This window comes from Myodes glareolus, chromosome 17 (assembly GCF_982192425.1).
Source record: "Myodes glareolus chromosome 17, mMyoGla1.1, whole genome shotgun sequence".
NCBI lineage: Eukaryota > Metazoa > Chordata > Mammalia > Rodentia > Cricetidae > Myodes > Myodes glareolus.
The window spans coordinates 15342515-15414603 of NC_142042.1; the positions used below are offsets into that span (position 1 = coordinate 15342515).

At 40.7% G+C, this 72089-nt stretch overlaps 1 long non-coding RNA gene across 1 annotated transcript; it reads right to left on the reverse strand.

Annotated features, from left to right (window-relative positions):
- Positions 1 to 26230: 26230 nt before the first annotated feature.
- Positions 26231 to 60598, reverse strand: LOC146891173 (uncharacterized). The gene is made up of 3 exons (XR_015735242.1): positions 60331 to 60598; positions 49434 to 50264; positions 26231 to 26508 (listed from the first exon to the last, which is right to left on the reverse strand). It is a non-coding gene; the product is annotated as an uncharacterized LOC146891173 (long non-coding RNA).
- Between the last annotated feature and the right edge of the window lie 11491 nt (positions 60599 to 72089).

A 72089-nucleotide genomic window follows, 5' to 3' on the forward strand; every position in this document is an offset into this window, starting at 1 on the left:
TTGGAGCCTAGTGAAATTTCACAGCAGTCTAAAATCTTTTCTTACTATTACAGCAGATCTTTATCCCTACTGGTGTCCTCCTGTATTTTCTACAGTAATGGGAAGCAAGCACATAGCTACAGTAAACCACGTTTGTGGTTCAAATCTGGACTACAACTTCCAGGAAAAGCAGTCACAAAAGAAATACTGGAGGGGATCAAATATATATATATATATATATATATATATATATATATATATATATATATATATAAATTACATTAGGTTCCCCTGTTGAATTGAAATTAAAATTTCCCTGAAAGTTAGAAATCTATGGCTCTGGTCCCTTTGGTTTGGTTTTGTTGATTTGATTTGAGTGTGAGGTAGTAAAAGGTTGTCATGGATTTGGTACAGACTACAAAACCGTTTCATTTTTAGATGGATTAGGTTTATATATCAATATTTATTTACATATAGATATGTTAAAGAAACTTTAGTTTGGCCCCTGAGCACCAACTGCATGTCACATGCTAGTCCGGAAGTGCCTCTGCCCATGTTAAATGAGGGGGAAAGGGCACATTCATAAACGGAAAGGAGATGCAGTTTATAATTAAGCAGAAGCGAAGGCTCTGACAGACGAGATGCAAAGAATAAGAATGAAAGCCATTCCAGTCTTCCACTTGCTTTCTGGATCCATCTCTTTGCTCCCTGATGAGCTGGTCTAACCACAGCTGGGCCTTCCATGCCTGTAATTAGCCCAGCAAAAAATCTCACACAAGGGCTCAGCTTTTCTCCTCTATTGTTTGCATGTTGGGCGGCCAGATTCTAAATGTCAGATTCAGAATGCAGCTTCTGTCTCAGAGTGACCCAGGACTTCCTTAGATTGGGAACCTTTCGAAATTCCTTGAACCCCACCACAGTAGACAGAGTCTCTATCCAAAGGCTTTTTCAGTTTTCTTACTTGGAAGAAATGAGAAGGAAAGCCAGTGCGGTGTTTGTTTGCTTGTTTGCTTGCTTGTTTTGAGGTAGCCTTATGGAAAGTGCTGGTATAAAACTATTCACACAGGACACTCCTCTGTGGTCTCATTTCACCGAAAGAGGGACCCAGCCTTAAAAACCAGAAAGAATGTTGGGAGACAGTGGAGCCAAAATATGACTTTGGGGAATTTTTCTCATGCCTTGATGTTAATTATCTTGCCAATTTACAGATAGCCAGACCTCCTGAGTCAGACCTCCTGAGAAGAGAGAATTCAGATTCCCATCTGGGTGACAGTTACGTTGTTTGTACACCCGTGAAAATACTAGATACTGTTTTCATGGCCCCAAAAATCTTCTGGATGTTCTGACACCTTAAAGGCCTATATAGTCCTGCATTCCAGTGCAGGGCATCAGTGTACAAACTGAACTTCTCCATATTTACCTCTCCAGCGAGTGTCCCAGAGCCCAGTGCAAATATGAAGATGAACTTAAATGGGAGAGAGGACCAACATTGCTTCCATTGCCTGAAAGCTGATGGAATCTGTACACTGCATGCTTTCACCACCTCTCTTGTTCATAGGTCAATGCCAAAACGCGTAGAATAGCATTCTTTGGGATATAATAACAGTCAGTGTCTGTGTGTGTAGCAATAATAAAATCCCAGAAGCTAAGTGGCTTACTCTGAAGTCTTGAGAAGGCGAAGATCAAGGTCCAAAAAGATTCAAAGTCTGAGGTGGACTCGGCCATGATGCCTTCTGACTGTGAGCTCACGTATTTAGAGAACTGAAATGCTTCCTAGGGCCTATTTCCTGGGGGCATTAATCCCATTGCTGAGCACTTGACCCTTCATGACCCAATCACTTCTCCACAGCTCCATGCTCTGTCATGACCAGTGGGGAGGCATGTCAGCATGAATTTTGAAGTGCTACAGACATTTCCGACTATAGCATTCTGTCCCCGGCCACCTAAAATTCACATCCTTCTCACATACTAAATGTTCTTATCCTATCCTGATATCCATAAAAGTCTAACTCATTCTGACATCCACTCAAAAGTTTAAATCCAGACTCTCATCTTAATAGCATATAAATCAGATATGGGTAAGATTCAAGGTGCTATCCATTTTCAGTCGAATTTTTCTCTAGCTATGAAACCAGTGATACTCAAAATCTTCCCAGAAGAATACCATGGTAATTGTCATTTAATGTATATAACTATATACTTTTCAGGCTCTTGAGAAAGATTATTCTAGGGACACAACCTTATTTATAAAAGGCAGATACATCAGAACAGCAAAATATCTTAGACTTCATCTATTTGGTTGTCAAACAATGTAGTGTTTCTCTGAATCCCCATGAAGATAGAACCACTTACAAACACTTGATTCCCAACCAACATCATACAAAATTTTAATAACACATGTAATGTATGCTATATCTACTTTTGTCCTAAATATACATATGTATGTATTCAGACATTAATAGTGTAAGACACCTTTCTCCTCTCACCCCAAGAATGAATCTTCAACACCTTGGGGACACTCTCACAATAATATAAGGGATCTGAGTTTAGAAAAGTTGTTCTTTATCCAAGATCACAAAATGAATGGGCAACTACAGGTTTACCTCAGTAACTATAATATTACCTCGCTAAACGCTGTGCACAGTAGCATCTTAGCTCTTCACAACTAGAAAGGAGAAAAAGAACACAGTGTTTATAATATTTATAATGTTTAATACAGCTGTTGGTTGGTTATATGTGCCAGGCTTGCTTGGTTTGGGGGGTTGTCATTGTGGGTTTGCTTTACTTTCCTCTTAGGTTTCTTCCATCCATGTAGGAAATAGACCAAGGTTTTCAAGATTATTTCTAAAACTGCTGAAGACGAGCAAGTGGGAATCAAGTGTTAGCGAACCTCATTCCCATACCATCTCTCTAAGGACTTAACAGAAGGTTCAGGCACAACACTGCCCTCTGCATATGTCTCTCGGTAAGAAAGAATGTTGTCTTCTCAAAACTCACCCAAGATATATTTTTATCGTTGTGTGTGTGCCTGTGCACATATATTCACTGTGTGCCAAGATGCACATGTGGAGGTCACAGAACATCCTTTAGGAGTCAGTGCTCACTGTCCGCTTGGTTTCAAAGAAGAGTCTCTTGGCCTTTGTCCTTTTACATGGATTCAGGTTTTCATGGGGGAGGGCTTTAACATACCTCACTACCCCCTATGATAGAGTGTTTTACAAGTCTCTCTGGAAAACTGGCAACACTGTTACTCAGAACAAAAAGTAACAATTATTTGACAAAATAATGCAGATGTTCCTCATGTCACCTCGAGTCTATAAATACAGTGTTTATTGGATAATAAAAATATATTGTAAGTGAAATGGACAAGCTGCAGAATTGTGTTGAAGTCTTTCATGCTTCCTCAAGAAGAAAACACAGGCCAAGTGTTTTTTGCTTGACTCGGTATTGTCTGGCAAGCAAAGCTCTGTTCTTCCCTTCAGCAAGTCAGGTTGGATCGCCATTTGAAACGCAAGCCATTAAATTTATTTGTTAATGGGATCCTCTCTTAAACTCCATAACATTGACTCTAGACGATTTCTGACCACCTCTACAGTGAAGAAAATATTGAGGGAGCATGCACTATACGATCTTTGCATTTATATTCCTTGCCCCTTGCCTGCCAAGCTAATAGTCGGGGGAACAGCAAGGGCTCATCTGGAAATGATAGAGTTTCTACCTTTGTCTCTCTTCCCTGGACACTAATGGCTTTTTGTCAGTCCCCTTCCCTCGGTGTGTCACACATGAAGCCGTTTCATTTGAGTTGTCCATTAGCTCCAAGCATTATGTCAAGAACAAAGCAAACCCCCTAAAGAAACTGAGCTCAAACACTCATATTAAATTTCTCCAACTCCTCAGCTTATAAGGTGCTGTTTTCAATTGTCAATAATGCTCATAAGAGTAAGTGATACCCATTACTAATTAAAACAAGCTGTTTAAACAAACACAAAAGGTCACCAAGCCTGTAGATCAACATATTCATGTTATTGTTTGGTTTCCTGGTGTATTTCCATCTGATGATTTATTTCTACCTAGTGCCTGTTTTCCTACGTAACAAATCAAAAGAACAAACAGAAGACGCAATCTTCTACAGCAGGTTCCTGGCGGCCGCAGGCCCTGATATAGGGAAGGGCTATTGCCTCCCCATAGTCCACACTGTCTGTTGTAAACTGTGTTGCTGCCAACAAAAGTAAAGACATTCTCATTGACACTCTGCAATTGATAGAGGTCAGAGGCATAAACTGTGGAGAAAATGCAGCTTTTATTAGGAAAAGCGACACCTGCAATTAGCTGCAAGAGTTTTAAACAAACTTTTATTTATATGGATTTGCTATTAAGGCAGAAATAAAACATAATACCAAGATGCCATGATGAACAAGAGCTTACTCTGGAAGTTTCTTATTTTCATTCCGCCATGTCTCTTATAAAATATTTTTAAGCTCGCTATTTGTTCAGTCTTCACTTGAGCTCTGACATTTGAAACTGACTTTTCTTTTTAAATTGTAATCCCTGACAGTACGTTAATTACATAGAGGATATAATCTCTGAATTAATATCAAACCAATTGAGTAAGCCAGTCTAAAAGTCAGATAGACTTTTTAAGCAACTTAATATTAAGTTGTGTGATTCAGTTATTATAATCAATCACCAGAAGAATTGTCAACAGCAGTGGAAGGTAGGAATGATTTAAATTAACGAAAGCCCATCCCAATTCCCCAACCTTCCTGTAGTCAACACACTCAGCATTCTCTGAAGCGTTGATCTGAAAAATGTTCACCCACAGCAGATTTTTTTTTTTAAACTCACTTAATTTCTTTCTGACCCAAACTCTAGCAATTACATGAGTTTTGGAGGAAGAATAGAAAATCATCTGTAAAACTCATCTGTCTGCCTCGCCGGATCATCACATACATCATCTCATTTAATTCGCATGCCGGTTCTACAAGGCTGGCAATACGATCCGCAGTTCTCAGACAAGGTTACTAATGCTCAAAGAGTTTACGTAACTTATCCAAAGTCATTCAAGTAGTGAGGGGTGGACTCCAGGCCAACACTCCATTTATATAATCAAGTCCAGCAGCCCTAGCAGTTGACTCTAAATTCAATGTGATGCTTTTATTTGAGACAAGCATACAGCACAGTGCGTTTGGAAGTTTTAGATGGTGTTTAGTTGCAGTACATAATGGAGTTGCCTTACTCCATTTTGACCCCTGTGATTATACACATTGTAACTTCTTCTCACTTGACAACCCTGAAATCCTCCAAGGCCTGGAAGCTCCTCATCAGTCCCCATACAGTAAACACAATACAACTGAATAATGATGTTGACTCTGCTGTCCGGTGCAATAATGATTTTTTTTCCTGATGTTTGTATCTCCAGAGCTATAAAATTCAGACGTTGGAAATTTGCAATTCTTTGTCATGGTCTGACATTCTGCAAACTTGTCACCATCCCTTAAATTCCATTCAGATGTAATTTTCATGTCTCTGTCTACAAAATTGAAAGCAGGCTTTTGTTTCCTTTTCACTTATTACGCTGGGGAGAGAAGCGGCCTCAAAGGAGGCAGAAGTCGCAGGCCAGAGTGCTGGAAGTTAACTTCAACACTTGTGTTCACCTAAGTAGCTTCTAGGTAAAAAGCTACTGTGCCAACTGGGTCAAGGTGAACATGTTTTGCCAGCTTTCAGCCCACTTTTAAGTTAGCCTTTTGTTTTGCTAAGGTGAGTTTAAAACATCATGAGCCAGCAAACAGACAAGAGGGTAAGTGCTTCGATGCTTCTGAAAATACTTTTTAGTTTCATATCAGAGTAATATAGATAGAATGTGGGATTTAAATATGTGTAAACAATTATTGGTCTAAGTCAGGGGGTGGTGGCACACACCTTTAAATCCCAGTACTCGGGAGGCAGAGGCAGGCGGCTCTCTGTGAGTTGGAGGCCAGCCTATGAGAGCTAGTTCCAGGACAGGCTCCAAAGATACAGAGAAAAACCCTGTCTCAAAAACAAAACAAAATTACTGATCTATATTCCATCAAATATCTTAATTTCTAAAGTATGGTGACAAAGGCATTTCAATGTCTTTTTAATTTTCTAAAACAGAAGACACCAATCACAGTAACTTAGGATATATTCAATAATAAGAAAGCAAACAAAAGTTCTACATGTTGCAACTATGAACTATTTGTTATCTCCATCTCTCTTCTCCCCTCCCTTCTAACTGTAAATGAGCACCTTTACTGGGGGCAAAGTCAGAAGGAGTGAAACTCAGACCCACTAATTTCTGCTACAGTACCCCGGAAAAACATCTGGGGAGGGCAGGAACTTTTAACTACAAAATGAAGTTCACCATCTGGTGATGTGTAAGAAGGGTTTCCTCGGGTCATTGACAGCTTTACTTAGACAGTTATTAGGGAGAAAGAACTCCACTGTGACATCAAATATGTTTTATGAATTGCACAGTCCTTCACTAAACTCTACAAAAGCAAGAAATTTCATTTAAATAGGCATCTCTGAATGTCATTCTTTTTTAAAAAAAAAATCACGTTTAAGAACATAGGAGCTAAAAGAAAGGTTAGATTAAAACCCCCGCCCTTTTATTTACTGCATGACCTCCGACCTCAGAATAGTTGTCTAACATTTCCAGAACTCAGGTTCTTTAGCCATAAAGTTGAGATAATAATACATGAATCTAGTACAAGAACAGAGCGAGATGACCCTTAAAGAACCGTATCTTGCCAAAAAGAAGAAAAGAAAAGAAAAAAGAAAAGGTGTTGAACAAATGCCATGGAGAGTTCTGATGATATAATACTTCCAATAACACACAAAAGTGGGAGAACATGGCTCAGAGACCCCATTCTTATTCATTTTTCCTTCCCAATGAAAATGACTAAAACCCAAATCCCAATGGATGCTAAACACAGCAAGACAGACTAAGTGAGAACCAGGATTCTGGGCTGAGGCGACAGCTCAGTCAGTGACATGCTTACCTCAGAAGCCTGAGCACCTGAGCGTCGGTACCAGAACAGACAAAGCATCAGAGTCAGGCACGGGGTGGTGAGTGCATAGAGGGCAGAGAAGGGTGGGTGTTTGAAGATGACAGACCAGGCAAGATCTAGCCCACTCAGTGAGCTCCAGACCATTGCAGAACTCCTGTCCCAAGTGGCAAGTGGACATTGAGCCTGAGGAATGATACCCAAGGTTGTCCTCTGGCCTCCACAGACATCAACGTACGTGTGTACTTTTACCCACACACCTGAGCACCTGAGTAAACAGGAAAATCACACACACACACACAAACACCACACAGACACACACACACATATATACACATACATATGTGTACATATATATGTACATGTATGTGTATGCATACACCCAAATAATTAAAATAAGAAGCATAAGTTAGAGACACACTACAGTGAAACTTTCCCTCCTACAAAATCATATGCATAGCATTCATGGCTGAATGGACAAGGCAAGGTAGAACTAGGGGTAGGAGTATTTGATTGACTCCATGATTCTTCTGTCTCTCTGAAAACTTAGTTGGGTACTTTATCCTCCAACTCTTTAGTGCAAGGAATACAAATGCTGGTGGTCAGTTATTAATTTAATAGCACATCATAGGAACCAGTGTAACTGTGTGAGAATCCCCCCTCCCCCAAGTCACAGCATTGCCACATGCTGTACATGTTATGAGAAAAGTGATAAAAAGCTATAGATTATCGTGATTTGGAGAATGAAAACACGGAGTTTCTTACATACAGAATGTAAGTAATTTTAATGGCGTTCAGGAGGGAAAAGTTCAAATATAACAATGGACATTTTATAGCAGAGGAGGGTGCAGCGGGAAAGGAAAAATAAAAGGACTTTATGAGTGGCAATTTCAGGATAGTAAAAAATTATAAGTGTGCTCTGCAATGCCATTTTATTTCCATAGCAATATCTAATATGGGACTTTAATAAGATATTGCACTTGAGATCAACAAAAAGTAGAGCTAATTACTCTATACTAGACATTAGCTGGTGCAATGAATGTGGAATTTTCCAGCGCACAGCCTAGATAGTGTATCACTTATATTTATAAAGGGCCCTCCATTATCCTTGGGGTAACGTTTTGTTGCCCTCCCTCTTTTCCATTATAGTCAAAGAGTCCAAAATCTTCTTGTCATTTTGAGCTGTCCCTGTCCCTTTCCATTTGAGCTGGCAGTGGTCCCATCAACACAATACTCTTGAGAACTTTGGGGCTAGTCTATAATTCTTATTATGGTTCACACTGTGAGATCAAAGCCACAAGCGCCAGCCTTGTTGAGACAAGTCCTGCTCCTCCACTTGCAGCTTCCTACGGTGCAGTGGAAGAAGGAGACAGAGCTCGGCTGCTGAAGGGATGGGTCAGCAGAGAATGCCCTCAAAATCTTGACAAGGACGCTTTCTATTAAAGGTAATACCCTAAATGTTCCTGGGGCATTTGCAAAGGGTTTTAATCAAACACTCTTGGCTTTATTGGTAGATGATCATTGTCACTTTCCTTATGATTCCCACATATGACATGTTCCTAGAGGTCTTTCTTTTTTGGAACACCGCCACTTTGGGAGCACAGAGTGAGAAATCGTCCATTTGTCTGTGTGTTTGTGTGTATTAACCTATGTGTAATGTGCATACTTGTGCTTATTTGAGTGTTGGGACTGGAGGAAGATGTCAGGTGTCCTCTTCCATTGGTCTGCCCCTTAAAAGTTAGTCTCTTCCCTGAACCTTGAGCCTGCCATTTATTTTGGCTAATCTGGCATGTGAGCAAACCCCTGCAATTCTCTGTCTCCACCTAAACTAGAATCACAGGTGCTGTATGACCGTCCCAGAGTTCTCCTGGGTATTGAATTCAGTCTCTTAAGCTTGTCCAGAAAGCACACTCCACAACTGAGGCATCTCCATGCTCTGATCTTATTATTTGAACCCAGCTATTCACTTCTTAAAAGAATTTATTTGACTTTATTCTGACTGCTCCTGCACTGGATTAAGTATAAGAAATTAGTGAGGTAACACTGGTCACTCTCAGTCTGGAAATCTAAAAGCTTCACCACCTTGTGTATTTGGTGGCGTTTCTACTTTCAGTGTCGCTTGCTCTTAAGGGGCAGTGTTGCCAAGCTTCACACCACATGGTAGCAACAAGCAACCCTTCCCCTAGTTTCACACTATAGATAAGCTTCCTAAACTGTGGGTCACCATCCTATGTGGGTGACATCATGGAATGTGGGGGTCATGAAAGATTTGTCAATAGAAAAAAACAATTTTGAGTAGATGAAGGCTAAAGTTTAACTCAAAATCTAATGCATAATGAATTAGAGGTTCAATTCACCGTGTTCAAAACTGCTGCATCCTGTGATATCACTGAAGACTCCGCTCTGGACACACAGCATGTCCCTTGTCCCTGGGTGTGTTGTCAAGCTCATGGTACCTCCCCATAATGTCCTACTCACCACACAAATATTTTTTTGCTTGTATAGTTGCATAAAAATTTAAATATTGGAAACAATGACAGTATCCTCCTACTGTTGGCAACTATCAAATCAATATATCTTTAGGTTATATTCGTTTCAATGTTTAATTTTTAAAATTGTTATTTCAGTTGCTGACTTGAGTTCCACAAAAAAAAAAATGTTCCAGGGGAATTGGTGAGATGGGGCCAAACTCATGACCTGAGTTAGGTCCCCAGGACACACACAGCAGAAGGAGAAATCAGCTCCCTCAAGTTGTCTTCTAGCCTCCACACAGATGTTACACCTACTTATCCACCTGGCACAAAAGTGGAATAAAATAAAATGGTTCAAAGAATTTTGTCTTTGGATTAGGACAGAACTTCCAACAAGTTTTGAAACAGTTCCGAACATGAATCTACTTGTTTTATCCTACGTATTTATGTGCAGTCGTCTTCTCAGCGTTCACAATTATAAGATCAAAATGCCCGTCATCTCTGAAGAATTCTGATGGTGTTCTGCATCCTGTATTATTAGATATTCAGCCAAAATTTAATTCTTTATTTGTAGCACAAATCATAAAAGCCCAGAGTCAGAAATTATTTATAAGCACACCCGGCTCATTAGTGTGTTAATTTTCTTTCCTCTTTAATAAATGATAAAATTATATGCTTACCAAAAAATTTGTAAAAATTAAATTTTATCATTTATCAATAAATGTTTGCTTTGTATATTCTTATGTATATGTGTTTATACACATACAAGGATTTATATATCCAGACCTGCATAACATTTTTCTTGTTGAAAAAGGCAGGAAAAAATTTTTTTTTAGTTGTTAAATTAGAAAGCATGATCCAATTTGTATACTTTTAACAGATGTTAGCCTAGAAAATTTAGAAGTCAACAGTAACAACAATGTATCAAGAACAGAGAAATGGTAAAAACTTGGTAAAATAATAACATTAGACAAAGCACCTCGAAAATAAAACGTGACTTTATTGTTTTACTAAAATAGAGTTTGACTTACAATTCAGATATAGTGGTTTGTTTATTCTGGGAATTTCCAGGAAATGATAAAGAAGCCCTGCTTCACATCACACCAAAGACTCTTCAAAAACGGTCACTCACAGTCTCTTCAAGGCTCTTCCAGCAACCCTCTCATTCCCAAGCAACTGAGAGAGAGCTAACTATTCCAGCTACCAATGTGTACTGAAGACCAGAAGCACTCCAGAAATTCTGCAGGTGCCAGACTCACTGCTGAGAGACACCCAGACTTGTGGACTGATCAACTCGGGGGTTCTCTGTAAAACAGACACTGTTGGATAACTCTGAGCACACTGTGAAGTCAATGCTATATCAGACATGACTTTGCAAGACGCTGGGAGGTTGTGTACATTATTAGAGGACAGAGAGAAGATCATGCATTACCCTTCCAGGATCAGAGGTTGCCCAGATAACCAACAGAATCTGACAGAATTGAGGGTATGTGCTTTCCAAAACTAGGTTATAAAAGGGAATTCAGCCTCTTCCTTGGACTCTTGAAGTGAGTCACCTCTGCATAAGGCCATCCAAGAAGCCCTGAGGAAGGTCACATGCAGAAAAATTGAGGCTTATGAACAACTGCCAGCCCAGGAAGCAAGATTCTCTGAAAATGGGACCCCTGGCTCCATTCAGGTCATCAGATGATTACACTACCAAACATCTTCCTATAGCTGCTGAAGCAATCCCAAGTGAGAATTACCTATCTGAGCTATCCCCAGACTTCTAACTCCCACAACTTGAGCAACAATTAGTGACCATTACTGTTAACAACTAAGTTGTGAACCCATTTGTCACACAGGTCTACTAACTAATGCAGAAATAAATACAAATAAAATGAAAAGTGAAAATGCTCAAAAGTGAAAATGCAGTAAAAGGAAGTGTCTTCCTTGGGTTTCTATCGACTCTCATAAAGGAAAACATTTAACTGAGGTAATGGCTTGGTTCAGTTCATTATCATAATGGTGGGAAGCAGGGTAGTGTGCAGGCGGACATGGTGCTGGCTACATCTTGATCAGAAAGCAACAAGAAGTAGACTGTGACAAATGGGTGCAGCTTGAGCATAGGAGAATTCAAAGTCCACCCCCACAGTGACATACTGCCTCTGATAAGGCCACACCCACTCCAAAAAGACCACACCTCCTAATAATGCACTCTCTTTGGGGGCCATTTTCTTTCAAGCCACCACAGAAAGCGTGCACAAACATGCGTGTGTGTGTGTGTGTGTGTGTGTGTGTGTGTGTGCATGCGTGGGGGGGGGGTTGTACAAAGCACAGAGGACAAATTCATGGAGTCTGTTTTCTACTTCACCTTTGTGGGCTGTGGGGATATGGAGACTGAACTCAGCTGTCAGACTCGGTGGCAAGTTCCTTGGCAAGCTAGGTCATCTCGTTGGCTCCCACATAGGTTATATTTATTTTGCTAGAGAAAGTACACTGAGTAAACAAAATTTAAAAAAAAAACAGAAATAAGATATTGTGACATGAGAGGAAAATTTATGTTCACCTTGCAATGCATTTGATTTTGATAACAAGCTATCAATGTGTCATTCATAAAACTTGATTCATGAGCTCACTCATAAAATGTATGATAATAGCTATATCAGACATTAGCAGGTCCAGTTAACCCAGAGTTTTGTGGTATAAACATGTAAATATTTTAATATCATACCAATAGGCAAAATAAATTTGTCAAAAAAAAATTATACAACTTTAGAGATTACTCAGCAGTAAGAGCACTTGTTTTGCTTCCAGTGTAGTTTCTAGCACCTACACCCAGAAGTTCACAACTACCTGTCATTCCAGCCCCAGGAAGCCTCTTCTGGCCACCATGGGTCCCTGAATGTGTGTGCAAACACAAACACACACACACACACACACACACACACACACACACCTTTAAGAAAAACTACAACTATCTAAAAATACGTACTTAATAAATAGAAACCACATTGTATAGTAGAAGAATGTAAATGAAGTTAATCTTATCATTATAATGGGAGCTTAAGACATTGCCAGAGTTTCTCCAAACCAACTGGTGTTTGCTATGAAGCATGGCACTCAAAGTTTGTTTAGCCTCATTTTGCCTGAAACAGGCAATATATATTAACCTATCCAACTTTACATGTAAACTAATTGTAATTATTACAACTCATATAATTTAGGAGACTTTTTTATAAAAATTATATGCAAGCAACACCTTTCCATATGGCCAATTAGCAGAGTCGTAAAATGCAGCAAATATATGATGTTGTATTGAACATCTGTGTTGTTTATCCTATGGGAATTTTTAATAAAGGACCAAACAGCATATTGATGCTAATTCTACGTTACCAGGACTTTAAATAAAAAACTAAAATAAATAGCATCCATTAAACTGATCATACTGTTGTAACTCAAATTGTGTTTATTATGCTAATGGAACATGAAATTAAGAAAAAGACCTTTATGCCAGTGGAATTAATTAATGAGCTTTATGAAGGCATTGGGATGTAATTTATTTCTAGATAAGTAAGTCTAATTTGCAGTTCCATGGGTCTCGGCAATGCTGATTGTAATAGTTATTCCTGCAGATGTGCTGCTCACAGCACGTCTTTCCATTAGAACTGAACACCTCATTATATAAACTGTACCTAATTAAACATAATACAGTGGTGACTTGTTAAAGTGGCCTTTTTAAGTCAGCAGCTGCCTAAGCTAATAATACCGTACACAAGATTTATACCATCTTCCCCAGAATACTGATATTAAAATATACTGCCCAAGGGATTGATAACTAATTCACCACTATGTAACAGGTACATTTCTGATTCTGTGATAAGAGATTAAAGCCTATCAGTCCATAAAAATAAAATGAATTCAGGACTATTTGGAACTGGAAAGTACTTGGAAAACTTCACCAAAATGACTTCTTGTTTTAAAGAAAATCAGTAAAATAGTCATAAAAGGAGAACACTTAAAGAGAAAAAACCCACAAATAAATAAATGTGAAAGATCTAAAAAAAAAAATCTAGAGGTTCTTCATGTGCTTTCCCAAGTATAAACAGAAGGGTTTCAGGGTTGACAAGCTTCAGATAGATCTGTACTTACTGCAACTTCTGGATATAATATGTGACATTTCCAACTATGGAGAAGGAACATATTTACACAGTCAGACCATGCTCTGCTTAATCAGGTTTCCAAACCAGCATCCTTAATAGGATGAACTCTAACACTCATTCCTTTTGGAACTGTTTGCTTAAGTTGGGAATGGAGTCATGAAGCTGGAGTTTAGCCATGTAACTACAGCTGATGAGAAACACCCGTGCTAAGTGATGTTCTCCAGCACCCAGTTGTTCTGCTTCTATCCTTCCACCCCTCAACACTCAAAACAAGCCTTGTAGACTTTGTAAAGCTGCCCTAGATTTAAGCAGATGATCTTAGGTAACTTGACTCATCTCCTAGCACCCAGGGTACCTCCCTTTGACTATTAAACATACAGTGTTCTAAAGTAGGCACCAGAGAGTCTCTATCTAAGCATGGATACTCACCAATAAATTATAAGACAAGGCCTATCCGTACTTTATAGCTGCAACCCAATTTGTAAGTGAAACACCATACTTCATGTTAGTTGATCCATGATTTGAAGGGTCTCCAGCCTGTCCCTTTATTATTAGCCTTCTCGGTGTGTGAGTTTCTAGGCCTCTAATAGGCCATTCGGTAAATATTTGTCAGTTGAATCCACTGAGGTGCACTTTATTTGTATCCATATAGGCAAAGTCTATTTAACTTGTGAATTTAACATTAAAGATAGATTTCACCCAACTTGATAACTCTGGGGTCTCTCTCTGGTCTGCAAAAGACTTCTCCACTTAAAATGCAAACTCAAGAGGTTGAGAAACTCAAGAGGTTCTCACTCTCACAGGCTAAAATATTCCTACTTGAAGTTTAGCTAAGGCCACTTTGAAACATTTAAAACATAGGTATAGTAGCTTATAGTTATCAATCAAAATTAGTCGTCGTACATAGGAAAACTACCATCATCATACTGTTAGTTCCTCCTACAAAGCTTGCAAGCCTTAACAGACTCTTTAAAGGTTACAATAGGATATCAGAGTAACACACCCATATACACATGCACACCTGTAGGCCCACATGCTAGCTGTGGCCTTACAGGCCGACCATTTGAACTGGCAAAATATCATCTAAATAAATCAAAACATATTTTACATAATATTGGTCTGGTAAAAACATGACCAGCTGATTTAAAATATAACTTAAATGCATAAAAATGACAGGGACTACTATTTTTATTTAATTAAGAGGGAGTCTAGATGCAAGAAGGGAGCTAGAGTTTTCCTATTAGGATTTCAATCTACACAAGAGTCCTTTTCTCCCCCCTTGAGTCAATATAAATAGATGTTAGTTTACAGCAAGAGAACCGGGTCCCTGTGCGTTAGTAAGGGGAAGAGAACATAACCTACCTGCTATGAAATAATCCATGGCCAAACTTCAACTCCAATAAACGACAACCTCATAGTCCATAAAGTGCCGCTGCACAGGCATGAGGAGCCGAGTGTGAGCACCTAAACCCATGTAAAGTTACTAAACACAGTGGCATGAATTTGTGATTCTAGCACTGGGAAGGAAAAGACCAAAGCATCTTAGGACTTTTGGCCTAAGTTGAGACTTTTAGGATAGTTGAGCCAAATCATTAAGCCCCAGGGCAATGAGAGATCCTGTCTCAGGAAACTAGAGCATTTGACTAAGCTCAGCAGCTTTCATTATTAAAAAAGTTCAATAAGCTAGAAATTCTATCAACATAATAAAATTTACATATAAAAACCTACTCTGAACATAATACTCAATAGAACATAGCTATAAACTTTTTATCTCACATCAGAAATGATGGATGGATACCTACTTTTACCACTTCAATTCAACATAGTACTGAAGACCATAGCCAGAGACAGTAGGCAATGAGAAGTATAAAGGCCATGATTCCGATAATTTTAAAAGCAGAAAATCCTAAATATTTTACAATTGAGCCATTTAAAATGGTAAATGAATTAATAGAAATGGTAGAATGGGGTCAGAAAGATGGTTCAGCAGCTAAAAGTGTATATCGCTCTTCCAGAGGAATAGAGTTCTCTTCCAAGCACTCTGTCACTTCAGTTCTAGGGGATCTGAAGCCTCTGGCTTCCACAGGCACCTGTACTTGCATACACATACCAACGCACAGACACACATATGTAGACTTAACTAAAAATAATAAAAATAAATATTTAAAAGTAACAGGATGCAGAAACAACACCCAACAATCAGTTGGCCCCATATCCTAACAAAGAACACTCTGAAAAGGAAATTAAACAATTATTCCGTTTACATTAGAACCAAAGAAAATAAAATACTCAAAGAAAGTAAAATACTCACATAATAAAGGTGACAAAACGTGGCTGAAGGAACTAAAATCATGGAAACATTCATGCTCAAGGATTAGAAAACAGTATCATTAAGATGTCAATACCACATAAGGTCATCTACAAATTGCTATATCATTTCTCTCAAAATACCAACGGCGGTCTTTGTAGAAATACGATTGCTGTCCTAAAACTCATTTGTTATCTCAAAGGATCCTGGTTGAAAATAAAATTTGGAAAAGATGAGCAAAGTTGGAAGATACCTATTTTCTGATATTGAAACTTAGGAAATTACAGTAAGCAAATGTGATGCCCTCCCCGCAAAAAAACATACAAACAAACAGACAAAAAAAAAAACAACAACTATGAGATACCTCAAAAATTTAATTACTCAAAAACAACTATGTGATACTTCAATAAAACCATGTGATAACTCATAAAAGACATAATCAAAAATCAGTACAATAGAACAGAAGCTGTAAGCAACCCCTTATAAACATTGGCTTGTTATTTTTTCTTTGACAGGCCAGGATAACTCAAGAAAGAAATTATACTCATTTTAATGAACAATGCTAGAAAAATTTAAAATTCAAGTTCAAAACAGTGAAATTGTGCTCTTATAAGTACAGTACTTATAACTGTACTCTTATAACCAAAACTAATTGAAAATGTTTACAACCCCAAAGTATTAAACTTCCAGGTGTAAGTATGCGGCAAAGCTTCATGTCTCTGGGATCGACAACGACTTCTTGAATAGAACAAAAAGCCCCTGAGCAGCAAATCAAAATAGATTAAAAATTTGGACTTCATGAAAATCAAATGGTTTTATATACACAAAGATAGAAGTGATAAGGAAGCAACCCAATAAATGTGGGAGCATAATCGCAAATAATGTATTTGTATAAGAGTATTTCCAGAGTAGAGAGAGAATTCCTAAAACCACACAAAAAGTAAAACTGAGTCCAAATTGGGCTTGAGGACTTCAAGAGGCATTTGTCCAGAAAAGACACCTGTACGGCCTCGAATCACATGAAAACCTGTTCAATGTCGCTAAGCACTAGGGACATGGGAGTCACAGCCACGGTGAAACAATAGCCCAAACTCTGTGAGGAGCCTCTTCGATGCCCATCTTCCTCTTGAAGTAATTGACACAACTATGGTAATAATTCCCATTTCAGTGTTTGAAAGTGAATGATGTCTGCCCTGAGTCCTCCATTCCTTTCAGATTCCAATTCTGTCCCAGGCAGACTCAAGTCCCTCTGAACTATTTCAACAGCTGCGGTGTCCCACCCCCTCCCCTGTGTTTCTGTACCCTGATTCTAGTCTCCACTTAGCTAACCACCATGTGGGTTTTTATACTTCCCTGAAAAATAAAAACCCAAACCCTCCTTGACCACTCAAGTCCCAGAAAAAGGATGATGCATGTGGTAAGTAAAATTAGGATCCCCGCTCCAAGATGCCCCAGTTACTAGAAACGGCACGGCAGAGGAAGGAAGGTCTGGTGCAATCCTCAGTATTATCCACAAAGGCTGAATCAAAAGGCTTTTTAGCTATGAATTAGAGGAAAAATCAGAGTAACAGAGAGAGGACTCAATACAATGTGGCTAATTTTTAAGATGAGTAGAGGGAGCCAAGAGTCAAGGAACAGACAAGACCTCTAGAAAATAGACAAGAAAAGAAATAATCCTCACAGAACCCTGGTAGCCTGATTTTGGCCCACTAAGACCCATTTTGTCTTTCTGATATTGAGGACATTGAGATAATGAAGATACATTCAACTAAAGCTTGAAGTTCGTGGCAATTTGTAATTGAAAATTTACAAATTGTTCTAGCTGTAATTGAAAATTTCTATAATATATCCACTTAGTATAAACCCTCGTGGGATGTTTGGATAAAATTGTCAAAATGTAATTAAATTAACAATTTGGTTAACACCTGTCTCCTTCCATATCTGTCACGCTCATTCCTGGCTTAACATCTTGCCTAGAATGCAATCGACTTTCTATAGATGGTTGGCTGATGGATTGTTTCGTGGTGAAATATTCTGATTTTTTGATAACAAGTCAAATACAACCTCGTGCTGATATTTCTAATACTTGGGAGGCTTTGTGAATTTTTCGTTATAATTATTAATCATTTCAGAAGGAGAAAAGCCTTTGCTCTACAGATGTCAAAAAGATACAAGAAATATTTAGGATGGGCAAGAAACATTTAATATAAATGTAATAAAAGTCTCTAAAGAAAAAAAGTAAAACAATGAAAAAAGCGAACACTAATAACTGTAGTGGAAAATTATGAGATAAAATGGGTACCATATAGTGTATGAGTATACTGTGAATATTTAGATATAGATAGTACGGATATAGATCTATAGATATGCACATAGATATAGAAAATATAGGTATATCAACTTTAACCAAACTGGTATGTTTCAGTAATTATGAATTTTCTAATCCTGTGTACTTTATAACCAGGATTCTTGGTGGAGAAGAAAAACATTTTCATCCAGAATATGAACTGGGAGTATGCAAACAAACTTAGGAGGTATTAAAGCCTTAAAGGAACACATACATTTCTTGTTCTGACCACTATCCAGGTCTCAAAACTGTGATCTATTCAGAACCTGTGAGCCCCAGCCGAGCCTAGAGATCATCTGAGTGTACCATTTCCCTCTCAAACCAACCGTGACTGTGTGCAGAAACTGGCTAACTCCAGATCGTGACAACAAGCGTGATACCTGGCCTTGAATACCTTCACACACTATTAGTGTCAATTTATTAACAATCCTATTTAATTTTTAGACAGTGTGTTTTAAAAGCCCAATTTTACCTTGTTGTAAAGATCTTTTTATAAGATCTTTGAGAGATGGGTCATCTCCACCCTCCGATAACTCTAAGCATAATTATGGGATTGGCAATAATACTCAGATATTGATTGACAGAGTCACAAGTGGTCACAAATTTTCATTGACATTTGAAAGTACACCAAAGGAGATATAGGAATCGAGGACGAGATTTTGTTTTATTTTGGTTTGGTTTGGTTTGGTTTGTTTGTTTGTTTTTCCACCTCAACTTTCTCATGTCCCAGGTTCAGGTGAAACTAGGGAAAGCAATAAGCGGGGTGCTTGAAGTGACCTTTTATTAACTACATACAGCAGCAGCAAGTTTCTCTCTTCTCAGTGCGCCTATTAATGAATAGTTTTGTAGGCCATCGGAAGGTTGGGTTTCTACTCAGAACTAAATTGCCAAGGCACATTACTAATATAATCAATCGTTGAGCACAAAGCATAAACAATTTAGATACAAGGGTTATGAAATGAACTAAAATTAAATATTGCCCGGAAAGTGTATTAGAATTAATAAAGACAGAAAGCAAATTAGGTGCTGCCGGGAACTGATCTGGAAGAAGGGTGAGAGAGAGTGACAGTCTGTGATGAAAACGCTCTAAAATTTCGTAGTGGTGACGGTGGTAGAACTCGGTGGGTATACGTGAAGCCTTTGGATTGTGTGCTTTAAAGGGGTGAGTTGAATTTCAATGGGCTTTTGCACATACACACAAGAATCCGGGTGAGAATCCCTATCCCCCTTCTCTTCCTCCCTCCTTCCCACCCTTGCTCCTCTTGCTTTTAACTTCTCTCTTCCTCGTTTCTCTTCCTGTCTTTCGGCCTATAAGGTAGCCCAGTTAGTTCTTCAAAAAGTCTGGTTTGTGTGTTCTCTCTAACTATCAGAGCGTTCATAAAGCTAGAGGAAATTGCATCCTTTTTTATTTTACTAACTTCAAATTAGAGCGTTGGGAATTTGTCATGCAAATTTATGCAAAATAAGAACATGGAGATGTTACTATTTCAATTCAGAGGGAAGAAAGCAGTTGGTTTTTTTAAAAAAAATTTAACAAATCTACCTCACTGTTACTCTGAATTTTCTGATCTCAAAAAATAGCAATTACTTCTGATTGAAGCACATTTTCACTATTATATGCATTTCTAATCGACATTAATAGCACATTACATATATTAGATCCATTAAGGGAAACACACATCAGCAAATTTTGTGTGCCGCGTGCATCAGCTGGAGAAAACATGATAGCAAACTTGATTAAAATACCAGGAAAAAAGCACTTCTATCCAAAACGTCTCTAACAGAGCTACCATCTAGTTTATGAATACATAAATTATATGAACTACCTTGGTTTCTAAGGGTTTAAATGTAACACTGCACTGATATTCAACCTCATGAACCTCTGAATCATGTCTTATGTCACCACAGATTAGATACATCTTCAAAGCATAAATGTAGCACCAGCGTTCTCTTTTAGTGTTCCATAGCCGATATCTGTAATCTAAACACTTCAATAGTGTTTGCTATGTTCAAGCAAAAGTACCACAGGCTTTATTTTTCTTGCATTGAAAATTTGTTTCTTTTCAGTTTTTGGTTCTTCAAAACTTCTGTACAATGTATTTTAACCATATTCATCCTCCCAATTCCTTGAAGATATCCTTCCCTTTCTCTATTTGCCTTCCTATTCTTTTTACCTGTCAAGTCTAGTTTTTGCTTCCCATTTAGTTTTGGGTGTCTGGCCTTTTGCTGGAGAGCATGACGGACCAACCAGGGACTACCTTCTTAAAGAAACCGGCTTTCCCTCTCTCAGCATCCATCACTTGGAAGAGGGAACTGTCAATAGCTCCTCAGGTAAGGGTGGGTCTGTGTGCTCTCCTCCCATCTCCATGCTGGGGACTTTTCTCTCTAGAGTTTGCACAGATCTTATATTCTGTCACAAACTCATGTGTGTGCACTGCCCTGCTGTGACTGAAAAGCACTGGCTCCTTGTAGCCGTCGACAGCCTCTGACTCTTACCATCTTATCTTCTGCAATGATTCCTGAGCCTGGGGAGGAAGGGCTGTGATACAGATGTCCATGGAGGGCTGAGCATCCGGCAGTCTCTCCTCTGCCTCTTGACCTGTATGGGACTCTATGTTAATTGGCATCTAGTGCAAATAGAAACTCCTCTAATAAGGGTTGAAGGATACATTAATCTGGGTCTTTGGGCCACATAACCCCTAATCTTACACTGGAAATTTTAAAGACAAAACCCAACTTCAGTTGAATTCTATCTCTACATTTGCCCAAATGATTTGAAAAACACACCAAATTTTACTTACATGCAGTGCCTAAAGCTTAAACATTTTATTTGCGTTTGTTTCAAGACCAGAGATTTATTGAAACAATATCAAAAAATAGTTTTTAAACGTTAGTAAATACAGTGCCTCATTTTACAAAGCAAAATACTCAAAATTTGTGCCAGTTTTCCTGTGGCTTGTAAAATCTGGTGTACAGTATGTTTGGTGACTGAAGCCAAATGGCTGGGACGGAAGACACAGTCCCAAGCTAATACATAGCTTATCATGTTGCATGCTCACATTTATCAAGCAGAAGGACACAGAATTCAGTGCACTCATGGTTTACCTTTGAAGGGAACAAATACATCATGAAATTTTCTTCAAGTTTCTATGTTTTCTTCTCTTGAATAAGGTTATCCTTATTCTAAAACAACTGAAAAGGAAACGCCTTGAAAAACAAGAGAGCAAGATGTAAGAGGTCTTTCTGTCTGTGATGATTCCTGATTTCCCCCAACCAAGAAACCTTCATCCATTCACCCTGTCCCCATCTCTTGCCATGATGTGACTTTAGGATCGCAAACATTTTTAAACACAACATTTGAAACATGTAATTAAGCGTTTGTTTTCTATTTTTTATTGATTTTATTGAACTACACATTTTTCTCTGCTCCTCTTCCCTCACCTTCAACCCTCTCCCATGGTTTCCATGCTCCCAATTTGCTCAGGAGAGCTTGTCTTTTTCTAGTTCCCATATAGATTAGATCCATGTATGTTTCTCTTACGGTCCTTATTGTTGTCTAGGTTCTCTGGGATTGTGATTTTGTAAGCTGATTTTTCTGTGCTTTATGTATAAAAACCACTTATGAGTGAGTACATATGATATTTGTCTTTCTTGGTCTAGGTTTCCTCACTCAATATGTTTTCCAGTTCCATCCATTTGCCTACAAATTTCAAGATGTCATTTTTTCCTGCTATGTAGTACTCCATTGCATAAATGCAGTACATTTTCTTTATCCATTCTTCAGTTGATGGGCATTTAAGTTGTCTCCAGGTTTTGACTATGACAAGCAAAGCTGCTATGAACGTAGCTGAGTACATGTCCTTGTGGTACGATTGATCATCCTTTCGGTATATACCCAAAAGTGGTATTGCTGGATTTTGAGGAAGGTTGTTTTCTAATTTTCTGAGAAATTGCCATACTGATATCCAAAGGGACTGTACCAATTTGCACTCACACCAGCAATACAGGAGTGTTCCCTTTATCCCACATCCTCTCCAGCATAAGTTGTCATCAGTGTTTTTGATCTTGGCCATTCTTACAGGTACAAGATGGAGTCTCAGAGTTATTTTGATTTGCATTTCTCTGAAGGCTAAGGATGTTGAGCATTTCCTTAGGTGTCTTCCAGCCATTTTAGATTCCTCTGTTAAGAGTTCTCTGTTTAGGTCTGTACTCCATTTTTTTTTTATTGGATTGTTTGTTCTTTGTATATTTTGGAGTCCTCTCAATATAAGCCTATACCCTCACCTAGCCTGGGCATTGTTTGTAACAAATGCCTAAAGAGATTCTCCATGGACAGCACTTTGAATGTTCCTTAATCCTTTCCCTCTTCTTTCCTACACCACTTAGTATTTCATTTCCATATTGGCTCCCAACAGCAACTCCTCCCCATGAGCCTACCATATCTTCGGTTAATTCTATGAGTGTTGAAATAAACTTGTATCATTAATCTTGTGAAACTTCCTTCCCCTTCCTTCTTACTTCCTACCTTTTCTTCGTTCCTTTCTTTTTCCTCTCTCCCTCATTCCTCCTTTCCTTCTTTCCCTCCTTCATTCTTTCTCTCCTTCCTTCCTTCCTTTTCTCCTTCCTTCCTTCCTTCCTTCCTTCCTTCCTGCCTGCCTGCCTGCCTGCCTTTTTTCCTTCCTTCTATATTCCAAGTTGATCTCAAATTCTGTATGCAGCCAATGCTGCCGACGAACTTCTAATTTCCCTGTTCTTGCCTCCTGGGTGCTAGGTTACAGGCATGTGCCACCACATCAAGTTTTATGCAAGTTATATGTGGACTGAACCCAAAGCTTCATGCATGCTAAATAAGTACTCTGTCAGCTTAGTCACATCCCCAGCTCCCCATAATGTCTATTTTCAAATTGTCACTCTTTAATAGTCTAACAACTAAACCCAAAGCATGACCCAATTATCACACTGGTCTGATAAATTGGTATAACCTGAATTTTGGCCATTAATTCATCCTCTTAACAAAATACTGATCTAAAAAGACAACAATAAAAGAAAAAGAAGACTTGATTTCAAGAGGAAGAAGGAGGTACATAAAAGGCTGGAATGAAGAAAGGAGGAAAATGATGTAATTACACTTTAATTTAAAAAAAAATTAAAAGATAGTGCAAGTGGCAAAGATGATCCTAAATTATCAAATACTCACTTTTGTATTAACGACTAGTCCTGTGACTATATCAGTAAAGGTTGATGGAATGCACTGGCCTCAACCTTCCTGGGAGCTCCACCCCAGTACTGCAACAGCCTGGGATTTGCACTAAACATGCATGCATGAAGTAAGTGACTTGTCAATGATTAAAAAGAAGAATTCATGACTGATAACTGCATCAATAACTCCTCGTGCAAATAAAATTTTAATGCATACAGAAGCATGGAATGGCTATGATTGGGGTTTTTAAAAACAGTTTACCCAGCTGTGCTACCTAGTTTTGTGTAAGCTTGACACAAGCGAGGGGCATTTGGAAAGAGAAAATATCCTCAACCGAGAAAAGATCCCCAACCCGAGTAGCCTGCAGATAAGACTGTGGGGCAGTTGCCTGACTAATGTTTGATGTGAGAGGGCCCAGTTTACTATGGGCAGGGCCACCTCTAGACTGGCAAACCTGGGAGCTGTATGGAAGCAGGCTGAGCAAGCCATGAGTAGCAGGACAGTAAGCAACACCCCTCAGTGACCTCTGCTTTGGTTCCTGCCTCCAGGTTTCTGCCCTGTTTGAGTTCCTGTCTTGGCTTCTCTCAGGGGATAGTAACTCAGAATACATAAGCTAAATAAACATTTTCCTAACCAAGTTGCCATTGGTCATTGTGTTTCATCACAGCAATAGAAATGATCTCCTTCTAGAAACTGTACAAAAGCAAACTATGGAAAACATAGCACAAGTTTGGAAACCTGTTTGAGACAAGGTCCAGATGCCCTTCAGGGGCCTCACTCTCTTTCTTCATGTATATCATGTCGGGCGAACAGTGCTTCACATGTAGCAAAGGACAAATAACCAATAGTGAGTAATAACTACACCCATTTGTTCTGCATACAGCTATTGAATTATAAAAATCAAAAATGAATTTTCAGTGTTGCAGGTATAGTTCAGTGGCACAAGGTCCTGGGTCCAAATTGCAGCACTCAAATAATTTTATTTATAATTTTCCATATTTAATATCTTTATCTATCACCTACCAAAATCACATACTTCATCGCCTATTTCATGGGTCAACTAATAAAAAAAAATTAGATATGAAAAGATAATATAAGGTTATATTCAAAGAAATTACTAATGTAGCTCTACAATATATTTTTGAACATGTTGCCCAAATGCTTAAAATGTAATTAAAAAAAACTATCCAAAGCATTTTATAACTGGCCAGCTTTACGACAATTTAAATTTTTCCATATGGCCAACAGCTGACAGTATTATGCCAGCTTTAATGTTCCTCTCCTTTTTTATACATAAATATGCATTTTCAAAACCAGACTTAAATTATTGAGAGAGGAGCCGTGAATTTTTACAGAGTTCTTGTTGACACAGGGCTTTGTAGTTTTTGAAGTAGACCTTTACGGTGTGTCTCCTATGTCATTTTCCTCCATCACACACATAATGTTTTAACTCTGTGATAGACACTGAAAGGGAGTGTGTGTGAAGCCTCTGACACTATTACACTATTGATTGTCCTGTAATGAGTGTGCAATAATCACCTAATCCCACCTGAGCTTGTGGCCATTGGGTGGGGTCCTTATTCACATACGAAGGTTTCCACTTGAACCCTAACCCTACCGCTTCTTAGTTTCTTTGTATAAAACATGAGGACGACACTTGTATCATGGGGACAGTTAAAAGACAAAAGCATCCCAGGGACGCATATGTATTTGGTCGATGGTAAAAGAAGCTGCAGTCTCCTGACAGTGGCATTGTGTGGAACCAGGACTCTGCACTCTTACACGTTTGGGAACGTAGTCCCACAGTGGAGAATCACATGCGTCACGTTAACCTTCACTTTTAGACACGGGTAGAGGTTGGGGCAGGCCCAAAGGCCTCACCACTACCTGGAGAACATTATCAGACTATCTCACTTCCTTCGCCCCGATCTGAACTTACCTACAAGTGGAGGACATACTGTTGAAACAAAAAGTAATAATAAATTTATATTCTCACTGTATTTGAAGGCATCTGACCTCCAGCCATGCTACAAGAACTAAAAACTGAGAATTTCTTCATGTCTGTGTGAGTATAATTTCTTTTAGTTTTATATTTGCATAATGTTTTGAACAATATCTAGTAACATAGCACAAAACTATCACTCTTCAAAATGCACCATTAAAAACATCGCACAGGGTTTAGCAAGATGGTTCATTGAGTAAAAGCACTTGCTGTCAGAGATGACAACCTGAATTCAATTCCCAGAATTCGCGCGAGAAGAAGAAGACTGACTCGGACAGGTTGTCCCCTGATATCAACACATGTGCATGCACACGCTTGCACACGTGATCACACAAAATAAATAAAATGTAATTTAAAGGAAGGAAGTAATCACTCTGCAAAGTAAGTAAGCATCCTAGCAGTTTCTATGTGTTACACTTGCTCAATACACTGGTATTGAGGATGTGGCCATGGAAATATATATCGCCACAGAACTCCAGAAGATGTGTGTAGAGCTTTAAAGACTGAAAGTTATAATTTATTCTGGAACCTGATAACAGAAAATAACAAAAATATGCACATGATTTTAGGCTAGGAATAAAATGTGTCTTAAAGACAGACACATTTTAAACAAAAATTACAAAATTAAAGTCATCTTATCCAGGTAGAATATCTTTTCCTCACAATGATATCATCAAAATAATTAATCCTTTGTGTCTGTTATCCACTCTCCCTTACTTACTATGTGTGCTATAAATTTTAAAAGTCATTAAACACATTTCTGTGTAGATCTGTGCCCAACAATGCTTGTGTACCTGTGATGGTTGGTGTTATTCATCTTGGTAGAATGTAGAATCCTTTGGGAGATGGGCATTGCAGCTTACCTATGGTGATTACCTTGATTGCATTACTTGATTTGGGCAGACCCTTCTTAGTTATGGGTAGGACCATATTCCTTGCTCTCCTCGGTACAGATGAAATATGATCAGCTCTCTTAAATTCCTGCTGCCTTGGCTTCTCCACCATAATGGAGCATCCACTCAGACTGTGAGCTGAAATAAAAAGAAGTTTAGACAATCCCATTTCACAGGATTTAGAGAGATGGAGAATACAATAACAATAAAGCAATTCAAAAAGCTGCCAGAGACCAGTTTGTATTCCAAGAATATGAAGTCCCCAAGGATTCCATGCACCTGCTCCTGCACTCCCATGAGCCTTGAAGCAATCTGCTCACTGAGGCTGCTTTTTACATGTGGTTGGTTGATGTCTTTGAGTCCCCACTGCTTGGGGTTGGCTCTTTTATAGGTTTTATTCATCTGTGACTTTTGTCAAACTTGAGAGTTCACCCACATTTATTTGAAGACTTTCCCGTCCTTTGTTTTTCATCTTCTCTTTCTAGGACCTGGTTGAAACAACAGATGTGTGTTAGAATTCTGCGGTCTCCATGGCTCTACACATAATTTTTGATCCTCCGTGGAAAGATGAGGAATTCCTGTTATTCTGCTTTCAGGTTCACTAACTCATTGGTTTCTACATTCCATCTCTAACAAGGAGATTTAATTTTGGTGGCTGTAGTTTTTGGTTCAAGCATTGGCATTTGGTTCTTTGTTGGATCTTTCTCTCCCATTCCCCCTTTAACTGTGTTTGTAATTGTTCACTGGGGTGATGATAATTGATCCTTCAACACCCTTGTCAGGTGAGTCCCATCTTTAAGCCATGCTGCTGCTATTGTCGGCTCATCACCTGTTAATATTCAAGTGAATTCTTCCTGGTTCTTCACAGACATGCGATTTTTGTTATTACAATCTGAGTATGGGAGATAACCGTCTTATTTGACTATGTGACTTACTTAACTCTCCAGCTTCAGCAAGGCTCCCTGACCCAGCCTGCTGGGGAAGAGACTTATGAATTTCCTCCACTGTGTCTTAACAAGCCCTCACTCACACCACAGGAAGAAGACAGTGACTTCTGACCTCTGCAAACCCCTGGACTCCACTTGGCCTCTGCAGCACAGCCCAGCAAGGAACAGAGAGGGCTTCTCGCTTCCTCTAGGAGAGAGTGGGTCCCAGGCTTCCTATCAGTCTATGCTGATATGTAAGGCCACCATCTTTTCTGTGATGCTGGAACCTGGTGAGAGGTCCTTATGTATTGCTTTCTCCTTTTCTAGAAGGACCTTCACCTGGTACTTCAGCCAAAGATGCAAATGTCTGTATGTCTGTTTCATCATTTCCAAGTGGAACTCTGGGTGACTACATGTTGCTTATGGCCAAGGCTTGCTGACTCAAGGACTTCTTTGCCGTCCTGTGTATTCTTGTTTGTTTCTTTTGCATGTAATCCTCAACATTGTAGGGAGTTTAGGAGGGCTGTGGTTTCTTTGTTCATTTGTTTAACGTGTTGAGACAAAAGTCTCACTATGCAACCCTAGCTGGTTTAGAACTACTGTGTAGACCAGGCTGAAGTCGAAAGCTATTTCACAGTTTTTAACTGCATCTAGCAAGAATAATAAGGAGATATGTGTGTAGTCTATCTTTTCTAGAGCTAGAAGTCAACATATTTCATTTACATCTGTGTATGTGGCATGTATATTACTTCTCTAAAGATTTTCACATCCTCGCATTATTGTGAGTCAATTCACCTGGAGGCTAACTTTGAACTTTTTTTTTTATCATGTCTGTTCTACCCCTGCATGTTTCTCTGGCAATTTTTATTTCATCATTAAAAGTTTCTCAATCTTCCCTGCACGTTTGACTGCATGTTTGCTATAAGCCTCCGTTTCTTGGAAAGTATAGCAGTCACTGCCACGCAACCCAACTTTAATGAATGGAAACACAAAGGTGGCATGTGATTATTCCACTTGGGCAAACATGAGCTGCTACCCATCGGCTCTTTCAGAGACATCTTCCCAAATGCACGTGGCAAGAGCCTGATTATTCTGTTAATTTCAGCCTCACCTGAACAGATGTTTCTAGCTGATTTCCTTCTCCTTGTGCACTGATAGTCTCATTTATTCTGATTATCATTTTGTGTTTTTATTGAGCATGAGCTTCTATTTGCTCATTTTCATTCACCATTCCTGTTTGAGCACCTCCATCATCTTTTACACGGTTTGCTTTTGATGTCGGAAAAAGCCAATAATACCCACAAATCTGCTGGGGCTCAGATGCTCACTACGAATGTCTTTACCTTTTCAGTCCATCTCCCGGATATATTTGCCTGACAGGCAATAAAACAACTGCAGAGAAATAATGTCTCATTTACTTCTTTCTTTTTTATTTGTTTTTCACTTTCTTAGGACTTTGTATGAGAGAAAAGTGTCATTGTTTGATCCTCTCTCTTGAACTAAACATAACCTTTGACAACATTTCAGTGCTACCATGTTCACTTGGGAAACTTACTAAAAGTAAAAGGTCATAGAGCTAAGAGATGGCTCATGGGTAAAAACGCTTATTGCACAAGTCTGACGACCTCAGTTCAGATCCCCAGAACCACTGAAAAGCTGGGCGCAATCATCTGAAAGCTCCCTGCAATGCCAGCAGACTTGTGGGAAGTGGTAGATGGAGACAGGATACCCCAAAAACTCACAGGCCCGCCAGTCTGGCTTACATGGCAGTGAAGACACCTTGCCTCAAACAGTGTAGGAAGATGAAGGCTGACATGTGAAGATTGACACTTGGCCTTCACGTGTGTAATTACATACACACATACAAGTTACATACACATAACACATACCCACATGTGTCTCACACTCACACACATGGCGGGTATACTGTGAGTGGTGTAATACCTGGGCTGTGAGGCAGACACATGTGGATTCTTGGGGCTCCCTGGCTGGCCAGCCTATTTTATCTCATGAGAGGCAAAAATGAGAGATCCAGTATCAAAACACAGCAGTCATGGGAGAAATGAGACCTGAGGTTCTCATATAGCCCTACAGTTACATGAATACACACACACACACACACACACACACACACACACACACACACACACACCATGCAGCACACTATACTGCCATCGTTATAACTGCATGCACGTGTAGCATTTCAAAGCCTTCTAAAATCTGAGTGGCCCCACCCTTTGCTATATTTTGATTAGCAAGGATGCTTCACACAGGTCAACAAACAGTGAAACTGGTTTGAGTCTCTGAGCTCCCACTGTTTTCTTTCCAAATCCTCTAAGATGAAGTTAAAAACAAACATGGAAGCATCCAGCCCACTGCTTCTTTCACACCCCGGCATGGGTAGAACTGCTACTAAAATCCCCAGCTCTTAGCGCTTACGAGATCATTAGAAAAATGCCTTCTCCCAAATTCTTCTTATTTTCTCCCTCACTGCCTGTTCTGTAGTCGAAAGAGTTCTTTTCAATGTAACTTATCAGTTGTTTCATATGACACCCATGGTGTTTATTACAGGCTTCAAGTTCAGCAAAAGATACCCAATTATTTCTATTTAGTCCATTTACTAAATACTAAGGGCTATGGCTAGGTTACAGGTCTTGTGACTTTGTGTCTTACAGAGAAAAGAATGATTCTAGTCTCAGTCTGATGAGCAGAGGAAGAAAGCATCAGTTAAGAAAAAATCTGTCAGAGAAGAAAGAATAGCATTGTTAGACAGAGAGCTGTGAACTGAGACCAAAGAGTACTCACAGAACCAAGAGCTAATTCTATTTGTTATCATCCTCTCTTCTGAGTCTTGGAATGGGTGTTTCCCACTATTTCCTTAAAATTGATTTACTTAGCTTTCCTTCAAATTGTTTTATTATGTGAGTAAAGTTGATTTCCCCAGTTAAATCTGACTCTTCAACATTAATTATTATCTAATGCATATATCATGATGTCCACAATGTTTGAAATATATGTAGAAATCATATCCAATTTCTTTCCTTGAATAGCACAACATATGGTTCTCACTTGAAGTAAATGCATCACCAAATCATTTATGTCCAATGAAATTATATTTGAAGACTACATCATGATAGGATGGAGATGAAAGAGGTGTGCACTGGTCAGTCAGTGAGAATCTTTCTTTCCATCTTTGTCTCTACTAGCTTGATAATGTATTCAAAACCAGAGCAATTAATCTCTAATCCCGTCAGCTCTACCCAATGTAGTACAACCACATTTTTCTGGTGAAACTTGAAGCATTTCTCTCTAAATAACTTCCATTCTTACTACACTGGAGTTTGAATACAGTGACATGTGGTCCGGAGGCAATGCAGTCCAAGAGTTGCACTGAGTGACATCTTCGATTGAATTATCCTTTTAACTGAAAGGTGTTTACATGTGTTTCAGCATTGAGAGCTGTTGAGGAGCTCTCTATTTCTCGTTGAAACATTCCTTCCTGGCAGGAGAATGACGGCTTCTGAGCTTCAGGAAGCTGACAACTCACAAGGCTCGGGAGACTCCCAAAGCATACAGGATTCACAAGTCCTTTCCCCAAGGTTTTAAAGCAGAAAACAACGGGGAGATGTGAAACATCTGTGGTGGAGCTACCAGGAGGTTGGAGCAGGAGCCCCAGGGATGTAGGCTCAGTGAACCCACCATCCCACTAAGGTGAACGTTCCCATGCTGTAGCTGCTTTTGAGTCACCGATCCCACTGCAAGGAACCCCTCACCCATAACCTGTAAGTAACCCAAGAAACTATTTCTCCCATGGAGTTATGGAATGGAATCTTTCAATGGAATCATATCATTATTCTGTCATTTCCCTGGGGAAAAACCATACATTTGCTAATAGATTATAAGCATTGTGGGTTTACCAAAAACAATGTTTGGAGAGAAGTGATTATTTTCTTATTATTGTCCTCAACAGTAAGAAAATTGTCTTGTCAAGGAATGTGTGAAATACGTGCCACTTTGCATTGTAGCAAAGATGGCTAATGATCGAAGACTCCTCCCAAAGTCAGGGGACGCCTTCTGCTCAAATGGAAGCCTCTCTAGCTACAGACACCGTTGCCATGTCTCTGAAACTGGCCTCTGAGTATTACTAAGAATTGTTTCCTGCATCAGTATCACAGTGGCACCTACTCTCCAGAGTCCCCTCTTCCTGCAGGATGGGAAAGTAGGAACTGCTCATTTTGGGATGCTCAGTACATTTGTGTTTAATTCTTCATATACTTCTCCAGCACTTTTACGTTGATGGCACCTTGAGGTCTTCAAAGTTTATTTCTGTACATTTTCTTGTCTCCTGGAACACATATTCCCTGGTCTTCATTTATCTCCCTTTATTTCCCCCACCATATCTATCCATAACTGGCAAAGAAAAGGGACTGTAATGTTTTCCCTTGCAGTATTCCTTCCCCAGAGTCGGTGCCAACAAATTGCAACCATTGACGAGCCCTGGTGTGCTTGTACGCTTCTGTACATCAGCAGCAGAACAGTAAGGGACGACAGGCAACTGCAGACTGAGCATCCAGCATGGATATATAGTACTAACATTCACCACTTGGCAAGCTGCGTTCGGGGAGGCTTACTTAGCTCTCGTTCCAGGATTATTATAAAAATAAATCTTTTAACATTTGTTTGGGATTAAAAGTGAGGGAATCTAGACTCACATTTTAAAATGCACATCCTGATGAATAATAAATACACTTAGTAAATATACATTAAGGGAGAATTATATTCTGCAGCTTGTTGTGTTTCACTGAAGGCGCTCTCCACATAACAATGAATTACAGAACCCCAAATCAGACTGAGCTGGGAGCAGGGTGAGCAGAACGTGCTCCATTTCCTAGGAATGGAAGAGGCCCACAGTGAGGCGAAAGAGAAGACATGAACAAGGATTCTTACGAGAATGAAAGTAGAGCGTGGAAGACACTTGGAGACAACACGCAGGAAGCTGCTTTGGAGGGTGCTGGAAAGATCGCTGTTCCCAGAGCAAGCGAAGGACATGGCATCAGCTTGGCCACCAGTCTCTCTGCTTCTCACTTTCTTCTGCTACCAAAGGCAGTTGAGTACGAGGCCTTGTGGACGTAGAATGATACCCAAGCAATGCATTCGACAGCACAGAGGGCAGAGACACCGCAATTTCAAGATAAAGGTGACATCTAAGAAAATGATCCTGTGAGACTAGCCCTACATGAATATGTGAAATTATCTCACTTCCTTGGCTCTGCCTTTTGTGTGTTAATTTGCATTGGCCCTCTCTAAATAACTCCTAGCAGTGGATGGGGACTTATTAGATCCATCCTCCCTCCACTTAGCCTTCCATGTGCACTCTGCTGTACCCAGCCTCCTTTGTTAGACAGCACTTCTTCCAGCCCCGCATCCAGGTTGAGTGATCCTGGGCTCATTTTTCTGTGGATCCGAGTCTGCTTTGAAACAGCTCGAATAAACACACGAACTGAATGGTCAGGGGCTGGAGGATCTCGATTCAAACGACACTACTTCCTTTCCCACCAAATATAATAGTTGGTACACAGCCGAACTGCATGTGTCTTTCTCTGCCACCTGTAACCTGATGATAATAGTACTATCCCCTGTCACTTCTACGAGATAAGAAGGCACAGGCCTCATGTTCGGTGCCTGGTAGATAACTGAATACTCAGGATGTGTTCGGTATTATTTAACAAGCCAATGATAGATGTCAGTTCCGTGTCACCCCTTCTGAGCAGCCCCGAGTTTATCAGCAGCTGCAGCGTAAACTGAAATAGAATCATTGTGTGATTTCGAAATCCCATAGCAAGAGGCTGTGAGCGGTGCCTTGAGATGCAGCAGTGTTCCTTGGCTATGCCAATTGTTGGTGCACTATACTTAGCCACTCTTGCCCGGCTCCCCACCGACCCCTGCTTCATTCCATGACAGCAGAAGAGGCAGAGGCCTGGACCAGACAAGAAGGGGAAAATTGGGAGCGATGCTATTTACTCTGGGGCCTTGTCAAACGATCTGCTCTTTATCCAGAACTGGGTAAACAGCAATACTTCTGCAGAGACAAGCAAACACGATCGTGTGCAATGATTTCACAAACAACTATTTAATAGTCCATTACCAGCTTTTCCAGACAAGCAACCACCAAACCTTCTTTTCTGTGCAGAGGGCAGCCATTGCTTTGTTTATGGCTTCGGACAGTCAGGGGTGGGAGCCAGGGTGGCTGACACTAAAATTACTTGTCCCTCTTGAAGCTTTCCAGGTAAGCTGTACAGACCCAAGGACAATGAGTTGAGGCTGATTCCTCTGTCGCCCCTGAAAAGCCCGGGGAATTTTAATTGAAATTACTTTCTGCTTTGGCAGTCTGCCTTGTTTGCAATTTGTATTATGAAGGACAGGGCTAAACAGAAGGGGTGACTTTTTAAAAATACAGATATTGACAACCACCCACTACCATAATAAACACAAGAAATAAACACAAGAGTTCCTTCTTCTGCTCCTTTCTTTTCTTTCCGTTCCACGGAAAGACAGTAAGCATCTTCAGGACATCCAAACACTGACTGAAACAGGACAGCTCTGTGGTGGGAGAAGGTCCCCAAAGCAAAAAGCTATTCTCAGAACTGAAAACTGAAAAGGAAACTCCCCAGGTTTGCATTCTCCATTTCAAAGTGACATTAAAGCCTCCGTGGCTCCTAAAACTCCATGAACTCTGTATTATGAAGGACAGGGCTAAACAGAAGGGGTGACTTTTTAAAAATACAGATATTGACAACCACCCACTACCATAATAAACACAAGAAATAAACACAAGAGTTCCTTCTTCTGCTCCTTTCTTTTCTTTCCGTTCCACGGAAAGACAGTAAGCATCTTCAGGACATCCAAACACTGACTGAAACAGGACAGCTCTGTGGTGGGAGAAGGTCCCCAAAGCAAAAAGCTATTCTCAGAACTGAAAACTGAAAAGGAAACTCCCCAGGTTTGCATTCTCCATTTCAAAGTGACATTAAAGCCTCCGTGGCTCCTAAAACTCCATGAACTCTAACCAAAAAAAGTTCCTGCATTATTTCCCCACCTCATTCCTATTTTAGCTTGTCTGCTCTGGTGTGGGGATGAAGGTGGGTGTTCGTATGTATGCATGGGCACATGGAAGCCAGAGGTCAACTTTGGGGGTCATTCTTCAAGCTATGCACCTTGATTCTTGGCCCTCATCAGCCTGGAGCTCACGCAAGCCTCAGGAATCTCTCTGCCCCTGATTATAAGCACTCCCAGCTTTTACAGGGGTGCCAGAGCTTGATCATTGTCCTCAGGCTTGGCACAACACGTGGCACACAGAACTATCCTCCCAGCTCCCAAATAATATTTTTTATTGGTTTATATTGAGCTTTACATTTTTCTCTGCTCCCCTCCTTGCCTCTCCCCTCCCCTTCAACCCTTCCCCGAGATCCCCATGCCCCCAATTTACTCAGGAGATCTAGACTTTTTCTACTTCCCATGTAGATTAGATCTATATAAGTCTCTCTTAGGGTCCTCACTGTTGTCTAAGTTCTCTGGGATTGTGATTTGTGGGCTGATCTTCTTTGCTTTATGTTTAAAAACCACCTATGAGTGAGTACATGTGATAATTGTCTTTCTGTGTCTGGGTTACCTCACTCAAAATAATGTTTTCTAGCTCCATCCATTTGCCTGCAAAATTCAAGATGCCGTTCAATAATATTTTTAAAAACTAATGTCCGATAACCTGCCTTAAATACCTCTTCTGCAGGGCACCCACACCCGCCTCTCTTCCTGTGGATTTTCCAGGAAAGCTGGCCTTGAGACTTGGGAGCAGTTTTCCCTGGGTGACTCCGCACCAAGCGACATGGATTATGTCTAAAGAGCAGCCTTGTGGAGAAAAGGGGGTTGCTTAGCTACTCAGAGGCACAGTAAAATGCTAGAGAGAAAAAAAGAATCAAATCATCCTACTGAATGGGGCAATTTCTATAAACCTCTTAGTTCTTAAGGCCAGATCCATGCTGGAGATAATGTTCCCCGTGAATAATTATTCCCCTGTGATGGGCTTCTATGATTATCTATCCCATTAGGAACCAAGGTCTTGGAAATCCAAAGACAAGCAGTGCTTAGACAGCTATAAACAGTGGTTAATGAGGAACTATGATGTGGTATCAGCGCTGTGAAACCTGCTGCAGAAAGGATCCCTGAGGATCCATAGACCCTAAACCCTGAGCCAGCCTTTCCTTGCATGGCCATCTCTCCCCTGCTTCTCCCTCTCCTCTGCTTCTTCCTGCTCTGGGATCCCATTCTCAAACTTATTCTATTTCCCTTCTCCTCTCTGCCTTTATTGTTGCTTTGACATGGGGCCTCACTCTGTAACTCACGCTGGCCTAGGACTCACTAGGCAACCCAGACTGGCCTCAGACTTTCAGTGATCTCCCTGCCACAAGGGCTGGACTCAGAGGAAACACGAGGTTTACGTTCTCTTTTTAACAACTCTGTCTCAGTTTTGTGTGGGAGTCTGCTGTAAGTACATTCTGGTTCCCTGTTGTTATTTACTTAATCAAAATTAGTTCTTATACAACATTCCTTCATTGCCCAAGGAAATTGAGTTATTCTCTTATGTATGCTATCCCAGTGTATTTGAACACCATTAGTCACTGATAGAGAAGAGCAGAATTAAATTCATGCTCCCATCAAAAGCAACAAAAATACCAAAGTTTCAAGAATCTCTGCAAATCAGGTTCTGTTTCTTTCATTTGCCTTTTGTTTGGTTTTTCTTTTAAACATGTGTTCATCATAAATGCATGGCGTTTTTAATAACTGCCAGAATCTTTAAATATGTAAACAATAGATTGGTGAAAAGGTTACAAAGAAAAGAAAAAGGCTTTCTTTTCCTCTCAAATTTTTTCTTGATGGTTGTTTGGTAGGAAAATCAGGACAGAGCAAACCTAAAGGCATGTATACACAAACATGCACACTCACATACACACACAGGTGTGGGGAGGGACAAGCTTCATCCCAAGCCTTTACCCTGACCTCTGCCTCTATGTTGATTTCACAAGAGACTTGGGCTCCTTCTGGGCCCACTGAGAAGACAAATTATAGAAGGCAGTCAGCACTTAGAGGCCAGATTCTTTCCTTCTTAAATCTGAGCACACTGGGTAAAAAGTGGAATGGGACGGTGTTACACTGACAGGCTCCCCCTCCTGTGTGCAGCAGACACCACAGATCTCATGGACTGAGCTTCAGAAAGGCAGCCCGCTTGGCTCAGCAAGGCCAGGGTGGATTCTCGCCCATGAAGTCACACAGAAGTAGGTAGCCCCCACTGTGAAGGAAAGGTTCCTGTGCAACCCGACCCCCATGCCATTACTTCATTCTGGGCCTTGAAAATTCCAGCTGACTTTTAAATGTCCACATTGCCTCCCACGTGCTTAAGGGGAGCCTCCGATCTCTTTGCTTAAAACCCTGTTTCTTCCTCTTTCACAACACTCATTCCAATGATTACCTTGCTTGTCTGTCACCTTGATAACTTCATCTATGAACTCCCTGAGGGCAAAGCAAGCACCCTGATCACCTCTGCAACCCCCAAAGCCCCCTGTACAGTGTTGTACATAGAAAGAATTAGCGTCTGTGGACTGCACATTTGGTTAAGTCGACCAACAGAGTTTGGAACGCTGGGTTTATGATAGTGATCCTCCTGCAAATGTTACAACAGCAGCAGCAGCATCACACAGAGATGAAATCCGGATGGATAAGGCAGAACAGGAGGAGCAGTTGATTGGAAATAAATTTCCAAGCGATGTGAACACAAGGGTGAGCAGACCCAGTAGGCTGGTTTGGCTTTATTAAGTTGCTCGATGAAGTAGAAAATATATACTGGTCAAGCCCAGTTAGACAATGGTTGGTTTTCTGAGGAGAGAGACAGTGAGGGAATGTGTCTTCTGTGTCCTCGAACATCCATCTGCCATGCCCCCGACACTGCGCCTGATTGACGGGTCATCTCAAAGGTGAATCACCTCAGCAGCAGACACCCCTCACACAGACTTCAAATCCTTCTGAGATCATGCCTTCAGTCAGCTTAAGGTGACAGGTGTGGAAGGGAGCATCCACCTTTCCCCTTCAGCTGAAGTCTGAGAAGCCCCTTAACTCAGCGGGCTGTGAGCAGTAAACAGAACGCTCTCCGGCGGCATCATCATTTATAATGCGGCACTTGTTTAGATGCCTTGGACTTCCCCAATTTTCATCATCCGAGTTATATAATTTGGCCTGAATTTTAAATCCCAAATTTAGAAGAAACTATTATTGGTCTCAGCTGAAATGCTTTTTTTTTACTATTTTTACACTCGTGTTACTTTTATAGCAGAGAAAATCAAAAACAGTTTTATAGGTCAGCAAATAAGCGGTTATATTCAGAAGCTGATCAGTTTGAAATCAAGAGGAAATTCGGTCCACTGTGATGCTGTGGTATAGTTAACCGACCTACTCTGAATGCCAGAAATCCAAAACAGACTTACCTAAATTTGATACAATCCTCTAGCACAAAGTAACATGAGATTTTATCTGCCTTGATTTAGTGAGTTCTCAGAAACATCCTTATAAACATCTACATCATGATGGCTCATTCTGCAGTATTGCCAAGGCAGAAGCTGTGAGATTCAAGCCCTTCTGTGAGAACAGAAGACACAGAGACACTCAGGTATTGTTTAACAGGCCAAGGGTGGAGTGGACAGAAGAGACCAACCTTGGGCCGTAGGTGAAGCATAAATGAGCCATACATGTGCCTGCCTCCTACCCTCATCAATGTCTGATGTTTCATTCACTCTTCTCATTTTCTATTCTATCCCCATTTCCTATTCCTTTATCCCCCACTATCTTCCAAGTCCCTCTAACCTGATTTACACTGTAACTGTACACCTTTGATACACTGTAACTACACACCTAAGAGGTTGTAAAACAATAGTTAACAGGAAATGAAGATGAACCCACCACCCCAGGAATATCTGCATAATTGCTAAAGTTACTTAAACATCTGCCCCCCCAGCCCCAGATAACAAAGGCAAATGCCAACCTCAACTTTGCACAAAAATGGTACCAACCCTGGTTTTGAAGTTCAGCTCTCTAGAAGTCCTACTCAAACCATGAGACAAGCTCACTCTATCTAGCAGTACCTTACATACTCACTCTTCCTCCCTACCTTAGAAAACCTCCCAGTCTGCACATCCCATGGCACATCGGCAGGAGGGCTGGTCCACAGACACAGATCTACCTTAACAGTCCTGGTCTCTGCCCTACACTCACACTAAACCCTTCCGATCTCACACCAGAATTAGTCACTCCTTTCTCTTCTCACCCTAGCGTGGTTGTGACCCCCTTACCAGACTTATCACTCTTCCATTTTCAAAATCTGGCAAACTTCCCAGTTGTCAGACTGAACAAAATAAATGGTTGCAACCAAATGAGGGATGACTAGGGTACCATCATTTCTTAGGGGATGGAATTAAAAAAAAATACTGAGTATACTAAGCCAAAATGTTGTCAAACCCCACCAGAAAACACAGGACTCAATACATATAGACCCTACAGTGCTACAGAATTTCTGAAATTTTTTCTAAAAAAAAAAAAAAAAAAAAAACAAGCCCTCAAACTAGCCTATTAACTTTTCATTTGTTTCTCTCTCACGAAAGCAGAGCATGAAACAATCCCATTATTTAGGCTCCCCAACTGTCTAAGTCTCAGATAAATAAGCTGACTGCATTGGTGTGTGCTTTTATGCACTTTAATCAATATATTTCCCAGTTTGAACAAGACAATAAATTAATTCCTGTCCTTTTAAAGCCGGTTTCCAGTTACTTCAGGCTGTCACCATACAACTTATAAGCAGCATTGGAAAGTGTGTGTAGAGGGGTCCAGGGGACTCTTTGGTCTAGAAGTTAACCTATCTGCACATTTTCATTCTGACCCCGCCTCTAGTTGTATCTGTGGCCTTGGGAAAATTGTATAACATTTATGGGACTCAGTTTCCTCATCTATAAAACATAGGCAATAGGCTAGGTGATTTTTTAAGAAGCCTCTCAGTTTTAAAATTCTATTATTATATAAATCTTTAATTCTGACATAGAACAGGTAGAGCCCGGACAGCCCCAGAGCTAACGACACGGTCCTGTCACACTGGGTGGATAACCTCCATCACATGCCATTCGATCTAAAATTCACAGCCAAGTCAAATTTGCACGCACTGTCTCTGAATGTCCGAGAGTAATAAAGTGAGTATTCGGAAGGAGCAGGAGGCAGGGGAAGGGAACCTGTGGGCTCCGTGACACAGTACACAGCCGGGATGTATTTCCCGTCGCTGGTGTATTTTAAATTTGTGACTATGAATAGACCACAGCGAACAGCTTGAAGTTCTTTGGAACAAACAATCTCTCTCTTAAGGTCACTCCTGAAGGAACTGCAATAATAGCATTTGGCATATGTAGACAGAGAGCTTTGTGGGCTGGAGCATGGAGAAGTAGTCTCCACATGTTCCATAAAAAAAGATGATCTATGATTCGGGTGGAGAAAAAAAAAGTCAGGTACATTTTTGACAGTGGCAGCGAACCCAAACAAGAGTAAGAAAACAATCAATATGAATGTCCTCATTAAAATCCCCAAGCCACTGTGAGTTTGATGTTCAGGGGAGTCTGCACGGGGATAATGGATTTGGTGGCCTGAAGGAACATTAGAGATTTTAATAAAAGGAACTTGAAATTGCCAGCATTGGCTCTGGTTCCAAGGAAGCCCTGGCGGCCTGTCCCTAACAACACAGGATGAACCGATCTCCTCGCCCCTCCACTTCTTCCCATTCAGTTTTTAAATGCCATTTTAAACATGGCCCGATCATTTCCGTTCAAAAAAAAATAAAAATTACTAGGAAGAATTGCCTTAAAATTCCTGATCAATGTTTTCAGTTCACCCAGATATTAAACCAAATTTCCCAATGCCTGAAAAGCTAATTATGCATTCAATTAGAGTTTCTTAATAAAGATTAAAACTCTGAAGTCTATTACAAGCCTATATTTAATTCAACTGCCATTTTATCCATGCCACGGATGTGTAAGTGGTAACAATGAATATAAATTATAATACATGCCGCAGAAAGAATGCTATTTGTCCAAGTACCTTACTATAAAGAATTAAATTTTGCTATCAGCTCCGTGATCTAGTTAAAATTGGTATTCTTTATTTGGTCTTTCAATGTAGTCCAATTTCCTACTTTGAAAAACAAATTCTAGGGAATAAAGAAAAGAGATTAATTTATCATTAAGACTCTGCTTAATTGAAGTCAATTCCGAACAAACTTGAATTCAATTTCTGCTCATTAAACTGAATGTGCTCTGCGTTCCTCTCTGCATTGCTTTGAGCAAGCAGCTGAGAACAAGGGACTAACATCAAAATTATTAAATTGAGGAGATTTTATTTGGTCTTCACATGCCAGAGCCGCTTTGATGAGGAACTGTTTTGGCACCGAAAGGAGCGACGAGCAGCTGGAGGAAAAATCAAATGAAACTAAGCCTTGGAAAATTGAAGAAAACGCAAGCTTAATAATATTTAATAATTAAATTTCCACAAACAATAGCGGCAAATGAAGTAATCGGCAAAGTCTGTGAACTCATTTGCATAATTGATGCCGGTCCCCTGTAAATGAATAATGAAGATAATAAAAGATGTTGCTAAAAATGGGCACAATAACAGCAAATTTCATCAAGCCGCGCTCTCTGATTAATCTGCTCTCGCAAATCAGCAGCGAGAGGGGAGCGCGTGATTAACCGCGCCGAGGCCGGCAGCCGGCGGCGGCGCTGCCCTTTCTCTGCGGGTCTCTGGGCGCGGCCCGCCTGCTCCCCGCTCCTCTCGCCGCAGCTGCCGCTGGGGCTGCCGCGGGCTCAGCTCCTCCGCGCCTCCGCCCTGCCCGCTCGCCCGTCCGCCCGCCCGCCCACCGGCCGGCTGCCGCTTAACCACTTCGCTGCTGCTCTGCAGCCCCAACCACCACGATGCCCCTCGGGGCTTCTTCGAACCCCATCCCACACCAGCAGGGCGGCTGCTTTGGGTGGGGGGGGGGATCAAATACACCTGCTGGGGCAGCCCCTCGTGTCTGCTTAGGGTCCAGATACTGGATAAATAGGGCATTTGTTTTCAGGAGAGAAAGGGGAGAGGTGGCTAGGAGGCCCAAGGGGCAAACCGCTCTGGGAGGGGAGGAATAGAGCTTCTGAAACCGTCCTTTCTCTACATCACTGCAAAAAAAGAATGGGCCTTGGAAAGATGAGGTTATTAAACACTTTTAATAGCCCATTTAGGAAAGACTTGGAGGCGAAATTAGCTTCCCACCCCACTAATCCCCTTATCCGTAAAGCCACCCACAAAGGTAAGCTGGACAGATCAGAATTTTCGTGGGCTCTTTTTCTCCCTTTATTCAAAATAGCATTTTGCAGGTTGGGATGAGCATATGTTTCTGCCAAGCCCAAATACATTTTGTGTGGGAGTCTATGAAAGTAACTTTTGTGAGAGCCAAGACTTTGGAACAATCGTGCCCCCCCCCCCCCCATTTGAGCCGTTGCATTTTCCCAGCTAGCTAGGAGAAAGTTGTCTTGGGAAAATAAAACTGTTGATAAACCATGGTTCCAGAATGGTACTTTCTTTACAACCCCGAGCTTGCAATCGATCATCGCCGGGGCCTAACAGAACTGACTCGGCTTTCATATGTTTATAGTGGGCAGTGTTTTATGCCTCGGATGCGCCACATCAACCATGCAAAACAGTGTGTTCTTTCTGTTCGCTTCCTGTATCTACACCGCAGTGATTTTTGTTTAAAAGAAAGGTCACGATTATTTTCCATTATGATGGAATGGAAACATTCTAGACATCTGAGAAACAGATCTTTAAAACCCAGTACTGAGTAGGGAAACGCAGGGAAGAGTTCACGTCAAAGTGCAATTGAATCTATTTAACCAGACCAACTTTAACGGATCCAATAAACCACCGGCTTGATCCTGGGTCAGAAGGGCCACCGTGCCTCTCTGAGCCCCAAATCCTGTGTTTTTTGTTGCCCTGCCATCAAATAAACCTGTTTCATCTTGTTGTTAAGTGACTGGCTCATTTGTTAGGGTTGCCTTTTCCCTGGTGCCACAATCACACTGTAAATTTCCCTAATCCCGCTCTAGAAGTACAGAGAAATTCTAGAATCGTAAAATTCTGAGTCAGGAGGACCCTCCAAGTAAACCGAGGATTAGAAATGTTAAGTGGTGCCCTGTCTGGCTTGGGGGCTAACACCACCCTGCAGGACGCCCTGCTGGTGAACCAGAGGTCTCTCTCCATCTCCAAACTCTCGGGAGTCTCTGAAAAGAGGGTCAGCAACAGCATCTCGAGAAAATTAGTGTGACAGAAGAAGGATTATGGATGATGAATGTAGGTACTAAAACCAGTTTAGAGATCGTAGGCGAGCCAGGGAAAGTGCAGAAAGTCTGTCAAAAAGAATCCAAAAACCACATCAAGAAAGCGCCCATGGGAAAAGGCCACGCCCACATATTGATGGGATGCTAAGCAGAAGTGTACAGAATGGCCTACGAGAGACTCTTCCTGCTCTGAGACTCTTCCTGTTCTGCCTGGGGAAGAAAACAGGGCATGCATCCTCCTGGGGGGTGAGCTAGTGGAGGCCACGGCCACGTGAAGGTGGACAGTCTGCTGCCATACGAGCCTTGCCTCAGGAACGTGGTGAGGAGGCCGGGGCCTGGCCACATCAAGGTTGCTTCATCTACTATGGGATGCAACATCCTACAACCGGTCAGACCTCGAACAGGCAGAACCCCAATTGCACAGACACAGGTAGAGACAATTAAAGCGCTCTGGTCCTCAGTTTGGGGCACACCCATGATGCACGCCATCTCCCCTAATAAGGATTCGTTGTTTAGTTAGGTGGGATTTGGACCTGCAGCATGGTTTGACTGTGAAGTATAAGGCAAGCTTGTGTTTTCCAGTGTTCCAGATGATCAATTTTCACGTAAGAAATGAATCTTGCCCGTTGTTTCTTAGAATGGTTTAGAAATGCCTGGTCACTCCAATGCAATGAAAATAAATTCTCAATTGGCCAGTCTTCAAGACCAGTTGAAGCTTATCTATTACTGTCATTCCGCCTGATCACCTAGAAGTGATGGAATAGTAGGGGAGGTTTTATTACCTACCCTTAAAGTATTATTAATGCTTCAATACTTTGGGGATTTCCCATTCTGTTCGTCTTGTTTTGCCTTTTTAATGAAACTGGACAGCACAAAGGTCTAATCTTTTGAGTGGGTGGATTTTGTCCCAGTGTTTCCCAAAGACCGTGTTCTGAGTCACTGTCTCCTCTACCTTGCAAAGCCTGGATTCTAACTTCATTCTGTCCGGGGGGAAAAACTATGATGTCTGGTTAGTTGGTTGTGCCCACACAGGTGTGCCTACTCCTTACTAAGTTCAAAGACTGACAAAGGACCCAGTTCAGTGCTGGCTTCCTTTCACAGAGCAGTAAGAACACATGGCCAAGAGAGACACACTCTCTCAGGCTTACTGTCTGTTCATAAATGGAATCCACACACAATGGAGGGTTATTTCCTCACAAATAATTTATCTCTGATGAGTAATGATACCTGCTTTGTGGGCCATTGCCCCGATAGTGAATATCCTCTGGTCAGAGTTACCTCTAACTATCATCTATTTCCCCACTCAATGAAACCTTTCTTACAGAGATGGGAAGTTTTATTAAAATGTTCAATAAATGAGTAAAAAATTAGCATACAAGCTAAAAGGGGGCAATGTTTAAGTAGGATACCCATAAGCCATTTAAAGCATAATTTATGGGCATGCAAACATTTTTAACAATTAGTGACTGTCTCCCACTGGTTGCAAATTCTTTCTTATGATAATTTCACGGTCTCTACACAACTCACGCTAAAGCATGAATTATTCTCTTTCTTGGTGTGCTTAGTTTTCCAGGATTTTGGCACAAGCCTCTGAAAACAGCATCCCAGTATCTGCCCTACTCCACTCATTGTGTGTGCACTTCTCTCTGCTGGGAATGCAGAGGGTGGCAGAACAGAAAGCCTGAAAGCCTAAATGCTTTGTCCCTACCATTTTCTTCTCACCATATTCAATTCAACCCCCACGGATTGAGCATCTGCAGTGTGATAGACATTGAGTCAGGGGGATAGCCTTTGCCCTGCTAGGGCTTACATCTACCTGGGTCTCCCATCTGAGCAAAGAAAATTCTTGTGTACTATATTAAATACTGTTAGTGGTTAATATCAAAAGTCTAGATATTTTCATAAGAAAAAAATGGGGAACATTTTTATGATGTTTTGTCCAACCTCGTGGGCCTGCATTATAATTCCCCAAGTCTAGAAACTGACTCGTTTATGATCCCAGCAGCCAATAGTAACCATGGGTTTAAATCTAGATTGTGCCATACAAGGCACTCTCACAGATCTTGTTTTAAAAGCACCCTTGGCACACCTTGGTTGGTAATAATGCCATCTATATCAGTGTGAAGGGCCGCAGGTGTGAGTCCTGTTCCACCTTGACTCAAAGATCAGAGAGTTTGAGCTTATTTCCACTCTTTCCGAGTTGATGACAACTGGTGTGGCCACTAACAACACATCCTGGCCTAGGGTGTGGTCACTTGGCATTTTAGACATTAAGATGGCCCATGAAGGTGATCTGCTCCACCCTGACCAAAGGTCAGAAAATTCAAGCCTATTCCTGCTCCTTTATTTTAAAACAGGAGGTTTGACTCAGGGAGTGGCTGCCGACAGGATATTTGGTCTAGAGTGGCTTCACTGCATACCCTACCCAAAACATCAAATGCTTAACTCGGGAAATAGTGGCTTGATATCTCAAGTACTGAAGCAAGTAATTGTTTAGTTGTGTCATGTTAAAGCAGTCTTTTGCCTTCTTCATCCTTTTTTGGATTGGGGTTATACAAGCATGTGGAAAAATAAAGGTGTTTTTTTAAAAAAAAAATTAAAAAATTTTTTAAAAAATAAAGTACTCACTGAGTTGCCCTCCTGGTACTGTCCTATGCCTTTTATATCTTTCATATCTCTGTTTATCCCACCTAAATTTTCTAATTCACATGCCCCTACCCTAGAGCATAGGAACCTATTAAGGCTGGATCCCAGCATATCTGTTGATAAAATGCCCAAGACCAAAGTGACCTAAGAAAGCTTATTCTAGCTTCCAGTCTCAAAAAGGCAATCCACAATGGTAAGGGAGTCTTAGAAGCAGGTAGCCAAAGTAGGAAGTGGAGAGATCACATTTTCAACCACAGGCATGAAGCAGAGAGAATGGACTGGAAGTGAGATGGGTCTATGAACTCTCAAAGTTAGCCCCCAGTGATGTACTTCCTCCAACAAGGCTCCGCTTCCTAAAGGCTCCATGATGACCCTAACAGCGCCACCATCGAGGACCAAGTGTTCAAACACTTGGCTCATGCCTATAGGGAATGTTTCTCATTTATACCACCACACTGTCTATACTGATATTTATTCACACATACGTGTGTATACTGAGCATGTACATTTTTCATACTGGATGTCAAATAACAAGTTTTATGGTGGCTTTTGGAAACATCAAGTAAATGGTGCTATATTTATATGTGCCTATAAATTATCTGGAAATTGGGAATTGATAGATGCTCTGGGAATCCTTATAGAGCCTTAAAGACATCACTGTGGCTCAAAGGGATTGACAAGCAAGCCCAGGACCAGTAGGCACAAGAAATTATGGCCAAAGTGTATCACAGCTTCAAAGGATGCAAAGAAGAATTTGAAAATGGCTGCTAGGAAAAGCTCCAGGAATTCATATCTTCAAGGCAGTACTCTCCAAACAGCGTATCAGGTCCTATTATTTGCATCTTTGTCAAGAAACCCAACTAAAACTGTTCGTCACTTGGAGACAGAAATCTCTCTCTCTCTCTCTCTCTCTCACACACACACACACACACACACACACACAAATGTCAGGGCCATAATTCCTTCAGTGACTCATGTTCCTCTTCTGTCCCTGTCTGTCATCCTCAATATGGGGATTTTTACCCTGTGCTCACAAGATGGTTGCTTTACCTACATGTGTTTTATTTCTGTATTCTCAGCAGAAGAAGCAGAGGTATGAGTGTGTGTATGTGTTATCAGTTTGCCCCTTTTGATAGAAAAATATTGCTTTGTGTGGGGCTTGGGTCAGAATGACTTTGCATACAAATCGTGGGCAAAATTCTCTCATATGACCCTGACCAGTAAAGAATCTGGGAGGTGAGGACCTTGAACTGGGTGCATATTCGTCCTAAATGACTCCGTGTTTTCCTAATAAGATAATGAGGGCTGGTAAAGAACCAGTAACGACTGGTTCCAAATCACTCAAGTGTTCCTGTCACACAAACTAAGGAGGGGAAATTGCTTCACCTTGCATTCAGCTTAGCATTGTTGCAAAATTTGAAATGTCAAAGAATCTTTCCTCCTCTGTGTCTCAGCATACTTTCCTTGGGTAAAGAGATAGCAAGTGGCCTGAACACGTCAACAGCTTGTCAGGAGACTCAATAGTACAGTAACTAAATGCATGCCTATGTTTTATATGAAGCTTAGACGAGTATTTTTGTTTGCAAGATTATCAGCAATTTCCCCGTGTTTCTCTAGACGAACACATTGTTCTAGTACTCCCTTAGTAAAGTGAGATTAGTTTTTGAAGAATCACCTGCCGACTTGTAGTGTGATCAGAGCATCCAAGCACACCCAAGCCTCCTTCAGGATCTTTCTCTTATATGATGATGTTACATGTCTAAAGACGTTTGCGTCTGTCCTTGATGTGGGAGTGGATAGGTTGGTTTGCATGAATGAACAGAGTTAATGTGATGGTCTGTGTGAATTGTCCACTTGCCAGGATCTAGAATCAACTGGAAGACAAACTTCTGGGCATACCTATGAGGGGCTCATCTGTTGGTTAGTCAGTTGACATGAGAGGACCCACCTTGAGTGTGGGTGCACTGGAAAGAGGATCCTAGACCACACAACATAGAGAGGGCATGCTGAGAACCACCACGCAGGTGTGGATTGCTCTCTACCCTTCGCTGTAGATTAGATGTGACCAGCTACTGCAAGTTCCTACCGCCTTGACAGTCCCTCCATGACACATTATATCTTGATCTGTGAGCTAAAATAAACACTTTCTCTATTAAGCTGCTTCTGCTGGGTTTTTTTTTTATCACAGCAACAGGAAAAGAAAGGAAAACAAGTAAACAGTGCTTTAAACTATGAGGTAGGTATGAACCTAGCTAATCCCAAGTTTCTGCTGTGCCCAACAAGAGAAGAACGAGGTGAAAAAACATTATTACGGCTATATATCGGTCTCATTAAAAATCATTTATTATGAGGCCAAAGAAATAGAGGCATTGAGTTCAGAGGACCTAGGTTTAGTTCCCAGCAGTCAAAGAGCCTATATCTTGTAACTCCAGATTTAAGGAATGTGATGCCCTCTGCTGGCCACCACGGGCACTGAACAACATAGTACATAAACTTTGGCACACATGCACACATTTAATAAATAAATGAAATTATTTTTAAAACATTGTACTTAAAAGAAAATTATTTATCAAGTTCCATACTTCTATCAATTGTCGAAAGAAGATATAGAGGTTTTACTCCAGCTGATTCTTGGTTTTAATCATTCTTTACCTACTGTAAAACCACTTTTCCATTCAGCAATATCTCAACCAGAACAGAAGAGAAAGACAAAGCCTCAAACCAGGCACGTTAATTATGTTATTAGCTATAGTGAAGGGTTTGCTGAGGGAGGAACCTGGAGCTATTTGTAAAATGAGGTGTGTGCTTGTCTCTGGATTTCAATTATCCGTGCTATTTCTAGTCCCTATAGCCATGGATAATTGAGACTTGGATGATCTCAAACTATCATTTTTGAATACGATGTGGTTAGTATCCATCAGAAACCATCATTAGCGTCAGAAATCATTCAGCTCCATTTTTGTACAAGGCATTGGACTAGTGGTAGCAGTGGGGGTTTAGGAACAGCGAAACCACTGCAGCCACCTTCCAGACACACATCTTAGAACATCCGAGTAAGGAGTACATCCGTGTACAACCTCCAATGTGATGGGAGGAGAGACTACACGCATTTTCTTCCTCAATAATTAGATCTGATTCTTAGGAGTCTGGCTGAAGGCATCAGCAGACATGTATCATCACATCCAGTTATCCCAAAAGGGAAGCTTGAATGTTCAATTTACACAAATGTGTTGACTTAGGCTTTGCAAATGAAGGACTTTTTTTTTTAAACATCACACGCCATGCTTCGCATTAGGTCCAGCTCTCAGACTCTCTTTGATTGGAGTGCAAAGACTCAGTGCTGCCAATTACTATGTGACCTTAGGCAAGTCACTCACTTAACCTTTCTGAGCTTCCCTTCCTTTATCTTGAAAGTGGGGACAAAATCTACTCCACAAAGCTGTTGTGGAGAAGGAAAAAGGGACCATGTTGGAGAAAAAAAATCATTTTATAAAATGTAACGTATTACACTTCTAAAAGGTATTTATTAATTCATTCAAAGGCGCTATTAAAGAATCTTTACCCAATGTTGATGAGCATTGAGCATCTAAGTGTCCTTGAAGACAAGAATTTAGTTGAAGTATCACACAGCCTCTAACACCAATCAATGTGGCTAGGTAATTGGGAAAATCACTGGTTTTGAAAAGAAAGCTGAGGTCATAAAAAGTCCTCACCTGCTTCAGGAATCTTGCTCAGGGTAGTCCTGCTTTAGAAGTACTTACAAACCATTTTCCAGGATTGCTAAATTAAACTACTCTCGGTCCTTGGAAAGAGCTCACAGTCAAATAGACATGGCCACCACCCCTTTAGTGAATATAAGGTACTAACAATGTGTGTACTTTCCCTTCTAAAAGGTGATACACTACAATTAAAAAGACAGATATGAAATGGATGCATTTGTTGCAAATTGTCACCACCCAAATATACTATTGCGCCTGTATTTGTAACCTAAGTTTTAACTTTGCCCCACTCAAAAGGCCAAACAATGGAAATCTTATGTAATTCTCACCTAATAAATAGCTGTATTAAACCATCTTTCTTCCCATGATCTCCAGTCGCTGATTATTAACAGACAGGGTCTCTCTGGTATCCAGCCAGTCTTTGTATCAAATGTATACAACTTTCACATAACTTGATGGAAGGTTTTGGCTCGACTCTGGTAATCTTGGGTGGTTGGCCCACACTAAATAAAATCAGCACCGTAATACTGTGCAGCAATTTTTTTTGAATGCATGCTTCCAAATATTTGTGGGAAATTTCCAAGACGGGTTCTGAGCAGAGGGTCTCCAAGAGAAAAAGGTAGCATCAGTGTCTCTCCTGGGCTAATTGAGCCAAGTGGATTCCACAACTCTCCCAATCAGTATATTAAGCAGATGTGATCTCCGTCCACCTAGTAAGTTGTTAGACCTTTCAACACTTGCAGTCTTTTTATCGCTCAGCTGCCAAGTTCCCTGGGGTAATCACAGACAGCTTGTCAATTTAATTGCAAAGAAGCAGGCTTTCTTGTGACCATTCCAATTTTAGCTGCTACTTTAAATTGTACATGAGCGTTCTTCCATGCTGTCTGCCCTTTAAAGAGCGTGGACCTCTGCAGGCCTCTTACTGGTGATGGGGAAAGCAAGGCTGAAGCCAGGTTTGCTGATGGAGCCTCACACGTGGCTTGAAGTTGCTGCTTCAGCGCAGGAAGCTTTTCCTTTAGCCCTGTACGCTGTCATTCCACGCCGGTGCTAAATGGTGTTTTTCCTTTCAAATGTTCCACTTTCGTGCGCATCTCCCTCCTTCCTGGGTAATAGAGGATTCATGGGCCATCTGGATGCTGAAACATCTGGACACTGAGTTTCTGTGGAGGAGAGTCGAAGGGAAGAGACAATCAATGGCAGTGGTGTCTCCAGAGAGACTTAAATCAGGGATGGTATTTCGGGTGTGTTGCTTTGGGAAAGTTGACACCAAAAGTAAAAGAAAATTAAAATCACACAAACCCAGTGTTCCAGAAACACGGAGAGTAGATAAAAGAAAATAGAATTTTTAGATATTAATCAAGGCCTGTCTCTGCTGTGTACCAATCCTAGGTCCTTTGTGTTCTTCCATTTTGTAAATTTAGGGTTTGCTGTATTTGGATGCACTCTTAGATTTAATTGCTAGGCTTAAACGACTTGAGCACAACATGGTTCACCTTAACTGTGTCATTCAGTTTAACACTTTTATTTTCAAACATGGGCTTAGTGGCACAGACCTGTCATTCTAACTCCGTAGGGGGCTGAGGCAGGAAGATCACAAGTTCAAGGCCACCCTGGGCTTATAAAATGACTTCAAGACAAGCCAATGCAACTTAGCAAGGTAAGTTGACTCAAAATAAAAAGTGGAGAAAAGGTAAATGAAAAAGGATTTGGAGACACAGCGCAATGCCTAGCAGGTATGCGGCCCCTGAGTTCAGTCCCCAGAGGTGAAAAAATCATTTCCGTTAAGTACCAATTATACCTTTAATCCCAGCACTTGGAAGGCAGATACAGGTGGATTTCTATGAGTTCAAGGCCCACCTGTTCTACAGAGTGAATTCCAGGGCAGCCAAGGCTACACTGAGAACCCCAGTCTCGAAAAAAATCAAACCAAATAATAATAATAATAATAATAATAATAAAGTACTTGTTCCATGTAGTTCATAACACTATCAGACTGAGTAAATCCGTAATTTCACCTTGTTAGAAACTGTAGATGGGATGGCATGATTTGTTTTTAGTTAACCATAGGAGGGAATAACTACAAAGACATAAGCAGTGCTTGTCAGGCCAGTTAAAGGTCGCAACTACGAATCAGTATGAATCAGAAAGGCTCTCATTAACTTGGACAGCATTCTCATGCTCAACCTCCCAAAACCTTGGCTTTTAAGTGTTTGTATGTAAGCGTGTGCGCTCGCACGTGCGTGCATGTATTGGGAGGAGCACTGGCAGCATGCATACGTGCCTGCATACAGATCTGCCTGCCCCGAGGTTTCTAAACCGTAAAGGACTACTCCTTCCAGGACATCCATCTCGCTGTCGGGCTGCACGCCATAGGACCACACAGTTCAGGAGAGTCCACTCAGGCGTGGGCCTAGGCCTTACTTACCACCCTCAGCCCGTCCTTGCTGATCCACCATTTTCCCTGAACTCAGAACTGCAGAACCAGAACAAAGGTCAATTGCCCAGCCTGCGCAGGGAGTCCGTGCTCTCCCACCGTCTCTAGGCTCCTCAAGTCTGCAAAGGCTCTGGAATTGGACCTGCTCGCACGCTCTGATTTGTTTGTATCTTATACTAGTTCAAAATTTTATTTCCTCTCATGGTATTTTCTTGGGTAAAGGGCTTTTAATTAGCATTCTTCCCCACACACCCACCCCATACAAAAATAATTGAAATCGTTGCAGAATGCTTTTAAGAGATATATATTTGAAGTCACAGACTTGTAGAGTTTTCCTAAAGTCTGAGTATGTGGGAATCGCCCTTATTCTTTCTGTGTAACCTGACTTCTTCAGAACCAGAATAGTTAAGACAAAGACTCCAACAGTACAATTTAATATAGCATCTCCTTTTAATTAGATATACCTACATTTAAATCTAATGATTGTCTGAAATAAGGAAGGAGACAACAGCCTCTGGTTCCTGTCCGTTCACTGTGCCCCTAATTTCCTCCAACTCTATCTTCAGAGAGCCCTACAATGAAGCTCAATATTAGCGTTCACTTGCGTGATATCAACCTTGTATGAAGAGAATGAATAAGAAATGAAGCTCTTAGCTATGATCAATTCCAGATTAGCCATTTTCATTTATAAAACTGTTTATTTTACTGTGTCAGCTTGAAGGTCAATCTAACTTTAAATTGCACATTGCTGAATTTCAACAAAGATCTGAGACCCATCCCTGCTTCCTGTAAGACCAAAGGTGAAAATCTCATTCTTAACTGAAATATTAGTCTGGGCTTAAGAAATGGACCAGATCATAGTGATATAAAACACTTCACTTTGAAGTTGAAACACCAAGGCCTGGGCAGGGGCATGATGACATCTGGATGGTTGTGCATTAATTGAGGACATTAATCCAAGACAAAAAGGAAGAATAAGTTCTAGGGGGCACGACTCATCCTCTAGGAAATGACTAGGAACTGTAATCACTTCCACATATAAAGTACCACATACTAAATGCTTGTCTATGCATTTTAGATAGATAATCTCACTACGTCTCCAGCACAGCTTTTGAGGTAGTTCTGTTGTTATCACAGTTTACAGAGAAGGAAGCTGCAGGCCAGAGAGGTCTAGCTCAAATAGGATGAAGGACTCGAACCCAAACAGAAAGATACCAAAGTCTCCATTCTGCAAGTCAAAGCTCCGCACATAAGCAATGTAGAGGTCACAGTCAGTGTGCACTGACTTTTTCTACTCTATTAAAGATACAGTAGAAAAAGAAATAGGTCCTCCTACCTGGCACCTTTATACCCTTACTCCTACCTATAATTACACCAATTTATACCAGCACCACTAGACTTTAAGCTTCTCGTAGGCAGAAACCATGGCATAATACAGATGCATAGGATATTACTTGTCATACTAGAGAGCTTTGAGGAATACATACTGATTAAACAATTTGTGTATTCATTGACTTCTTCTTGAAATGTGATTTCTTGTGAGATATTCCTTGCTTCTTTTCAGAAGCCATAGACTCTACTGGAAAGATGGCTCAGAAGCTAAGAGGCCTGGAGCTCATTTTCCAGCACTCATATCTGATGGTTCATGGCCATCTGTTCTAGGGCTCTTAACAACCTCTTCTTGCCTTCACAGGCACCTACACATGCATGCATGATATACACTCACACAGATGCATACACATAAATAAAAATAGAATAAGCTTACTTTACAAACCACAGATTTTAGTAAAAAAAAAAGACTTGGAGACAGATAAATCACAAGCCAGCCCTAATGTTATATCTGACTCCTGTGGTCTTGGTAAAGCCACCAAAACTATGAAGTTGTCTTATCACCTGATCAGTGTACATCAGTAAGATAGATACATCCTTTGAAGAAGTTTTGGATGCCATAAAAATTTTTGTATTTATTTGTATTGCAATTACAGATTCTTCTATTTGGTGATGGAATTCCTAAAAATGATAAGTACAAATGATTTGAAAATCAACTGTTTTGTAGACACCAGGACCAGGAACCCCTTACAAGAAGTGGCATGTGACCAGTGTCCGTTCCACTGAAAAGGCCTCCTCCTCAGATTCAGGCTGCATGGTGGCACTTCCTGTGACCCATCTCATCATCTCCACACTTTACTAACTATGCCTTTAGGGTTAGGGTATTTCTTGACAGATTTAGTCAACAATTCCATGCTCCTTAAACGTGGTTGGATTATCTGTGGCCAAAGGCAGTTGACTGCTTTACTGAAGAAGTCCTCAGCATTCCAACCACGATGCCCAAAAAGTCTGTCTCCCTTTCAGGGTGGCCTATTTAAGAAGTAGCATTTCATCTCCCATATAGAAAATAGTTTTGCATTTTGGTTATACATCTTCTTTACATGAGAGGACCAAACTCAGGAATTACAGAGAGAAAAACCATATGTGCACTATTTCACATAGAGTAAACCCAGATTTATTTTTTCTTAATAGGAATTTTAGCAATGCTCACAAAATATTGAGTTTTCCTAAATCAGCCAGTTGCAAAAAGGAAGCATGTGTGAATTTAGTGAGTGAAGAGTGGATTCTCTTGTAGCAGTGCCTTCCTAAGTAGGGGATTTGTTAAAATAATTTCCCATTCAAAGTTTCTCTTATACTAATTAGTAATGCTCTCATCCTCAGCTGAAACACACAATTTTTAAAATTTTATTTGAAACTAAATTCTTCTATAATAAAAATAGTGAAAAGTTCTCTGTTATTAAGGTTAATAATAGCTGACATAGTTTTATGATCTTGGGTATTCTGTATTCTTAAAACAGACTTTAAGATGTAGATAAGATCAACATATACTGTATATATATATATATATATGAAATTCTCAAAGAATAAATAAAAAGAATATTAAAAGTGACCTTCTTAACATGGTGGGGGATCCTTGCATAGAATTAAAAAATGTATTAAAATATATGTTGGATTTCTTTCCACTATAAATGCCAGGATTTAGTCATAATAACATCTACTGGTGACACGGTCACCAGTAGAAATACTGGAATTTTTAAACTATATTAGTAGCCATACCTATTTTAATATATTTTTTTCATCACCACCTTAAATTGATAGGTATTAGACTCACTGCTAGATTTTATTCAATGTATTCATAATGAACTGTTATCTCTATATCACAACATTTAAATACTTTTATTAATTGTTTTCCATATAATTGTTTTCTTTATAATCCTATGTAATACTTTACGCACTTAAAACTTAATCATGGGAGAATACACAGATTCTCTCAAGCTACCAGAAGGATCTTTGGCTACAGAAATCATTACGGACCTTTGTTGTTTAATTATCTTAAGCACTCACCAGTTAAGAACAGAAGATCCAAGTTTACGCGGAAGCACCCATACTGGGTGTCTCAAAAACCCAGCTCCTGTTCCAGGGGACCCATGGGAACCCTCACTCACAAGCATGTACCTCCACACAGACTCACACATACATGTGATGGATAAATATAATGAAATATAAATATAATAAAATATAATATACTAAAATAAACCTTCTAAAGCCAAAATAAAGTCATACTAAGTAACTTAGTAAGCACTACAAAGTGAATTATCCTTCCCTCGCAGGTACGTGTATTGACTCAACACTCGGTGTGACTCTGCCTAAAGACCGGGACTTTACAGAAGTTCTTGAGTTAGACAGAGGGAGAGGGTGGGGCTCCAAGTCAGTGGGAGCTGTATTCTTATCAGAAAAGAGAGGGGAGGACTTGCTCCCTCTGTCTTCCCTGTGAAGAAGAAGGAAAGAGACAGCCACCTGGAAATAAGAAGGTCCTCACCAGAGCCACACCATGCTAGCACCCTGATGTCAGATCTTGAGCCTCACAAACTCATTAAGACCACCAGTCTCCATCACTTTGTTAGACTGACTGATACAGATCAATCTTGTACTTTGCCACGCTGGGCTCTCCTTCTCCTTGGTTGCAAGCCTGGGTTCAGTGTATTCTTTCTGCTTTTAGGTCCAAATTTCTAAATGTTTTAATTGAAACAGATATAAAAAGAGACTAACCAATTAGGCAACAATATGAACCATTGTAAACGTATTTGTCATTTGTCTCAGCCATGGGTGGCAATTGCTGTCACTGAGGTGAGATTCTCTCTCCAACAGCAACACTGCTTTCTTTGGCATTGCCTTTGTGTTCGACTCCCTTCTGAGGCTCTCAGTAGCTCGTGGGTCGCACAACCACTTGGCAGACCCCCTGACCCACCATTTGCCCAGCTAGGGCAGCCAAGAGTCCTGACCTTAGGTGACAAATGGTGGAAAGGGTCCTATATTCTTACATCATCACTATAACCTACTTCACATACCATTTATGGTTAATCTTAAAACTATCACATTAAAATAAAGAGGACTGTCAGAGGAGCAATTTTGTAAAGAGCTAAAATTAAACAGAGCAAGCGTGCGGATGCCGATGCATAAGCAAAGACCCCACTTCCTGCATTTCATCGAGAATTCCTGATGGCAAACTGTATGTTTATTGTACATTAATTCAACACAGCACTCAAAATGAATTTACGCCCCGGCTGAGGGTGCAATATTGAAACCAAATATTATTTATTATCTTAATATTAGTAACCATAGTTAAAAAATCATATTAACAATTCAGGGTGCTTTAGAAAGCAGAGATTCTGTGACTCGACCTCCCAAGCAAGAGCTGATGTCTTAATTTATGCAAGTGTAGCCTATAGCTAAAGGCTTTGAATATTTGTTTCCTGCATAGCATTAGTACTCAAAAATAGGACACTCTTCAAGGGCACCTTATAAACATAGAACTATAATTTATTTGGCAAATTAAAGCTCATATAAAATGTGCACACTGAGGTACAGATTAGCATATTTAATTTCAATATTACCTGCAAACCTATTTTTCCCACACACTATTCTAATTAGTCATATAAAATAGACTCTGTGTCTCACAGACCATTATTTTAGTGGAAATAGAAACTGGATCTGAACTAAATACACTGTAAAAAAGATAACAGCTTTATGGAAATTAATACATCCATTTGTATCTAGGAAAAACTGTGTTCTAGTTAAATGGCAGGAGAATATTGAGCATTCGGAACCTTATTGTGGTAAAAGTTGAGACTTTTATGATTTAATAACAGAGTAATTTGCAATCTTCGTAATATACCGATATTTATAAGCTGTTTCTAAGTTTCCAAATCCCTGGTAACCATTAGAGTCCCTTTCTTCGGTAGAATTTTCCTGCTATGAATATTCACTCCCCCTACAGTTGAACATGCAAATCGTTTATGAGCACTTTATTTAGGAAATGATTCTTTTCCTATTAAGCCTGCAGTAGGAATTACCAGGGCCTCAGTGCTAAGCTTATTATGCATTAAAAACAGCGGCAAATCAGTGCTGATAAAAGGTGGTGACTGGGAGTAGGTCGGAGCTGTGTCTGTGGTGCCATGGCTATTAGGTTCTTTCGAAGCTGACATTAACTGGCAGAGAGCCTCCACCACGCACAGTCTCCAGAAGGTCAGGACAAAAGCAAAGTCGCTTGACTTCTCATGGGACATATAACTAAGGAAATTCTAAGAGACTTTGAACTACAAGGTTCTCCTTAGATACTGACCCGAAGGTGTCCTTCTCAGAGGAACATGCTAGATCTCAGTTACTGCCCCCCGACCCCCTGCACCTCCCCACCTCTGCGCTGAGAGATAGGACAAGTTACATGTCCTGGCCTGAAATACATCCTCTGACCGCCACATCTGCCCTGCCCTCATGACCTCTGGACTCCAAAAAAGTTCCCTGCTAATGTCCACCATTTTTAGAGGTAGGATTTCAGCAGAAGAATTTGAGGAAGATACAAATATCAAAACCATAACCGTGAGATGATGAGAGTATTTTTTCAGGATGTTTCTCTAAGATTATTTAGGGCTTATTGTCAGGAAACCCCGTATTGCTCAAACAGATTTTGAAAATTTTCTTTAACTCAGAATTAGCTGCCCATTGTATTCATGAAGAATGGCTTCTCCCTTCCACGGTCCTTCCCAAGTAGATGAGAATCTGTGTAACAAATTTGAAGTATTAGGAAGTGTCCAGAATTCCCTGAGCAATAGCTGTTGCTCTCCTCGCTACTCTTCAGAGTCTTGAGTCACCCCTGAGAAGTCCTGGCAACCTTGCAATAGCAATTCTTCTCTGCCCCTCTCTTGACCTTGGCATGAGTTCCTACCTGGGGGCTATTATGGGCTGAACTGTGTTCCCATAAAGTTCACTGATAGAAACCTAACCCCTGATTTCTTGAGACATGCCTGTATTTAGACATAGAGACCTTGAATGGTAATTCATTAAAATGGGACCATTTGGGCAGTCACTAATCAAATCTGGCTGGTATCTTTATGAGAACAAGAGATAAGGACACAGACACCCTGTAAAGACATGGGAACAGGAGAAAACTCCCACTGGTCCCTTGATCTTAGACATCCAGCCTCCTGGCTGGGAGCAAGTACACTCCTGTAATTTAAGCTTCCCATTTATGCTACTTTATTACAACCTTGCTATAAGACTAATAAAGGGGCAATTACAGCAAATAAGTCCAACAAGAAAAACACCAAGACTGCCCGTGTTTTCTTGCTTAAGACTTTGTCAACCTTTGCTCTATCTAGCTGCTAAAATCTTTCAGAAAAGGCAAACACAAAATCCACTATAACACATTTGAACATTAAAATAAAAAAATCTTTCCCCCATCACTGCAAAACTCTTTACAGCAGCCTCTCCCTCTTTTGGACTCACAGAAAACAGCTTGTCACCACTCATTAGCCGCGACCTGTTCTGTCATCGGAAGGCAGGACAGCCACAGCCAGCCACCCTCTCTTTAGCGATTTCCTCGTTATTTTACATGCCTGTTTATCCTCTTTTGCTCAATTAAAAAAGGCTTCCACAGCTTTCAACATGAAGGTTGCACCACCAGGCACACCATATCTGGTTCCTATTATTCCTCACTAATCTCTTACAATTTAATGCTTAGTAAATGACAGTAGTAAAAGACTGGTAGTCTTTCTACCTTGCTTTGATCTGAAGTATCATACTCTGGGAGCCTGTTTTCAAGTGAGCCATTGCCTTACTTTATTTCCCTGTTGTGGGGACAAGATGACCTAAACAGAAACAACAGAAAGGAAAGGAAGGAAGGGCCGGTTTTGACTTGCAGCTCCAGGTTATACTCCATCGTAGCAGGAGGCCATAGCACAGATCTTAAAGGAACTTGTCCTCCTGCATCAACAATCAAGAGTGGAGAGCAATGAGTGCGTGCTTGTGCTCAGCTCACGTTCCTCACGCAATGCATCCCAAGATCCCTTGCCTAGGAAATGACCCATTCACAATTAAGACGGGTCTTCATTCATCAATTAATGTAGCCAAGACAAGAGTCACACATGCATGCAGACACACACACACAAACACACACACACACACACACACACACACATACACACACATACTCAGAGGCTCATCTCTCTGGTGAGTCTAGATTTTGTCTCATTAAAAATCAGCACTAATCACCACCAACCATCCACGCGCTTTCTCCCATGTCTGTGGTATATATATGCCGTATAAGCATCTTCCATTACATCACTCTTGAAACGCCTGCTAATGTTATTTCCAATGAAAAGGTTTTAATTTCTTGTTTTGTAGTCTTTCCTCTCAGCCTTTTGAAAGGTTCCTGCTGAGCCCAAGTTCATAACTTTTGTGTGAATATTTTTAATGAAGCCCTTCCCTTCCTCTCCTACTCCTTTCAGATCCTCTTCCATGCCTATACCACATTCTTCCTTCACCTGTACTCTTCATCAAACACCCAGGACCCCACCCTGACTCCTGCAGCCAGCTGGAACCACTTTCTTTCTTGACTTTCTTCTCTCTGCCTCTCCCCTCCAAATGTTCACCTTCTTATTCATCCTTCAAGTCTCTTTGGAAGAATCCGCTCTGCAAAAGGTCCTGGCCTGCGCCATAGAGCTACAGAATGCTGTTACTCATAGCATGCTACCACAGCTTCAACTCACATTTGTCTCCATTAGCCTGCCTTTAGGCGACAGCATAAAGGACTTGGGGGTCATCAGACCTATCATTTAATAGCTTTAGTAGTCTTGTTCATTGCAGGGCTTCAAATGCCATCAACATAGTGACAGTTGACAAAGGTACAGATCTTCCCCATATTTCTCTCCCAAACTCCAGATTCAGATGTCTGCCTACCTGTTCAACAGTTGCCATAGATATGGCTACAGACACAGAAAACATCACACCTCTACCCTGGAAAGCTCTCCTGCATCCCAACCCTGCTCCCTGCCCTTTACCTCAGTTAACCTTATGGCAATGCAACAACATTTTTCAGATGTTTCATACATACAAAAACAACAAACAAAACAAACAAAACCCCTCAGAATCCCCTTTCACATGTCTTTCTTTCCTGACTTTACTCTCTTGGTTCTGCATTCAAAATAAGATCAAATTATTTTTAGTTCTCATCTTCTTCTGCCAGTGCCTTTGCCTTGGTCTGAGACACCATCACCCACTTCTCCTCCGGACCAATGCCTTGGCCTTCCCACTGGGCTCCCAGCTATTCTTGTCCTTTGACATTCCACCTCAAAACATCAGCTTGGTGATGCTGTTCAAACCCAGATGAGATTGTGGCACTCCTGTGCTCCAAGCCCTGCAGCGGCCCCCCACTTCCCTCCCAGGGGGAACCAAATGTCCTGTGCTACCTGGTTTTCTGTCTTCACTCCGCTCCAGCTCCACCAGTCGCCTTGAGTTTCCTGAGAGGCGTGTTTCCCGCCTGCGATCTCCGTGCACACTGGCAACCCCCTGTCCGGGTGCTCTCCACCCAGATGCCCTCTTTCTAAGCCTTCCTCCAATACCACCTTCCTATCTCACCCAGCAACACCCTTTATCCTCTATCCGCCTCGCTCTAATCTGCATCATTTTCTAATGAACAGTTAAACACTCTGAGCATCTACTTATTTTGTGTTTTGTTCCCACACTGGCCGGCATTAGAAGTCATTCCGATATTTGAAGTAGCTGAGAGACAGAGGATGCCCAGCTGTGTGAGGGAGGAACACACGGACTCTTTGTCTGTAATCTGCAGTCTGGATGTATTTCCTAGGTTGTTTTAAGGCTAAGCAAAACAGTGTGCATGAAAGAAGAGTGGCCCTAGTGACAGACACCCAAGTCTCTATTCTTCCCCCAAAAGACATCACTGACATCAGTGGTGTATTTTTCTATGTAAATATATTCATAAAATACAGCAATGTTTTAAATGAGCTTTTAAAAATAATGAATCGCACCGTAATATTAACGACAAAAACCCACTGTGGCACGTAAATTGTGATATGAGCATTTGATGATTATTACCCAGGAATAGAGATTAAAAGACTCTGAACACAAACCGCAAATGACATGTTTCACAGTGACCATGTACCTTACCTCCAGAATGCCCTACACAAATGTAAACTAAAGCAACTTCCAAAAGGTTAAGGCAAAGATTGAAAAAAACAAATTCGGTATGCTAAGATATAGTCTATTAGGTTTGCCATTCTCCATGTGTTCCAAGGGATTCATGTAGGGTTTATATTCAGTTTCTGAAAAAAAAAATGCCAAAAAGTACTAGACTGGAAAACATCGCAAACGGGATATCCTCCCATGTTTATATCTTGTGTCTACTTCGAATTTCTGCCTTCAGAATTGATGCAAATCATAATTGTTGCTGCTTATTTCCAAGACATTGGTGTTGCTATTTATAGACTCATTCGCTGATTATCTCATCTGTGTTGTCTACATACGATAAACATTCAACAATGTCTTCATGAAAAGTGTGAGTTACATTTTGAGCTGTTTATACCTAGTGAAAGTTGCTTGGTTATCCCCAGAGTTGATTATGCCACTTTCCCCTTAAGACCTCACTTTATAATTCCTTTTTGTATCGTTGTCAATTTCTGTATAATTTTTACAATCTCTATCAATATTTTTAATTAATTATGCTTTCTAAATGAGCTAAAACGGTTCTATAATAACAGGCACATTGCAGTTTAACCCAATAAATCTAGCAAGGAATGTTGAAAAATTGAGCCAATGAAGCCATGCGAGGTACCACTGCCAATTCAGCTATCAAAAGAAATCCATTAGGATGGGGTTTATTATAAAGTACAGTCAGCACATTAATTATTAATCCACACTGCAGTGCTTTTACCAAAAGTCTGTCCTTAAGTTGCCTTGTTTTCCCATGTTTAAGCTGTTAGATTCCATGGTTTTGTAATCTAAGATTAGTACTCGGCGCCTTGATCAAATTCCCAAAGTTCTGTAATGTCTCCGTTTAGTGCCAGTAAATCCAGATGGAAGTGGCTTTTAGCGCAGTTATTAAGTGTGAGTTTATTAATGTTCTCTATTAAGCCCACACTACACATTGCCCATATAAGAACTTTCAGAATTGGGCTAGATAAACGTACCATGCAAGTCTAAAAGGTTGCAGAATAAAACGAAGACTTTAGTATATAAATTAAAACACATTGTTGGCGCTCAGAAAGTGCCTTAGATACAGAGTTCTGAATCACTAACTATATATTAAAGCAGAGCATCTCGTCAATAAAGATTTTTTTTAAAGGATAAGCATAGTTTTCTAATATGAACCTTAACTAAAATTCACAAAGGAAGAAAGGAAGGAAGGCGGTTGAAAACATAAGTGTTCCTCGTTTGGGCTTGAGAATAAGAAATGGATGGGGCTCCCGTATCCCAGAGCACATACGAGTCAAGGTACAGAGAGAGATTACCTGTGTCTCTCTAAGTCTCTACGTTGGAAGCAGCTCAGTCTGTTTCCAATGATCGTAACAGAACACTCGAGATTCTGACTCACAGATTCTGAGTTTGGAAAACGAGAAAGGAAGACCCTCATTCAGTGAGAGCCTTGGGAGGCCTCTTAGTCTCGAAGAAACCAGAAAGGGAGAGGGAGAATGTACTAGAGAGTCAACAGAGGCCAGTTCCTTAAATAACTAAACTATTCCTGAGAGAAAGGCACCAATCCATTCATGAGAGGTCTGATGCCACAACCCAACCTCAGTCTGCCAAGACAATCACATTGAAGAATTAAAGTTCTATGCAAAAGACTTTTGTGGGACACATTGAAATCATAGTAAGATCAAAATCCATGTTTCTACATTGTAGTTCAGAAAATAAGTCTCCCTGGCAAGTCCTCCCCAGACTCTGTCTTTATTAAAAACCTGAAAAGTCACCTCGTTCACATTTTCAAAACTTAACCAATATCCTGGCGGGGGTGAGAATAACCTGTAGCTTGGGTGTCAAAAATATTTCACAGACCTCAAATTTCTAATATTATTTCATTGGATGACTTTATTTTTTTAAAAAAATCACATTTATTTGAAAAGCTAAAATAGTGGCCTTTATTATTTACTGCACAGGTTCTGCACTGAAGGCCGAGATGGGTGCTATGTTTGTTACTTTTATTGCTGCCGTAACTGAAATACCTGATGCAAGGCACTTACAGGAGGGTCTATCGGCCAGCAGTTATCGAGGGTTCTGATGGTACAGGTAAGACAGCTCAGCTCGGTCTGCATCAGGGCCACAGGACTGAGCAGTAGAGAGGTGCTCACTTCATGGTCCACCAGGATATGGAGAAAGAGGGAACACCAGTACTCTCTAGCTTTCTTCATCTCCCCCTTTTTATTCTGCCCAGCCTCCCCAGCCCATAAGATGGTGTTACCTACATTCATTGTGGAGTTCCCCTTCATTTAGGGGGAGACTTCCTCTCAGAAACCCAGAGGTGAGCCTCAGCCTCTGAGATCATTCTAAATCTAGTCAAGTTGACAGTACAAATCCACGCCGGCACTCCCTGTGAAAGCACTCCTGGAGGTCTCCGTGACCTGCACACACCGGACTAGAGATAAAGCTTGGCCTCCTCCCCCTCCATTGTGAAGACTGCAGTTTTGGTGGAACGTAGGGTCTTAGCCTCCCAGACAGTTTGGGAAATGGTCAAGAAGACCCAGGGATCAGGCTAAGTTGTACACTTTAGGAGCACAGTACAGAGAAGTTGTCATGACAACATGATCTAGAATGCCAGTGTGGTCCTTTCCCTGAACCTGAAGTCTTCGCAAGAGTTCAGAAAAAAACCATAGAAATAAGAACTCTGTAATCAGGCAATGATAAAACAAAGATCTGTGACATTATTAAGGGCTCTGTATGAAACAGCAAAAGCCAAATATGTTTTGGGGGGGGGCTCATTTCAGGATGTGAGAAAGTAAAATGAAGTGAGCATCTCTTCAATGGGCCGGAGTCTGTGTGCTACATGCCACATAGACTGGAAACTTGTGGAAACGTCCGAAAGGATGGCAGTGTCACTTCCTGTGGTGGGTAATACTGATTGCCAACTCGACAGGATCTAGAATCGCCTAGGATCCCTGGTCATGTCTGTGAGGGATGGACTAGGCCAATGGAGGTGGGAAGGCTCACTCTAACAATAGGAGGCACCGTTCTATGGGCTAAGGTGCTGGACTGAACAAAAAATGAGAAAGGTACATGAGCAGCCTCTCTCTGTCTCTGTCTGTCTCTGTCTGTCTCTCTATCTGTCTCTCTGTCTGTCTCTCTGTCTGTCTCTCTCTCTCTCTCTCTCTTCCTTCCAGTTGCTTCACATTCCTGACTCAAATCAGGCATTTGATTATAGCAATGAAATCATTAGCGACCACATCACCCTATCCACAAGCCCTGGAGCCTCTTAAGGAGCACACAGAGATAACGACATGTCACGACACTACAGGGTCCTTCACGTCCTTCACGTTCCTGCTACTCCCACCTATCCAAAAACTTTTGCTGTAATTGAGTAGGACTTGCAGCAGAGGTGAATTAAGCTGAAATTTACCCTTTGTATCTTCCTGGGGGCCTTCATCACTTGACAGGGTAGAGAATATTTCCACTTTGCCATTTCTTTCCTGATGTGGAACCTCGAGCATCCATTAGCAGGTTCTAACATAACAGAGAATTCTGCCCAACTTTGGACTTCAAACAGAATCTTCAATCCTGAATCAATAGGCATCTCCCAGAAATCACAAATACAGAGACATAGAAAGAGCTGATGGTGAAAGTAAATGATTCTCTCCTTAAATGTTTTCCCCTTGTTGAATATGTATGTGTGTGTGTGTGTGTGTGCGTGTGCTTGTCCGTGTGTGTGTGTGTGTATACACATATATATATATATATATATACATATATACGTATATATATATACATATATATAAACAGGTAAAGTTAAGTCAAGTAGACTGAACTTTTTGATGCATTTTATCCCATTAGTTTGTGTATGTTCTTTACATCTTTATTTTTTTATGTGTATGAGTGATTTGCTTGCATGTATGTATGTGCATCTTTTGTGTGCCTGGTAACCATGAAGGCCAGATGAGAGTATCAGATCCCTGGAACCAGAGTTACAGGTGGTTGTAAGATACCATGTCAGAGCTAGGAATCAAACTGAGGTCCTCTACAAGAACAGCTGCTCTTAAGCGCTGAGCCATCTCTCCAGCCTCATTCTTTATATCTTTTGTTAAGGAATTCAAATTGCCTTCCTGGGGTGTGGTACTATAGCAAGACATTTGTTAAGTAGAGTCTTAACAAGCTTAAAGACATCCAGCTTCAATCTAACTTCGTTGCTTTGCTCTCCGTTTTCCAGATTTTGCCACTTTGTGACAGACCTTAGAATCATCTCTATCTAGAAAGATCATCCCTTTAGAAAGGTCATCCGTTTAGGAAGAGGAGGATCTGCCGCTCTTCACTGTTTGAATCCAAGTGTTACAGGCTTGATCTCCAGGGTGCTGATGTTGGAAGGCAATGGAACCTATAGAAGGTAGGGTCTTATGATAGGCTCACTGGAACACACCCTTGGAGGAGAGTATAGTGCTCCTAGCAATGTGTTGTGTCTACCTTTCCTCTCTGGTCATGACACATAAGGTTGCGCCCCACCATGTGATCCCACCAGGAGGTATCACCTTGCCACAGGCTCAAGCGACCTTCAGACCAGAACTTCTAAAACAATGACTGAAAAAAAAAACTTCTACCTTTCATAAGCTAACTGTCTTGAATATTTCATCTAGTGAACAAAAACTGGCTGAAACATTATTGACTCACACTTTGTCAGCACAGTTTACCCCAAAGTTTGAGGTCAGAGAGTCCCCGGCAACTGTTGGTGCCCTTTCTGGCCATCATGAGAGTGAATGGAGCTTTCTCTTTATGTTTTAAAGGACTTAAGACATGACAGTTGAACCAATGCCTCCCCGTAAAGAGCAAGGAACATGACAGACAGAGTGACAGACAAATGAAAGAGTAGGTTCTGTTTAGCAATTTGGGGTGACAGCAGTTAAAATTTTTAGCTCTGGGGTTGTTTAGGAATGACAGGATGCAGCTGAGAAAGGCAGCTTACCCATTATAGAAAAAGGAATTTAGGTGTGAGCTCGGAAAAATCAGACCTTAAAAGTAGAAAAAAAAAAGTCTTTACATGTTATTTAAATAGTAACCCATTAACCTTTTATACAGTCTTCAGGTTGTCTGTTGCTACTTTTCATCGTGTTTGAACCAATTCACACAGATTTTGTTTCGCAGTTCCCGTAGGAATGCCACTAGAAATCGAATCTCACTTTGGTTAGTAAGGTCATTCCCCTAATCTCTAATCTCTGACCATAAGAAGGCATCAAGATGGGGTTTCTTTTTATAATGCTTTCTGTCTTGTGATAACAAATGACATCAAAAGTTTTCTTTATCTCATTACAAAAAAAAACTGATGACTTACTAGATGGAAAAGATGGTTCAGTAGGTAAGAACGTTTGCTATGCAAGCATGCGTTGCAGGTTCCCTAGATCCCCAGCTCACACCTAACAATCCAGGAGTGGCCCCATGCTCCTATAACTCCAGCGTTAGGAGAACATAGGGACATGAGAATCACTGGGGTTTTCTGGGTACCAGCTTAGCTCCAGCTTCAGCGAGACACCCAGGAGTGATCCCAAGCTCCTATAACTCCATCATTAGGAGAACATAGGGACATGAGAATCACTGGGGTTTTCTGGATACCAGCTTAGCTCCAGCTTCAGTGTAACACCCTGTATCAAGACAGTGAGAACAATGATAGTAGCACAGGACACTGGGCATCCTCCTGTGGTCTCTATGCCTGAGCACACATGCACGCATAACCATACGCATGCACAGGCACATACACCCTCCCACACACACACTACATGCAAATGCTTACATCAAAAACAATAACCATTACCAAGAATTCAAGATGTACTAGAATCTGTGTACTTTTGACCCTTCTTTCTCCTTCATATTCACTGGACATGAAAGTTAAGTGTTGGTGGGAAAGAGGAAGACGGAAGGGAGCCACAAGCTGAGGGGAAAGGACTTATTAACGGCATTTTCTGGACCCTGACTCTATAGTCAGTTTAAGAACTGGAAACACAAGTAGCTAGGCAGTAGAAATGCTCCAATTTCATTGGGGTTTACTGAAATATGTATCAAGCCAGGCTATATTTGTGGCCATTACCTTCTGGTTTTTGCACGTTGAGCCTTCAATCACAAATAATCCAGCTGCCAGCAACTGAGACCAATGACTCATAAGTAAAGACGTTTTTAAAACTGAGATTCCCTCACTACAGGGAAACTCTGGAATAAACCCATAACCTCCTTGCTCCTCTGCGTTTTTCACTCAGAAGGTTTAAAGTCAGAAAGTAGCTCCTGAAATGTAAACAAGATGTTACTCAGAATCCAAAGATGAGCGCAGTGGTTCAAGCCAGGACCTCCTTGTCACCGAAAGAGATAGATCAGCCCCAAAGTCTGTCCAAATATTTGGTACAAAAAAGTTTTAGGAAGTTGTGTATGGATTTGAGCCAAGTTTTTATTTAGTTCGTATCCCAAAGGCTTTTATCCATCTCTGTGCTATAAACGTTTGAATAACAATGGAAACTCTGGTTATAAAGAAAAGGGGGGCAAGGAAAGAGAAAGAGCCTATGCAAATGAGAAGGCCAGATAATCTATGCACTGTCCAGACTGAATTCCAACCACCATTTCAGACAACCTCACAGTGAAGATGAAGTCAGACTATACTTTTCATGGTCAAACTACAGACTCGTTTATCGTTATTAATATCTTCAGGGGGTTTTAGATCGATCAGAAGACACTCCTCTGGGCATGTCTGTGAGGGGATTTTCTTCCATTGAGACACAGCTGAGGAGGGAAAACCACCTAAATGTGGGACAAATATTCAGACTCAGTAAAACGAGTCGGGGAGCAGCAAGGTGGCTCAGCAGGTGAAGGTAACCCAAGCCTGGACTTGAATCCCAGAACCCACCTGCTAGAAAGACAGAATGGACTCCTGTAGACTGTCCTCTGAACTCCACAAACACACACACACACACACCATGGCATGTACCTGCTCATACAATAAATGAATAAATGGAAACATTAACCAAAGAAGACCAAAGGGAGCAGAAAGCCAGCTGAGCAGCAGGACCCACCTCTGTACTTCCTGACTGCAGGTATGACGCGACCAGCTACTTCATGCTTCTGCTCACACACACACACACACACACACACACACACACACACAGTGGGCCGTACCATCAAACTGTGAGTTAGGTCAGAATAAAACTTTATTTCTTAGGTTGCTGCAGTCAAGCCTTTTGTTGCAGCGAGGAAAAGAGTAATTGATACCATGTTAAGGCCCCTCCCCATCACTATTCAGTGTTTTGCTTTTGAGTCTAGTGCTTCATTTGATACCAGAAAATAATTACACCTCCTAAACCACAGCATGAAATATATGCCCTTTATTTCTGTTATTTGAGAGGGGTTTGTTGACCAATGTTAACTGTTATCGATCATATTGTATCTCTATCAGCTCTAAGGTGGTTCTCTACACTATTTTATACTTTCAAAGCAATAAAAGCAAACAGCCATCCCAGGACTTTTTTGAGCTTCTTTCCCTATTCCCACAGCCTGAATTTTATTTACTGCTCCATTTCTATCTTCTTGAGTTGGGATGAAGAGGGAAATAAAACCACATAACATTTTTAACAGTTGCAGCAAAAGTTATGATCCCTCAAAATTTAATTTAAAAGATCTCTAAAATCATGACTGGAAATAGATTTTTCTTAACCTGAGAAATATTGTAAGCCTGTAGCAATCGTCATATTTAATGATTAAAAATTACAGAATAATTCTCAGTTAAAGCACAAACAAAGCAACACTCTCAGCTTAGCATCTTCGTGGCACATCTGCTCAGGAAGTCTTATACTAATGTGGCAATAATAAATCAACCAAAATGTATAAAAATTAGGAAACTCAAAATTGCATCACTATTAGATATGATTATTTAGTATATCTTAAAATACATGCAGAAAAACCTACAGCAATAAATGAGATTTGAGAAAAGGGATTAAATAAAAGTAATTTGACAAGATAACATATAAAATTGTCATTGGGTTTATGCACAGTTCCAATTGTTTTTCACATATTATAGTAGTGGCAATATTAATCAATTTCATACAATGGTCCTTAGTAATGATACATATTTTGCGGAGAAAATTCTCTGTACAGAAAATTTAAGTGAACTGCTATTGTGGGTTAAATTTTACTTTCCAAAAAGGATGTTGAAGCTCTAATCCCTGCCCCCTCCCCCACAGTACCTGTGAATATGACCTTATTAAAAAGTGGATCTTTGCAGAGATGATTAAATAAAAATGAAGACTTCAGTCAAGGTTCCCTAGACAGCCAGAAACAATAAGGTGGAAAGACACAGACAGATCTAAAGCTGTAGAGGGGATTAGGGGAATTGGCTAATGCCATCAAGGAGACTGAGAGGTACCACGATAGGCCAGCTGTGAGCTGGAGACCCGAGATGTCAGCTGCGTGGCTCAATCCCATCCCCAAAGCCCCATAAGCGTGGAAGTCTCAGCCAAAGATGGAAGACTTGAGAAGCTGGGGGCTGCTGGTGCAAACTTCAGAGGCTAAAGGCACGAAATCTTGGCATTTTAGACTTGCCGGTTAGGAAAAGATGGGTGTTTCAGCTGCAGGGGAGTAAAAAATAATTTACCTTCTCTTGCCATTGTGCTCCACCCTTCCCCCAACAACCACATGAATGGGAATCCCCCACATTGAGGACAGATCTTCCCCAATTCAGCTCATCAGCTCTCATAATAATCTCCTGTGGAATACCCCTTCAGGTCTGCCAGTGCTCTGGGTGGTTCTTAACCTGACCAAATTAGTGTCGAAATTACCCATCCGATGATCATCATAGGGCACTTCCTAAAACAACATGGTCATACCGTTAGGAAAAGCACAAAATCTCATACACATGCACGCACACCATGTGCTGGAACAATGGAGACAGATTTAGAGTCATGCGGTACAAGTCGAGGGACACCAATGATAGCTGAGAAAGTGCTAAGAAAAAGGAAAACTTTTCAAGGATGCTTGCTCCTACTGTTTCTGGAGGGGTCAAACTTCTGGACTCTTCAGGATGATAAGTCACTTTCTTTAAGCCTCCCAGTTTCTGGCCTTTGGTTATGGCATACATATACGTACCATACAATTAGTGACATGCAAAGCTGGGGCACAAAATGAGCATCTGTGTCCTCATTACTGTGTAACAAATAAAGTATGCAAAAGATAACTATTCACAATTATACCGTTACTGATATCTTCAAAGGGCTCTAGTGGAAAGGTTTATGATGCAGCCAGTTTGTACGATTTGTGATAAACATCTTCAGGGTCAATGTGCCAAATCCCAAAATACTGCTCCTAGATTGTATATAAGAGTTACGTTTCTTTAGGCTTCTGGACACAATATTATCATCAATTAATCAAAATATGATACTGGTTTTTGATATTTTTCTCAATGAATATTGCTAATTCATTCACATTGTACTTGAAGTCACATGCACCTCATGTCTAAATGAAGGTTTACCTATTTTTTTATACAGTGTATTTTAGCATTTTTTTCTCTTAGCAATGTTAGATGGCAAGTCCAATGCTTGAGGGTCATTGTAAACAAAAGAATGACTGGCAAAAAAAATGCAGATGTGTGGAAGACATATCACTTCCTAAAACACAAAAGGACATTTGTGTCTGCACTATGAGACCTAAAAAAAAAAAATGATACTTTTTTTTTCTGGTTATTTGGGAATGTGCATGCCTTTCTGTCATTTTTTGTTTGTTTTTTTTTGTTTTGTTTTGGTTTTGATTTTTGGTTTTCCGAGATAGGGTTTCTCTGTGTAGCTTTGGAACCTGTCCTGGAACTAGCTCTCATAGACCAGGCTGACCTTGAACTCGCAGAGATTCGAATGCCTCTGTCTCCTGAGTGCTGGAATTAAAGGCATGTGCCACCACTGCTCAGTTGGTAGCACTATTTTTAAAAAAGAAAAAATGTTTTTTAAATATTATTTTGGTTTTGAGTTTTTGTTTTTGTTTGTTTGCTTTTGTTTTGTTTTGTTTTTTAAGACAGAGTTTCTCTGGTAACATTCCTGGGTGTCCTGGAACTCACTTTGTAGACTTGACTTGTGTCAAACTCAAAGATTCTTGAACTCAGAGATCCAACTGCCTCTGCCTCTTGAGTGCTGCAATAAAAGACATGCACCACCCCACTCATTTCAGTACTATTTGCATTTGCACGTCCACAAACAACAACAAAAAACTCAACAAGCATTAATATCAGGGTTGCACATAAATTTTAGAATATAGGTGAATTCACAAATGCCAAAACCCTGAATTATAAGATCCAACTTTACTCCTGGGGGAGGGGAAACTATAAAACCTTATAGAGAGGCCAAAAAGAAACTTATTAAATAGAGATGCCAATGGTTATGAAAGAGGAGGTACAATTATAAAGCAACCAACTCTGCCATAAATTAATCCCATCAAAACTATAGAGTATTTTTGTGGACCACGTGAAGTTGGTCCTAAAATCCATAGGGAAAGTTAATAAGGATGAATCAATTGAATAATTTTGAGAAGTTGGGAGTAGAAAGGCTAGATCGATGGGGTAAGAATTCTTTCTGCACAAGCATGAGAACTTGAGATGCCATCCCAATTCCCACTAAAAAGCTGGGCATGGCTGCTTGCGTGCCTGAAAATCAAGTGTTGTAGGAGGCAAAGGCAGGGGTTCCAGGACACTCTGGTCACCAGCAAGACTGCAGGATCAATACAAGGCCCCGCCTCAAAGTAATAAAACAGAGAGTGGTAGAGGAGGACATTCAAGGTTTCTTCTGGCTTCTACATGAATGCTCAGGTGCATACCTGCACATACATATGTTCATACACCACACACACATAAACACACACACACACACACACACACACACACCACAAGGACACACACATGCACTCAAACACACTCACAAATACACACACCCCACACACAAACACATATCTCCATGCACAAACACACATATATACACAAATACACACTCAAACACATCAAAAAGAA